At 34.8% G+C, this 72,089-nt stretch overlaps 2 protein-coding genes across 2 annotated transcripts; one reads left to right on the top strand and one right to left on the bottom strand.

The window, feature by feature from the left end:
- Positions 1–42,344: 42,344 nt before the first annotated feature.
- LOC125837842 (uncharacterized) lies at positions 42,345–48,403 on the top strand. Its single transcript, XM_049516912.1, has 4 exons — positions 42,345–42,709; positions 43,440–43,576; positions 46,085–46,189; positions 47,748–48,403. The coding sequence occupies exons 1-4, from the start codon at positions 42,638–42,640 to the stop codon at positions 48,169–48,171; spliced, it is 738 nt and encodes a 245-aa protein (XP_049372869.1). The 5' UTR covers positions 42,345–42,637; the 3' UTR covers positions 48,172–48,403.
- Positions 48,404–48,948: 545 nt separating this feature from the next.
- Positions 48,949–50,518, bottom strand: LOC125837841 (uncharacterized). The gene has a single exon (XM_049516911.1). It carries the CDS (start codon positions 50,228–50,230, stop codon positions 49,052–49,054), a length of 1,179 nt encoding a protein of 392 aa, XP_049372868.1. The 5' UTR covers positions 50,231–50,518; the 3' UTR covers positions 48,949–49,051.
- Between the last annotated feature and the right edge of the window lie 21,571 nt (positions 50,519–72,089).

Genomic DNA, 72,089 nt, shown 5'->3' with positions numbered 1-72,089 from the left:
AATTAAAAAGGTATTTATACACAAAAAAGAAGCCTAACTATGATATCTACGATTGAGGAAACAAAATAAAATCTCTATAATTCTAGAAATGAAATCAGAGAAGAATCTACCTAATTAGGATTAAAGACATGTTCATATAACCATTCATATCAAAATGAGATCAAAATCAAATTTGAACGGTAAGATTACATAACATGTTTATCTAAATCTAATCAAACAACATATGTAACCTATAAAGGAGAACTTGCTTGGTCTTCACATAGCGGAAGGGGAAGAGTAGGATGAACCACAATTGGACTTTATGGGCCAATGGTGAGCAATCCCTTATACCATAGCCTAAGCCCTAATTAATTGAGAAGGGAATAAAGTGTTAGATTGTTATATACTCTGTATTTTCTATATTTTTAATTACACACCATATGTGTGTTTATAAAGAAATTATTAGGGTTAAATAATTACTCTAATGGACCTTTAATAACTCCTTATGAGTGGGCCCAAATTTCCTACATTAAAGAAATCAAATTTATCAACAAAAACCAACCAGAATTTCAAAGCAGAATCATGCGCAAATCAAGCGCCAAAAAAAAGAAAAAAACTTCACATGAATCCAACAATTTATCAAACATTTGCCACAAACAAGTGATTTGGAACAATATATTCTGAGAACATACTCAACGTACAAGAGGTTGAATCTTGATCTTCTGTAACATCCCTACAATATATTTCATGTTTATCTTTCTTGCCGGAAATTCAACACAACAATCTAATACCACTTTCATGATTGATGAAATAACATCTAGCTCATTTTGTAAGTGATTATCCATTGGAGTTATCAAGTTGGAATTTACAACATCAATTACTGCCTCCAGGAGTGAAAAACTCACCTATTGGTAAGATCACCCTAAAACTGATTAGGCTTTCACCTAGTAAACGTTTCCAGCAACATAATCCCGTAACTATGGTTGTCACATTTTGCTGGCAATCAATTAATTGAAATACTTAACATAATTTCTTGGTGGAAAAGGAAAAGAAAAAAAATTCAGAAAAACTAAGAGACGTACCTGATGCAATATAGCCCAATGTTGCTAAGGTTGTAGTGTATAAATCACTCCTAATTTCACCGAACAATTTTGAAATAACAAAGTCTCTTAGGTGGGCCGCCATATCCTCATCTAAAAAGACATTACTAGGCTTTAGATCATAGTGAACCACAGGTACAGAGCAACCTTATTGGAGAGAATCCAATCCACATGTCACATCTATCATTATTCTTAGTCTCTGCATCATGTCTAGGAATCACTTGTGAAAATACAAACACTTCTCACGACTCACATTAAGCATATACTCGAGCACTAAAGGCTTAAAATTAAGGTTGGAACAACTGGTGATGAGTTTTACAAGATTCCTATGGAGAAGACCGAACATAACATCACATTCCGTATCAAAACTCTTGAATGCCACATTAACGCTTTAGCTGCAATGGAAGTCCCACTTTGAGAATTCCTTTTTAGATGGAGCCAAAACATCCAGAATCGACCAGAATACTCCCACTGAGAGAATCAATTTAGGGCATTTTAAAGTATGAAATACTTTTTGTTATTTGATAGACAATGAATCATCTTGTTGAGGGCCTCTTTTACCTCTTCTATACCATATCAATAAAAACACAAGGGTAATAGTAACAAATACAAGTGTGATTACCAACATAAAAAATAGAACTAACATTTTTTTCTATTTGATTTATGCTTTGACAATGTGGTGCATGGCAGGACACTAAGGGTGTATTAGTTTGTCACCCTCGAGCCTACACCCTGGAGGGACTGGCACTCGAGAACCATTGCTGGCCCCAAGTGAACCCTTGGCCTGACTTACTTACTCAGCGAAAGACTTTAAGCATGAAGAAAATGATTCATATGCTAATTAACTCAACTGTCTCAAACTGAACTCATAATGTTTTAAAAATAAACATTTAACTTAGCCAAAATGGCAACTCAAATCTAAACATAAGCCAATAACAAAATGATGACGAATGAACTAACTTCTGACTAATTATCTATTAAGCCTCTAAAATAACTGAGATGCATGTCGGGACAGGCCCACGACATCCTAATGAACTAAAATGATAAAGTAATGAAAAAGGGGAATTCTCCGGAAGCAAGGAGGCTCACCAACAACTCTGAAGCTCAAATGGATCAACGATGCGCTGGATACTGATCCTAGTTACCTGCGTCTGCATCATAAGACGATGCAAGCCAACTACCATCAGTACAATGAATGTACGAGTATGCGAGTTGGAATGCTAAACACAACTTAAGCTTGAAAAGAATCTGAAAGGAACTGAAGAACTTATCTAGCTCAACTCAACTCAACATAACTAAACTCATTTCAATATAAAGCCGTATAAAAATAAGTGCAATATAAAGAAAAACTGTTTAAAACATGATGTCAACTCTGTGTATGCAAAGATACATATAATTTTGAGATGTATGTAAAAATACAAATAAACTAATGTATATAAAAATACAAAATACTGTTGTGGGAATTTCTCTAACTGACAACCATCACTTAAGAGCTATAGTGATGATACATCACTTTACCTCACGCTGCCAAGGACCATCCTATACCTTGCCGGGGGTATAAGACCTAACTCACCAAGTGGATCCACTAGTCTATGCTAAAAACATTAAAAGATTCATCTAAAAAGTATAGCCCTTTTCTAACCATGATGGCTACATGGTTTATGGGGCTGTGGGTTCTCTGAACGCTCCCCCATATCGGTGCTCAATGCTACATCCAAAATATGATACTAGCTCTTTATGTTTAAAACATATTTCTTTCTGTGATTTGAGATAATTGCTCAAAAACTTAGCTCAAATTCCATCTTGAAAATCAAAGTTTCCCCTCTTGCTTAATTTTGAAAGCATTTACTCTTTTCTGAAAAGTAGCCCGAAGGCTCTTTGGAAATCGAGGTTTCCTTTCTTGTTTAAATGTGAAAACATTTTAAACTCTCTGAGAATACATAGTCCCCATAAATTTTTGAAGAAATGAACTTTAACTTTACTCTTTACTGAACTCAAAACTCAAGCCTTACAACAAAGGTAAAACATTTATAAAAGACTTTTGAAACTTTATGCACTTCTCTTGACTTGACTCTTAACTTCTCTAGACTTGACTAATTACTGATCTTGACTTGACTCTTAACTGATCTTGACTTGACTCTTAACTGATCTTGACTTGACTCTTAATTTGGTTTCAAAAATGACTTTTGAGGCAGAACAGTCCGTGACGGTTTCGCGATGCGAAACAAATTTTCCCAGTTCTAGGGACTAGCTCCGCGATGCGCCACTATTACCAGATTTCGTCCGATGAAATTTGTTCTTCGTTTTTCAGCTCTAAACCCTCTAAACTCCATAGGTTCTTTACCCAATACAGTTAGAGTCAATTATATATTCAAAGTACATCAGATTCTACTCGAAAACACGACTAAAAATGTGAATCAATCTCAAGAATCTGCAATCAACACAGCCCACAAGAATTCAAATGAAATTTATCAAGAACTCAAGGATTTACTTTCAAATCTAATAACTTCGTTAAAATTTAATCATGATTGGAGCGTGGGTGAACTAACCCAACACTATGTGATCTGACATACCTTGTAGGGATCACCCTCGACGAAATCCACAAGCTAAACTCGACGGTTTCCTTTCTCCTCTTCTTTCCTCTTCTCTAAAACCCTAAATCTTTTCCAAATGCATAAAACTGACCAATTTAAGTTTAGACCCTTAATTAATTCACTAAAATGAATGTAATTAATTGGATAAGGAAAAGACTGAAATACCCTTCAAAATGCGGATTGGACATTTCCATATCTGAACAACCTAACTTCCAATTGGCGTATCTCACTCATATGAACTCGGATTTGTGCAATCTTGGTGGCACTGGTAAGATCGTTCCAAGAGATTTTGAACCATGCCTAGAAGTATATTTAACTCATCCTGAGCTAGGAGTTATGTCCGTTTGAGGTTGAGCAAAAACTCACTATTTCCTAACTTAAGTAAATTTCTATATTTTCCTTATTTCAAAAATGACTATTTCCAGTTCTTAGCTTCTTCCTAGCTATTTCAAATTGCGAGATGTTACAATACCTCCCCCTTGGGAACATTCTTCCTCGAATGAGATTATTCTTAATAGGCTAAGGGTGTAACATGTAATATTCAGTTCAAACACCCACAAGCAAATGCAAAACAACATGCCAACTTGTAAATAAATACTAAGAAAGGATTAGTACCTTGATCTGGAATTTCTCTGGGTTCGAAGAGATGCAAATATCTCTTCTTCATACTATTCCACCAATAGACTTCTCTCAAGTCACGGTACATTTTGGTGGAGCCTGGATGAATAGAATATCTGAAGCTATGAGCTTCCTCCATGATCCTCTCTTGGGTTCCATCCACCATTGGTACACACAACCTACCTTGATGTCTCAACACACATTCCCCCCTTGTTCAAAAGCTAATACGTTTTGCTTCTGAACGTTTGCCTTCAATTCAAGCAAGATAGGGTCTTAGTCTTGCTCGCCTTTTACTTCTGACACTAATGATGACTCAACCCCATTCATCACCACTATTCCTCCCTATGTGGAATCCATTAATCGAACTCCTAATCGTGCAAGTCTATGCACATCTTTTTGCTAACCCTTCTTACCTTCTTCAAAATGGGCGGTACTACCCATAGATAACCTGCTCAAGGCATCATCAATAACATTAGCCTTACCTGGGTGATAAAGAATACTCATGTCATAATATTTGAGTAATTCTAACCACTTCCTTTGTTTGAGACTAAGCTCTTTCTGACAAAACAGATACTGAAGACTCTTGTGATCGGTGAACACATCCACATGAACATCATAAAGATAATGGCACCATATTTTCAAAGCAAATACTACAACAACCAACTCTAAGTCATGGGTTGGGTAATTCTTCTCATGAACTTCCAACTGTCTGGCGGCATAAGTTATAACCTTGCCATTCTGCATTATCACACAACATATACCAACTCTAGATGCATCACACTACACCATAAAACCTTGAGTACCCTCTGGTAAAGTTAACACTGGGGCAATAATTAACCTTTTTTTCAATTCCCAAAAGCTTTTCTCACAAGCTTCAGACCATTGTTCACTGTCTTCAGAGTTAACTTGGTCAAAGGAGATGAAATAGATAAAAATCCCTCGACAAACCTTCTATAATATTTAGCCAAACCCAAGAAACTCCTAATATTGGTTGGGGATGTAGGTCTACGCCAATTCTGCACTGCCTCAATCTTTTGAGTATCAACTTTAATTCCCTCTCCAAACACAATCTGGCCAAAGAATGCCACAGGCTTAAGCCAAAACTCACACTTAGAGAATTTGCCGTACCACTCTCTATCTTTCAAAGTCTGAAGAACTATTCTGAGATGACTAGCTTGATTTTCATTATTCCTTGAATAGATTAGTATGTCATTAATGAACACGATAACAAACATATCTAAATAAGGCTTAAAAACTCTATTCACAAGGTCCATGAACGCTGTAGGCGCATTGGTCAAACCAAAAGACATAACTAGGAAATCATAATGACCATAACGGGTCCTGAATGTTGTCTTGGGAATATCACACTCCCTTACTTTCAACTGATGGTAGCTAGATCTGAGGTATATCTTACTGAAACAAGTAGCACCTTGAAGCTGAAAGAAAATATCATCATTTTCTCAAAAGAGGATACTAATTCTTGATGGTAACCTTGTTCAACTGATGGTAATCTATACACATCCTAAGGTAACCATCCTTCTTTCTCACAATTAAGATCGGAGCACCCCAAGGTGAGTCACTTGGTCGAACAAAACCTTTCTCTAAAAGATCTTTCAACTACTCTTTAAGCTCTTTCAACTCTGCTGGTGCCATTCTATATGGTGGAATAGATATAGGACGAGTATCTGGAAGAACATCTATACCGAAGTTTATTTCTCTCTTAGAAGGGACTCCGGGTAGATCATCTGGAAAGACTTCTCGAAACTCTTTCACTACTAAAACTGATTGAATACGAGGTATCTCAACACTAGAGTCATTAACTTGGACTAAGTGATAGACACACCCCTTAGAAACTAACTTTCTCGCCTTAAGGTACGAAATGAAACGACCCTTAGGCACTGTTGAATTGTTCTTCAACTCTATAACTAGTTCACTGGAAACTGGAATTTGACTACTCGAGTTCTACGATCTATTAATGCATAATAGGCATGAAGGCAGTCCATACCTATAATGACATCAAACTCTACCATGTCCAACTCAACTAAATCAGCCTTGGTACTCTTGTGATTGATGAAAACAGAATAATCACAATAGACTCTCTTTGCTAGAATAGACTCATCAATAGGTGTAGAAACACTCAATGGTTCACTAAGTTGCTCAGGAATAACAACAAAATTCATAGCAACATAAGGAGTTACAAAAGATAAACTCGCCCCTGGGTCTAGCATATCATAAACAGTAAAGTCAAAGACTTGGATCATGCCAGTGACAACATCTGGCGAATCATCTTGCTTTTGGCGACTATTGATAGTATATAAGGAGTTTGTCTCCCCACCAGTAGCTGAAGTAGCTCCTCGAGATGCAACTCTGTCTGGTGGAGCAACTAAAGAAAGTTGGGCCCTATTTCCACTATTACCATTACCTTGCATGTTCTCAAGACAATCCCTCATAAAATAACCGTTCTGACCATACTTGAAACAACAAGTAAAGTCCTCACGACAAATGCCTGAGTGGTTTCTTCCACACTTAGCACATGCAGGAGGCTTACTACCCCTTTGTGCTATACTGCCTTGAGAATATGCATGTTTAGCTCTGAAACTCTGGGAATTCTAACTATTGTACTCACTTTTGTTCTTAGGAGCAAGTGCACTAGCAGATGATGGGGTAGGTCCTTTCTGTCTCTGTTGGAAGGAAGACCAGTTCACACTACTCTTTTGTTGCCTGAACTCGTTCCCTGATGTCTTAGCGCTCTTTTTCTTAAACTTTTCTCTATCCTTCAGCTTATCCTTCCTTGCTTGACTGACGAGACAACCCAACAACAAATAAACTAATCCTGCTCCTCATGTCATCAACCATGTCTGGGGCATAGTGGGAAAGTTGTGCGAACTTCAGACTGTACTCATGAACACTCATAGATTCCGGATTAAGGGTGAGAAACTCTTTTATCTTTGCCTCTCGCAACTCACGAGGAAAAAAATGTCCCATGAGAGCACTCTCAAACACAACCCAACTCATTACTGGCGCATCCTCAGCCCTATTCTTTTTCCATTGGTCGAACCAGACTCTAGCGACACCCTTCATTTGGTATGTAGCTAGTTCCACCCTCTCAACATCTACAACATGCATAATCTCAAAAAAATTTGAAGCTCTTCAACAAAGTTCTCTAGATCCTCTGTGACACTTGAACCTGTGAAGCTTGATGGGTTCATCCTTAAAAACTCACGGATCATTGAAGTATCAGCTACTTCCTATCGATTATCTCTCTGTCCATCTTGATGGGTCACAACTTGACTTAACATATGGATAGCTTCATAGAATTCAACATTGGTGACCTCTCCTTAGGGTTGCACTTCTGGTGCATTAGGTACTCCTTGTTCCTCGACATTTGTCCTAGCAGGACGATCTCGAACAGCTCTTCTTGGAGGCATGATTATCTAAAAATGCACGCAAGCACGAATTAGAGGGAAAATTTTTAGAGATCAAACTCTAACACATTAAATGAGTGTGAAAGAAGTGAGAATTTTCCTAAGTGTTGCAGCCTTCTAATTATAGATGTAGCGCGCTACACACTGATAACTTGGACTCTACAGACTCGGCTTCATTGACTCCCTAGGACTTTTGAACTATGTGGTCTGATACCAAGTTTGTCATGCCCCGAGCCTACACCCTGGGCGGGACTGGCACTAGAGAACCATTGCTGACCCCAAGCGAACCCTAGGCGCCTAGCTTACTTACTCAGCGGAATATTTTAAGCAATAAGAAAAGGATTCATATGCTAAATAACTTAACTGTGTCAAACTGAACTCATAATGTTTTAATAATAAACATTTAAATTAGCCAAAATGGCAACTCAAATCTGAACATAAGCCAATAACAAAATGATGAAGAATGAACTAACATCTAACTGACTATCTATGAATCCTCTAAATCAACTGAGATGGATGTCGGGACAGGCCCATGACATCCTAACGAACTAAAATGATAAAGTAATGAAAAAGGGGAATCCTCCAGAAGCAAGGAGGCTGACTAACAACTATGAAGCTCAACTAGATCAATGATGTGCTAGATGCTGATCCTGGTTACTTGCGTCTGGATCATAAGACGATGCAGGCCAACTAGCATTAGTACATTGAATGTACGAGTATGCATGTTGGAATGCTAAACACAACTTAAGCTTGAAAAGAATCTGAAAGGAATTGAAGAACTTATCTGGCTCAACTCAACATAACTGAACTCATTTCAATATAAAACAGTTTAAAAACAACTGCAATATAAAGAAAAACTGTTTAAAACATGATGTCAACTCTGTGTGTATGCAAAGATATAACTCTGAGATGTATGTAAAAATACAAATAAACTAATGTATATAAAAATAAAAAATACTGTTGTGAGTTTTTCTAACTGACAACCATCACTTAAGAGCTATAGTTATGATATAACACTTTACCTCACGCTGCCAAGGACCATCCTATACCTTGCCGGGGGTATAGGACCTAACTCACTAAGTGGATCCACTAGTTTATACTAAAAAGCATTAAATGATTCATCTAAAAAGTATCACCCTTTTCTACCCACGATGGCTACATGGTTTATGAGGCCGTGGGTTCTCTGAACGCTCCCCCATATCGGTGCTCAATGCTACATCCAAAATATGATACTAGCTCTTTATACTTAAAAAACATATTTATTTATGTGATTTGAGATAATTGCTCAAAAACTTAGCTCAAAGGCTATTTTGGAAATCAAAGTTTCCCCTCTTGCTTAATTTTGAAAGCATTTACTCTCTTCTGAAAACTAGCCCAAAGACTTTTTGGAAATTGAGGTTTCCTTTCTTGTTTATATGTGAAAACATTTTAAACTCTCTGAGAATACATAGTCCCCATAAACTTTTGAAGAAATGAACTTCAGCTTTACTCTATACTGAACTCAAAACTCAAGCCTTACAACAAAGTTAAAACATTTATAAAAGACTTTTGAAACTTTATGCACTTCTCTTGACTTGACTCTTAAATTCTCTAAACTTGACTATTTACTGATCTTGACATGACTCTTAACTGATCTTGACTTGACTCTTAACTGATCTTTGAATTGAATTATGGATTCAAGGATTGAGATTTGTGATAGGAAAGATCTCATAATGTTTAGGAATGATTTTAGATAGATAAACATGAGAAAATACTGAAAAATCAATATTTGAGGGGGGGTTCATGACGCGGAGGGGTATTTAATTTTTGGTTTCAAAAATGACTTTTGAGGCAGAACGATCCGTAACGGTTCCGCGATGCGAAATGAATTTTCCAAGTTCTGGGGACTAGCTCTGCGACGCGCCACCAATACTTGATTTCGTCTGACAAAATTTCTTCTTCGTTTTTCAGCTATAAACCCGCTAAACTCCATAGATTCTTTCCCCAAACAGTTAGAGTCGATTATATGTTCAAAGTACTTCAGATTCTACTCGAAAATACGACTATAAACGTGAATCAATCTCAAGAAACTCCAATCAACACAACCCACAAGAATTCAAATGAAATTTATCAAGAACTCAAGGATTTACTTTCAAATCTAATAACTTTACTGAAATTTAATCATGATTGGCGCGTGGGTGACCTAACCCAATGCTACGTTATCTCACATACCTTGTAGGGATCACCGTCGACGAAATCCACAAGCTAAACTCGACGAACTTGACGATTTCCTTGCTCCTTCTTCTCTTTTCTCTTCTTCTCTTTTCTCCTCTTCTTTAAAACCCTGAATATTTTCCAAACGCATTAATTAATTCACTAAAATGATTTTAATTAATTGGATAAGGAAATGACTGAAATACCCTTCAAAAATCCGGATTGGACATTTCCTTATTTGAACTGCCCAACTTTCAATGGTCGTATCTCACTCATACGAAGTTGGATTCGCGCAATCTTGGCGGCGCTGGAAAGATCGTTCCAAGAGATTTCCAACCATACCTTGAAGTACGCCTAACTCATCCTGAGCTAGGAGTTATGTGTTTTTAAAGGTGACCAAAAACTCACTATTTCCTAACTTATGTAAATTTCCAGATTTTCCTTCTTTCAACAATGACTATTTCCAGTTCTTAGATTCTTCCTCGCAATTTAAAATTGCGAGATGTTACAATTTGGTATGAAGGAAAATGTGGTCCAGAAAATATTTTCTAATTTTCTAATGTTTGGTTGACTTAAATGTTTTAGAAAATATTTTTCCTTAAAAAAGTAAGGAAAACACTTTACAAAATCATTGTGAACCTCACACCTCAACCTTCCACCCTAACTTAAGTCTCGGTATCAATTTGTGATACTAATCCTAGATATGACTCCTGATTCTTGGTTCAAAACCCAAATCTTAACCTCGATTCCAGACCAAATTATCGAGTTTCAAATTGAGCCAGGATTGGATTTCAAGTTAGGATTAAAGGTTGAATGTTGGGGTTGAGTCCCGAATCAGGTGTTGGGATGGGGTTTCGAGTCGGGTGTCAAACTTGGATTTTTGTATTAAGAGTACTGAAGGTCAGGTCTCATGTCAAGTGTCGAATTTATATCCCAAATTGATCGTCGGGGTCTGATGTTAGGATTAGATGTCAAAGTCTGACATGTTTCGAAATTTGGGTCCTAGGTCAAGTATTAAGGTCAGGTCCTAATTCAAAATTGAGCCTCTATTTTAGTTTTGGGTCGCATTTCTGGTGTCAGTGTCGATTGAGGTTTAAAAATTTGAAGTTGAGTGTCGATGTCGAGGTTGGATCAAGGTTTGATAGTTGGGTGTCAATGTTAGGTATCGAGTCACGTTAGGTTCGGGTCTCGGGTTGAGGTTGGGATCCTATCTCGGGCCGGGTCAGATTTGGGTCTCAAGTCAGGGTCAAAATCGGTTCTCAAGTGTCAGTGTGAAGGTCCCGGGTCGAGGTCGAGTCTCAAGGTCTGAGTGAGGGTCACGGGTTGGCTCGAAGTCTCGGGTCGAGGTCATGGTTAGGTCTTGGGTCATGGTCGGGGTGAGGTCTTGGGTCGGGGTCAAAATCAAGTCTTGGGTGTAAGTGTTGGTAATGAGGTCTTGGGTCGAGTCAGGTCTCAGATTTGGATAATATCTCAAGTGTTGGATCTCAGGTATTGGGGTCAGGGTCTCGATTCTTGAGTCTAGGTTGTGATCGAGTCTCAAATGTTGGGGTCTAGGTCAAAGTCTCGGATCGAGGCAAGGGTTAGGGTTTGGTCTCGGGTCGGGGTCTTAGGTCAAGATTACGGTTAAGTTTTTAATTTTAGAGTCGGGTTTGGGGTTATGGTCTCGGGGTAAGGTCAGGCTCAGGTTAGGTCTTGTAGCATGGTTGGGGTCAGAGACTGGTCTCGAGTAGTTTCGGGGTTGAATCTCAAGTCAAGATTGGGTTTCAGTCTTGGGTTAGGGTGGGGTCTCGAGCTGATTGTCAATGTTAAGTCTTAGGTTAGGTCTCGGGGTATAATACTGGTTTAAAAGTTGGATCCTGAATCATTTATTGGGGTAAAGAGTTAAGGACGAGTCGGGGTCATGTCCTGGGTCGAGGTTGGGTGAAGGGTTGGGTATTGGAGTGGGATTCGGGTCTCGCGTCTGGAGTGAAGGTGAGTGTCGGGGTCAAGTCTCGAGGTTGGATCATGTTCATAAGTTGGATCCTAAATCAGATGTAGGGATTGGGAGTTGGGGTCAAGATCGGGTCTCGAGTCAAGTATTACGGTTGGATTCTGATTCGTAGGTGGATCCTAAATTAGATGTTGGAATTGGGGTCGCGTCTCGGGATCATATTCCGATTCGTATCTCAAGATCATATTCCAATTAGGTTCGCGGGACGATAAAAAATGTTTTTCATTCATCAATCATACACTAGAGAATATTTTTCGGAAAATATTTTTCACGCATTAGCCAAACATAAGAAATAAGTTAGAAACCAACTTATTTTCCAAGAAAACATTTTCTAGGAAAACTTTTTCCTTCATACCAAACAAACCCTATATGTTGAAGAACCACAAATGCTTCATTGCCAATGAAAAACTGAGTCAAAAGGCTCTTGAAAGGACCCTACCCCCCAGGGTATTTCACCATACAATTTATTGATATAAACATTGACATACTTCAGGTTTTGAAGTTTCTCTGAAGACATAGGAATGGTTCCCGATATATTGTTATGAGAAAATTCTAGGAATTCCAACCTACCATGTTGCTCATTGTGTCACAACTTTTAAATTTCCAATTTCTGGAGGTAAAGAACCAACCATTTTGTTTAATGATAAGTCAAGAACCACTAAATCTTTAAGATTCCCTAAACTTATTGGTGTATTGGAACTCAATTTATTGGAACATGTATGTACGTCTCTAAGAGGAGTGACATTCCCTAAACAATTAGGGGGAGATCGTGAAAGTTGATTTTTTCCCAAGTAAACTTCACCCAAATGCTGCAATTTACAAATTGTAACTCCAAAAAATTCTGTAAGTTTGTTGTCACTCAAGTTGAAGCCCTGAAGGTTTCTCAAGTTCCCAATTGAGGTGGGAATCGATTTAACCAAGTGTTTTCCAGAAAGATCAAGGAATAATAATAGATATGGAGAAGTTTCCTATGGAGACATGAAACATATGATTTAGAGGGTTGAAATACATACAAAAAAATGTCAAATTTATGCATCTTGGTTAAGTTGTCAATCTCCTGTGGGTCATGGCAGGGATTCCTTGAGATTGTTCTCCTACAGTAGCAATTGTTGCAGGCTTGCAACGATGGGATATTGGATATGGAGATCGGGACAATGCCTATTATGAGTTTTCTCTCCACGCCTAATTTCACCAAATTAACAAGATATCTGAATTCTTGTGGAATTATCCCTACAGTTCATGTGCAATAAATTCTTTGTTGAAATAAGTATGTACAATACTACAAGCGTTCACAAGATGATGCAAGATTTATATATATATATATATATATATATATATATATATATATATATATATAACTCAATGCTAAGTAAAAATACTCTTTGGTTGAAATAAGTTCTCAAAAGGGCTTGTTTAAGAGGTAACTGATTTGTACTCAATATTTCTGCAATTTTTTTTTACCTTTCTAAAAATAGTACTCTCTTTTCAATGTAAAAATAATATATTTGGGAATCGTTAGTACCCTTCAACTTTTCTCAAAAAAGAAATTTGCACTTTTACTTGCTCTTGAACTATCTTTTAGCTTTTAAAAGTCCATGTATGGAAAAAATGCTTGACTCTCAATCAAAACTCAGTAATTAGGGTTCATGTGAGAATATAAAAATGAACAAAAACTCAAAGATCTCAATGCATAATAAAGTGTAACTCAAAATCAAGAATTTATAACTTAGAATCAATAACTTAACTCATATAGAGAATTTAGAACTCAAATTTCTTAACTCATATCAACAATTTAGAAACTAAGGACATAACAATGAATTAAACTTTTATTGACTGAATTGACATGTAGGAACAATACTTGGATAGCCTTACATACTTGGAGGAACAATGTTCTTGAAGAAGTTTGAAGAATAACTTGATGGGAAGCCTTGAAACCCTAACTTTTGTTTTCTTTGCGGTTTTCTTTGAGTTGAGGGAGTTGGGAGCCTAAAATAAATGAAAACTAAGTACTTGTGGAATATATTCTCCTAATTGAATTTAAAACGTCATGTCTTGGGCTTATGAAAGGTTAGAAAAGACAAAAAAACCACTTAAAAAGCTGTCGAAAACCTTCCACGGGGCCATCTACGATTCATGATTTGATATCGTGGAATTCGTATTGAAACTTTAAGGAACAAAAGTTCATTCTACAGGTCCAAACTACGGCCCATAGATGGGTTCGTAGGAATTGGACCCCAAAATTTGACTCTATAAAGTTTTCCATGAGTTGACAGTACGGGTTGTAGTGTTAGAGTGTTGTCCTGATTTTCTTACCATATTTGAGTTTTAATTTTACCTTGAAGGAAAATTAAAGTATTACCATAATTACTTTCACTTTTTCTAAAAGAAAAATATAATTCTCTCCCATATTTGGTTTATTCTTTCCTTAGAGGAAAAATTTGGAGATCTACAAATTGAAGATGTATATTCTTATAACATAAAATAATAGAATCCACAATGCAGTCATTTAGAGAGTTTTGTTTATGAGGAGATTTTCTCCTAAACATATTTATGTTTTTCAATATTAGTTTTATAATATGTAGGTCGATTGACCAAATTATAATAAAAATAATGTGTTTTTAGTATTCTTTTATTTGTCATCTAATTTTTCAGCATATAATTTGCAATTGTAAGCTTCCGTATGACGCCCTAATTACTTTCGAACCCAAAAAGTAATATCAGAGCACATGGTTCAATGATCTAATGGAACGAGGTCGAAGACAGGTTCAACGTGGTTTTAAATCAATTTGATGGTAATGAAGAATTTTGACCAACTACATGTGGAGAAGAGATTAAAATCATATTTTCAACATTCTTGTTGCTGTATTTTTGAAAATAAGAATAAAATATTTTAAAACCATTTTTAACTTATATATTTTAAACTTTATTTTTAACCATGGCAAAACAACAGTGATGGAGACTATGTGAAGAACAAAGATTATCACGCAGTTGAAGAAGTCGGATTAAGTTTTGTCAAGAAAATATAGAAAAAAGTAGAATTTTTTTTAGGGTTTTGCCTTGAATTTGTCACGACTCAGACCGTCTTGATTGGCACCCACACTAACTCTCCGGTGGGAGAACTACTACTACAACCCAAACCAAACATCTAAATAAAAAATAAGACATTTAAGTTACGGAAGAAAGTTAAATACTAAGGAAATAAATAGAGTTCCCATAAACTCTAACAAAAGTCTAACAATAATAAACTAACATTGCGGAAGTAATGCCTAGAACCTGAAAGTCGTTGTACCAAAACATGTAAAGTTCAACAAGTCTAAAAAAAAAGAGATGCAACCCCAATCTAATGAACTAACTAGAACATAGTCTTAGTCCGGAAATGGTGGACATAGACGAAAGAGAACCCATGGCAGCCCGGAAGAATTGGCTCACCCTTGAATTCGAACGATCACTGATCTCCTAAGCGAGGTCTGTCAGTAGCCGCTTGAAGATGCCCCGTACTCAACAAAAATAAGAGCAAATGCAGTATTAGTACACAACCGCAGTGTACTGATAGGATCACACGACTATCCCACTAAGTGCGGCATACAGCCATCACAACAATATAATCACATGCATATATCGAACATATACAATATTATCAACATTTACTAACAACGAACAACTTCACATTTCTCAAGATACACAATTATAACAAATCATTGGTCCTCTCATGGAACCCAAACTTAAACAGTTAGCATACCAGAACGTGGTACCCGATCCAATGATTATGCTAGAACGTGGAAACCGATCCCATAGTTATGTCGGAACGTGGCAATCGATCCAAGTTAGTTATGCCGGAACTTGGTAATCGATCCATTCAACACACCACAATCACAATCACACGTATATCCTCAAGATCATACAATTAAGTCATGAGTTCATGGTAACCATCATTCATCTATCTCATTTACAATAAGTGTGATCAATATTGCAACATTCATATACATACTTGTATCATAATGAAGCAAGAACAAACATACATCACACAATCATAGAATCACAACCATCACATACCTCGAAACAAGCTTGAAACCCTAAGAAACTTGATCCATTCCTTTCCGAATTCGTTTCGCTTGTTCTTGGTCTATAAACAATCAATATAATACGGGAATCAATAAACAATCACTAATTATCCGAATTACTAACAATTCTATGAACCCTAGATTAAACCTATGATCCCAATTATCCAAATTAGGGTTGTTTCCACCATAGAATCTATAATAAAATCCTCCCCCATCAATATTCACCCATTCTATTACGTTCTACGGATCCAAAAATGGATTTGGGGAGTGAAAAGCTTACCTTTAGCCTCAAGAATGGTGAAAAATGATTAGGAGTCACCCGGGGTTCGTTCCTTAGCTCTAAAAATTGAAAAGTGTCAAATAAGATCGTTTAAGGGTTTATTTAAGACTTTAAGTCACGTCGAACCCGCCACAGCGTCCCCGCCAGAGCGACACCAATCCCGTTAAAGCGGCTTGCACGGAACCAGTGAGCTATTTAAAGAATTCCATGACCCCAATTTCACAACACACCTCTAACCAACGACAATAAAAAAATACCCTTTAAGCTAAGATCGATTTCTAGAGTTCTACTCGCCCGAATTCAATTCCGTAAAGTCGTATGGGTTCTTTAACGAGTTATCTAACTACTCATGTAATCAAAATCATAAATAATTCACCCGATTGTTACCAGATTTCCCTTCACCTTAAAGACTCCAATTTCGTCCAAATTTGAACTAGGTTAGGAAAATCCAAATACTACGAAAAAATTTCCGGCCCTGAATTTTCCCCCGTTCGCTTTGCTTCAACAACGGGAACAGGTTGTTACAGAATTGCTTACCATATTTGAGTTTTAATTTTACCTTGAAGAAAAATTAAAACATTACCATAATTGCTTTTACTTTTTCTTAAAGGAAAATATAATTTTTTTCCATATTTGGTTTATTCTTTCCTTAGAGGAAAAGTTTGTTGAAGATTCATATTATCATAACAAAACAATAATAGAATCCACAATGTAGTCTTTTGGTGTGAGGGATAAAAATAAATAGTGATGGCATAAGAAAATAGTAATGGACTAAAACATTTGTATCTTGTTTGGTTGCCATGTTTTGGATAACTTATCCCACCATTTATATCATAGTGATGGGATAAGTTATCCCATATACATGGTGCCTGGTGGGATAAGTTATCTTAGGATAGCTAACCTCAGGATAACTAATCTTGGGAAAACTTGCTCCCAACCAAACGTGTTTGTCGGGAGATTTTCTCCTAAACATATCTATGTTTTCCAATATTAGTTTTATAATATATAGGTCGCTTGACCAAATTATATTTTTTGCCTAATTTATCAGTATATGATTTGCGATTGTAAGCTTCCGCATGACACCCTAATTACTTTCGAACCCAACACGTTGTTCAATCTACTACCCGTAAGAGGGATTCGTAGGTCACTGACTCAGAAAACTCTGTTGTGATAGTCTTTGGTAAAACAATCATAACTTTTTACTCAAAACTTGAAGTGAGACAAACTTGGTGGTGTTGGAAAGAAGACTCATAGACCTTTAATTTGAAGGTTCATGGGCCACCTAATTCATTATGTGCTGAGAGATATAATCATTTGAAGTTGATCTATGTATAATCTTATATCAAAACTTACTCGGTAAGGGAGCTTTCATCTCAATTTTGTGCTAGGGGATTCTTGTGACCTTAGTTCATATCCAGATCTATTCCCACACTAAATAATTGACCTTTAACACCTAAGAACAATTTAAGAATTACCCGATACAACCTTATACGCAAATGGAGAATGGTTTGGATCTTAACTTAGAAATTTTTTGGGTGTTACAATTGGTCCATCAAAATCATTGATAAAGACAATAGTTGAAGTTGTGAACAATTTGATAAACTTGAAGGCATATGACCATGAAGCTTGTTTCCTGATAGATAAAGCCCTTTGAGTATTGGGAGACCAGTGCATAAACCATTGAGAAGATTTCCTGATAACCTATTATTTGAAAATGTGATGACTTTGATTATAGAAATATTGAAAATTGTGAATGGTATAGAACCCGTAAGCTGATTATGTCCTATGGATAACCATTTCAGGTTGTGAAGATTGCCTATTTATTCCGGAATATTTCTTGAAGTAAATTGACATATATTTCTGAAGTCTCCAACCTTGAGGCATTCGAGAGTGACGGAGGAAGGGAACCAGTGAAACTGTTATTCATAATATTTAGAAATTGTATTTGGAATAAGAACCTAAACCAAGAAGGAACCTCCCCATGAATTTGTTGAAACTTTAAATTAAGAAACTTAAGACAATGCAATGATGCCATTTGTTGAGGCAAATTTCCTAAGAAATTGTTGCTTCCCAAGGCAAGAGAATGAAGAAATATGACGTTTCCAAAATCTTGTGGAATTCTGTCGGTAAGAGTCATATTGAAAAGATTCAAGGTGAGAACCAACAGTGACTCCAACCCAATGATAAACATAAGTAGCATGAGACCAACTTTCATGTAATTAGAAGTGAAAAGGGTCTGAAATGATTCGAAATTTCAAAGAGAGAAGAGCTAATTGATAAGTGGTGATGTTGGTGTGGGTCATGGCTGAACTAGCCATGACATAGTGAAGCAGCAAGATCACTATTAAGAAAAAATGTGAATGTTTTCTCCATAAGTGCAAAAATAGGCTTAAGTCATTTGCGGCCCCCTAAAGTTGTCCGCATAATTCACTTAGACACCTCAATTATGACTAGTACCTATTAGACACTCTAATATTAAGGAATATGTATTTATTGAATACAAAATGATAATAAAGCTTTTAAAATGTGGTGTGTGTACTTCATGCACATTGTCTTGAAAAAGTAACCAATAAGACTTCAACATGTGGCACATGGGCCCAATCTAATGAATTTTCATTTATTTTTAATTCCAACCTGTAATAATTCAAAAAATTGATTAATAGAAAGAAAGAAAAAAAGTTTCCTCCCCTACCCCCACAGGAACCCACCCACCTTTCTTCTTCTTCCCCTAACGTCGGCACCTCCTGCGGCAAACAACAACAAAAAAGAAAGAAAAAAGCAAATCTCTCCCCACCCATCTAATTATTTGCCCTTTCTTCTTCTTCTTCATCCGTTGTCATCCACTATTTTCTATTCCTCCGAAGAGATTGACTTTTGTTTTTCTTCTTATAATAAATTATGAGCTATGAAAATTAAGTCAAATGCAAATAATGAAATAAATTATGAAGCATGATAGATTAATGGAGTGATTACTCTGATTTTTGTGAAAAATAAGTTGACTTGATCAATTATTTTGAAATCGATGACGAAGAGAATTCGTGAGGATTCAAATGAATTATATCAAATTTTCTGATATTATTTTATAACTTTAATGGCTGGTGATGTTTGTTGATCGAAGTGACCGAAAATAGAGATGGACGGAAGTTGCCTTTATAACTCTGATGTCCGATTTTTTTTTCATTCTTGAAAATTCGATTAGCACTTAGAAAATTCAGTTTTTTTTTTTTTTATAAAAAGCAAAAAATAAAAATGAAGAACCAAAATAGAGTTTAAAATGATTAAAATGGGGAGAAGAAGAAGACAGCTGTTGGTATAGCCTACCGGGGTGGGGGTGGGGGTAGGTTTGTTTTCTTTTTGGATATTATAAGACATCATTTTGAATAAAAGTTTATTTTTAGTTATTTTAATTAATGCACCAAGTGTCCTAAGAAGGAAAAAAGGTACAAGTTTATTATTAATAAAAATAAATATAAAAAAGTTTGGGACCTGTTCACGCGCTTCAATACAATGAGATGCACTTATTTTGCCACATCAACATTTTGTGCTTAATAGACACATGTTTTGAATAATTTAGGTGTTCAATAGGTACAAACCATAGTTAAGATGTTTAAGTGAATTATGATGACAACTTTAGAGGGCTACAGATGACTTAAGCCGCAAAAATAAGTAGGAAAATGGTATGGCGAGTAACCTATGGTTTTGAGACTTTAAATAGTGATGATATCTCCTCTTTGATTTTTTTAAAATAATAAGGACATTTTAGGAAATTTTTTTCATTCAAATCTCTTTGTAAGGTTAAATTCATCTTGTCATATCAGTATTAATTAATCTAACTATATTGGAGCTCAAAAGAACAATGATTTAACTTTGTTAAAATGTTGGGCGACACATTTCAAATATTTATTTAACCTTTTAACAATTATTTATATAAAAAAATTGATTTTATTTTACTTGTTCAAAGAATTTTTATGATTTTTTAAATTAAAAGAATATTAGTTTTTATTGATTGTTATTGTTTTAGGGGAAAAAAAATAAAGTTATGTGGGTCCTAAAAACTTGATAAATTGAAAAGACAAAAAATCAACTAAGTCTTGCAAACGTAAATGTGGTGGCAACGTTACTCCTCTAATTAATCGATTCAAAAGTTGTTCAAAATTATATTTTAAGGATTCAAATAGACTTACTTTCATACATAAGTAACAATTTTGACTAAAAACTCCCCAAAATTATGTACACTGGCTATATCGAGATTTGTTACATGATTAGTAATATTAATTTAGTATGGTTTATAATTGATTCTAGATACTTATGAGTAAATATGATAGTGTGAAAAATATTTAACTTTTGATCAAGAATATGTAGTTAGCAATTATTCTATTTCTTGTTCAACATCTTAACCAATTTTTCTTGCACTCATAATTTAGCAACTCTTTTTGTTGCTCTCTCTTGATTACTCACTTATTGCTTGAGCACACGCTCGTTACTTGTTTTATATCTTCTTTCTTGCATAGACAACTCTTTACTTGAATACTTCACTTTTGTCTTGAGCACACACCCTTACTTGCTTTCTATCTTTCTTTCTTGCATAGTTACAACTCAAATATTGAACTGATGATGGAAGGATATAGAAGAGATATTTACTAATCTCTTTTAGAATATTGCTTCAACTACTTAACTCTAAAAACTATCCTTTTTAAAAATATTTCTAGAGGCATTACTTCATTTCTCATCAATTCTTGAATATTCAGCATTCTTCATTAAAGTGTGTTAAATATTAATTCTTAACATCCCCGAAATGAATAGTTATATTTCAACTACAGGAGCTGAAAAGTGGTTATTTATTGAATTTTAGCGAATGATTTTCCCTTCTTGTATACAGTTGCAAGCACTCATATGAAACTATTCTTTATTTTCTAGACATCACAAAGCAATTAGTAGATGATTTTGGGAGAATCTTTGAAATGAATGTGCAGGCATGATTTCACATTTATGTTCTTCAATTTTGAGTGTGTACAAATAGACACATCCTACGTCCAATGGTCTCCACCACGGACAAGTTTTAAACTAAACTGTGATGGCTCCGCAAAAGGAAAACCTGGAAAAGGGGGAACTGGGGGTGTCTTTAGGGATGAGAAGGGTAATTGGGTACTTGGATACATGGGTAACCTCCATATAACCAACAACATTAAGGCTGAACTTGTCGGGTTGTAAAAGGTGTGAATGGAAAATGAAGAGTTGTGACTTTTATGAAAAGTTGTGACTTTTCTGAAGAGTTGCGACTTTTATGAAAGGATATGATCTTTCCGAAAGATTGTGACTTTTCCAAAGGTTTGTGGCCTTTCCGGTAAGGCACAATAAGAACCTTTTCACACTACCCTTTGTTTTCTATAAATTGAGGGATTTCCTCTCATTTTAGTTGAACGATTTTTTCTAGACTTCTTCTACTACTACTACTAAATCTAGTATTCTAAGTGTACTTTACTTTCGTTGAGTGGTTTGCTGACACCGTGGTTTTAGGTACCGATACACAGGTGAATAAGATCGTTCTATCCTGGGAGGATATATTCCATTAACCTCGGGTATTTGAGGGAAATAATTTCCTTAAGGGGACACTGTGCATTCAGTGGGCTCAATTTTCTTTCTTTGAGAATAATATTTTTATATTGTTTCTAATTTGTTTCTGATTCTATTTTCTCTACTAGTTTTAATTTTTAAGTTTAAAAATACTCTTTAAACTTTGTTGTTTCTTACCAAGTTCTTCAAAGTTTTGTTCTAAGTATCTTAGGAATACAAGATGAACAACAATCTTAAGGAAATTATTATACTGTTGGTATTTCTTGTATTTTACTGATTGAGAGAAACATATCATGGAAGTAGAAGATTAATGCATTACTTCTCCAGAATTCGGTGTTTTGTTTAGTAAGGTCGAAGTGAGAATGTACTAGAAGAATTGGTGGTATTTCGGTTAAAGATTACACCATGTAGCCTTCTTATTATTTATCTCAGGAGGAAAATAGTTTCTAAAAGTTAACAATTTTGATATTTATCATGTATGTCTTTGGAAAAAGATCTGCAAACCATATGATTTTTGAATGAATTTTCCTTGGCAAAAAGTGTTGCCTTTAAAATTCTTTAGTTTGCAGAATGAGAGATGCACATTTTTATTTGATAAAATAGTATGTCAAAATGTTATAGTTGGAAGGCTATTTGAAATGAAAAGCATATCTATGTGATAATCTAAGAATATGTTTAATTCTGTTTGGAGACTAAAAAAAAAAAACTTTTGTAGTTTTGTACTCCATGTGAAATTTGATAGTGTCTGATTTTTGTAGACTAAAAACTTTTGTAGTTTTCTACTCTGGATAAATTAGACTATGCTATTGGTTTTGAAAAATATGAAAACTTCAGATAATAAGTCAATGTTGTACTTTTGGCTTTCTATAAACTTCATTGTTATATAGAAACAAATTGTACAAATTTTTTTTTGTCTTATTGTTAGTATTCTAAATACTAAGTGGTATGTCTATTTGTGATAGAGGAAAAATACCAGTGACTTAGAGTTTGTGATTTTGTGCCTTTATGAAATGAACTTTGACATTGTGTAAAGATTGTCAAAGAGAATTGAAGCACTATAATTCTTTTGTAGAATAATATTTTCAAAAGAGGTTTCATGTTGCCAATGACACTTTGATGGCATGAGAAAAAAATATGTGAAAAAACTATTTTCAAATACTTGAAAAATATTTTTGAGATCATATTTAAAATGTGGGGGGTTCTATGCTTATGACAAAGATAAAATTAGACTTAATGTCTAATATAAATTTGGAGCAGAAGATATGAAATTCGCTGATACTTTTGTATTATGTTAGACCCATAAAATTCTTAGAGAATATTTGATATTGTGGTATATGGTATGACTAGTATGAAACTACCAAATTATATGTATACTTGTTCAAAATGATTGAGTTCTTTTATGAAAAAGTGTCACTTAAAATGTTGTGACTTTTCATGAAAAGATATGTCTATTAAATATAACTATTTGTATAGACATGAATATTGGTGAATAGTCATTTTTCATGTTTTGTAAAAGAAGCATTTTGACTATATTGCCTTTATTGGACCTGATGAAACTTTGTTCATGGGTAGTTCTATAACAATCAAATTGAAAGTTATGAAAAGGTCCTTCCGAAAAGGACATTTGACAAGGTGATGACTCTAAACAATGTTTGTAACACACAAAATTGAAAGAAGTAGGAACAAAATATTTGTGAGAAAAAGCTACCTCGCAGAGAGCTTTTCAAACTCTATTTTTATTTGTTCTTACTTGCTTGAGTCAAACTATTTGTAACATGGACACTTGAAACATGTCAATTACAAAATCTTTCAAGGAAAACTGATCAACTTAGAAGTATTGTCTAACTTTGAGTGCAATAAATAAAAATATCAAGTTTGTGTTGAATCTAAGTATGCTAAGCATTCTTATAAATCTGATGAAAGGAATTCTAATTCCTTAGAGTTGATTCACACTGACATTTTTTTGTATAAAGTCAACACCATCTCATGGTGGAAAAAGTATCTCATAACTTTTATTGACAATTGCATTTGATACTGTTATGTCTATTTGCTGAATGGTAAGGATGAAGTAATAGAAACGTCTAGGCAATATAAAATTGAAGTTGAAATCGGTTGGAAAAAAGATAAGAAGTGATAGGGATGGAGAATATAAATCTCCTTTTGCAGAAATATGTTTGGAAAGTGGATTTATCCATGAAACTACTACACTATTCACCTCAATCTAATGTAATTGCAGAATGAAAAAAAAAACGAACTTTGAAGGAAATGATGACTACATTACTTATAAGTTCAGGTTTACCACAAAACTTGTGTAGAGAAGTTATCCTTACAGTAAAGGGGAACAACAAAAAGTTTTGTCTTTTCAGAAAGAAAGCAATAATTTTTTTTTTGTTCAGGACATAATATATTCCATATGAGAAATGGAAAGGAAGAAAATCCAACTTGAAATATTTCAAAATGTGGGGGTGTCTAGCCAAAGTCCAAGTTCTTATTTCTAAAAGGATTAAAATAGGATATAAGACTGTGCACTATAAAATTAGACTTGAGTAGTCTAGTGAAGGGTTTAAAAGACCTTGGAAAGAACAAAAGGAGAATATACTTAATAAAGAGATTCAGAGGCGTAGTAAATGTCAATGGATATCTACTTCCTTCGAAACTGAGTTTGTAACATTTCCTATGTCTTCTGTGGACTCGTCCTTTTGAAAAGATGGTGTCAATAGTGATATTGGTTCAATCTTAAGCAATCCTATTGGAAGTTGGTTGATCTTACTCCGGAAATAAACCTTTGGGCAAAGTGAATCTTTAGAAGGAAAATGAAAGTCGATGGAACTGTTGACAAATATAAAACAAGACTTTTTGTCTAAGGCTTTAGACAAAAAACAAGGTCTTGATCTTGTCGACACATACTCGTCAGTAACTAGAATTACATTCATTTGGATGTTAATATTATTAGTTGCGGTATATGACCTCCAAATTCATCAAATGAATGTGAAAACAACTTTCTTAATGGAGAATTGGAGGAAGAAATTTACATGGAAGAAGCTGAGGGTTTTGTGGTTCCTGGTAAAGAAAAGAAAGTGTGTGAACTTGTTAAGTCACTTTATGGACTAAAACAAGCACCAAAACAATGACATTAGAAATTTGACCAAACCATGTTGGCAAATCGATTTAAGAACGATGGAAATGATAAATGTATTTACATTAAAATCACAAGGTCATTGTTTGTTTGTATATTGATGACATGTTAATAATCAATAGAGACACTAATGACATAATTGTTGCTAAATGTACGCTAAAAAGCATGTTTGATATGAAAGATCTTGGAGTTGCTGATGCGATCTTCGGTATAAGAATCCTTAGAATTCCATAATGTTAAGCATTGTCACGGTCTCATTGCATTGAAAAGATACTTGACTTGTTCATATATTTGAATTTCAATATTGTCAAGACTCCAATAAGTGTTAGCTTTGCATTTCAAAAGAATGAAGGCGAAAGTGACTCACAATTGGATTATGCTAGAGTATTGGGAAGTATGATGTATTCACGAAGTGTACGCGATCAGATATAGCATGTGCTATTAATAAAATGAGTCGGTTCATGAGTGATCCCAATCGAATTCATTAGATGACAATGAAAAGAGTTTTGGGGTATTTAAAACATACTCAAAACTATATCTTGCATTATAACAAATATCCAGCAGTATTGAAAGGATATAGTGATGCAAATTGGATCACTGGGATCAAATGAAGTAAAATCCATGAGTGGATATGTATTTACTCTTGGTAGAGGAGTAGTCTCTTGGAAATCTTCCAAAAAGACATGTATCGCTAGCTCTACAATGATCTCTGAGTTAAGTGCTCTAGATAAGGCCGGTGAATAAGTTGAAAGACTCCGGAATTTCTTGATAGATATTCTTTTTTTTGTTGCCTAAACCATTGGCATCAGTATGCATACACTTTGATAGTCAAGATACAATAGGTAGGGCGTGGAGCATGATGTATAACGGAAAGTCGTCATATAATACATAGACATAATATCGTTAGAAAACTACTCTCTAGTGAAATTATAACAATTGACTATGTAAAGTCAAAGGATAATGTGTCGGATCCACTTACAAAAAGGCCAAACTAGAGAGAAAGTTGAAAGATATTCATCTAAGGGAATGGGTTTACGGCTTAGGACAAGTCATCATAGCAGTAACTCTATCTAGCAGACTGGACATCCCAAGAGCTAGATTCAAAGAGAAAAACAAAATTGTGATTGACGGTTCGACATTGTCAATCAACTCAATCCATTCTCATGATGAAGACAATGTTCAGGAACGAGATTAAAACATTAAGGCTTGTTAATGGTTAATAAAGCTTAAAGTTTTTAATGATTTTCTAAGTTTGGCAGATTTAATCTAATAGTGTATCAACGAGATGACATGGTTAGAAATCACATATGTGAGTGTGAAGTGTAAGTCGCTTCAAAGAGAAATTTTTGTCAAAAGTCTATTCTCTATACACTCATGAAACCAGGAGGTGTTCATGGCTAAAACGAACACAACCGTAAGAACCATAAACGGTAAAGGGTTAATTCTGTGACATATGGTTGTCTAGGTATACACCAAAGCTCGACGGTTCAAAGATATCGCATCTACCGATTGACCGAGTATATCCGACATATGTTCACTACGAAAAGTCCAAGGGGAAACCTACTTATCCAAATTTAAGTAATTCTTGCTTGTAAATACACTTGTCCGTTTCTTTGTCTTGGAGTCATTCCCCATTCATGCAGGGGATTGTTGGGTTTTAAAATGTGTGAATGGAAAATGAAGAGTTGCGACTTTTATGAAGAGTTGCGACTTTTATGAAAAGTTATGACTTTTATAAAAAGTTGTGACTTTTATGAAAGATTGTGACCTTTCTGAAAGATTGTGACTTTTTCTATAAATTGAGGGATTTCCTCTCATTTTAGTTGAACTATTTTTTCTAGACTTCTTCTACTACTACTACTAAATCTAGTATTCTAAGTGTACTTTATTGCCGTTGAGTGGTTCGCTGACACCATGGTTTTAGGTACCGATACACCGGTGAGTAAGATTGTTCTATCCTGGAAGGATATATTCCATTAACCTCGGGTACTTGAGGGGAATAAGTTCCTTAAGGAGACACTGTGCATTCAGTGGGCTCGATTTCCTTTCTTTGAGAAAAATATTTTTATATTGTTTCTAATTTGTTTCTGATTCTATTTTCTCTACTAGTTTTAATTTTCTAGATGGAAAATAGTCTTTAAACTTGGATATTTTCACCATTATTTTCCTTGGGAGGTCTACCATTATTTTTCTTGAATTTTTTCTTCTTAGGCTTCAAAGAAGTATTTTTGTGAGTTCAGGAGTAGCATTATTTGAAGTGATTAAATTTACCTTCGTTGTGATGTTGTTCTCTTCTGTTTGTAAAAGTGCATCTTGGCCCCTTGCCTCTTCTTCCATGTGGATTTTCATTATCAAGGTTTCAAGAGATGTTTCCTTTTGTTTGTGGCACATAGTTTTTTGAAATTCCTTCCAAGAAGGTGAGAGTTTATCTACTATGCCATAAACAATAAGGTTATCTCCAATTTTTACCTCCTCGGACCTTAGCTCTCCAACAATCATTATAAAGTCTTGAGCTTGGTCTACCACTGATTTGTTGTCCACCATTTGGAAACAAAAAAATCTACTAGCCGCATATTTTTTCGCTCCAGCCTCTTCGGTATCATACTTACTCTGCAACGCTTTCCAAATTTTCTTTGCACTAGAGTAAGTTCTATCATAATAATCATAAAAATTATCAGATAGACAATTAAGAATATAATACCGACACTTATAGGAATCGCCATCGTACTTTTCCACTTTCTCTAGATGAGAGATAGTTTCATCATCATTCATAGAGGTGATGTCTATTTTATTAGGATTCTTCTCAGTTAACACATAAGAAACATTGAGAAGACTCAAGTAGAAAAGTATTTTACCCTTCCATCTCTTAAAATGATTACCATTGAACCGAAATGGCTTGTTAAGGTCTCCCATCTTGACATCCGTGGTTTTTTTCAATTGTAGCCATTATGAATCTCCTTAAAATTGTTAGTGAAAAACTTACAAGATAAGAAAAAATACAAGATTACAATTGAAATAAAACGAAGAAACAGAAATCTCTTCAGGCTGAGGTGCGGATATCTCGCTCTCTTTAAGGAGATTCAAGCCCACTGCAACAAATGTTTTCACCGGTCCAGCAGTAGTCCTCTTGACTTGTCCCCTTCAGGATACAACAGCCTTCACAAAGTATAACTCAACAACTCTGGATAAGAGTTGAGTCCAAAGCTTCACAAAAAAGAACACCTCCCTTTAACCTAATAAGAACTCTCTTTTTGACAAACTTTTTCCTCTCTATCTTTTTCTTATGTATAGTATATCATAAACCAAATGAAGACCACCACTATTTATACTAGAAGAAGTCTTCTTAGCAATGAATAGGAAGATAATGGGGTATTAAATAGTGAAGATAATGGCCTTAGTTTCATCAATAACATTCATGTTAGAGCCAAAGATCAATAAATCATCAACATATAGGCAAATAATCACATGTGAATTATTCCAAGACTTATGATATATGCACTTATCACACTCATTTGTTTTAAAACCATTTTCAATCATGCAGGAATCAATTTTTTCAAGACATTGCTTAGGTGCCTGTTTCAAGCCATATAGAGATTTAGTAAGTTTACATACTTTGCTTTCTTGGCCTGCTTCAACAAAAGACTCGGGTTGATCCATATAAATTTCCTCATTTAGGTCTCCATTTGAAAAAGCAGTTTTTATATCCATTTGATGAATTTGCAAATCAAAAATTGCAGCCATAGCAATTAGAAGTCTTATGGATGTAATTCTTGTTACCAGTGAAAAAGTATAAAAAAATTATAGGCCTTCGAGTTGTTTAAAACTTTTTGCAACTAGTCTAGCTTTTTATTTATCAATAGAACCATCCGGTTTCAACTTTTTTCTTAAGACCCATTTGCAACCAATTGTTTTACAACCCGGTGGTAAATTAACTAGTTTCCAAGTTTTATTAGAAATTAGTGATTCCATTTCATCATTTACAACATCTTTCCAAAGAATAGAATCATGTGAAGATAATGTTTATTTCAAAGTAAGAGGGTCATCTTCAACATTAAACACATAAAAATCAGGACCAAAATCTTTTTCTACTCTAGCTCTTTTACTTCTTCTTAACTCAAAATCATCAACTTCTTTATTTTTCAAAGTAGAAGTAGAAGAACTAGGTAGTGACAAAATATTTTGTTCAATCCTTTGACCCCCACTATTTTTAGAATCAAAAGGAAATTTATTCTCATGAAAAATAGCATCACCCGATTCTATCACAATATTATCTTCAAGATAAAAATATCTATAGGCTGTACTATTTGAAGCATAACCAAGAAAAGCACAAGTAGTAACTTTCTTACCCAACTTTGTAATCTTGAGATCCATTAGCCTCACAAAGGCTAGACAACCCCAAACTCTTAGATATCCCAAACTTGGCTTGTAACCTTTCCACAATTCAAAAGGTGTCAATTTAGACTTTTTATGAGGCACACGATTCAACACATAACAAGCAGTTAAAATAGCTTCACCCCAAAAATTTAAAGGTGCATGTGACTCAATAAGCATGACATTAGTCAATTCAACCAAAGTTCTATTTTTTCTTTCCGCTACTCCATTAGATGAAGGAGAGTAAGGAGGAGTAGTTTCATGAATTATTCCCAATGATTTAACAAAAGAATTAAACTCATTTGACTCATATTCACGGCCACTATCACTTCTAATTCTTTTTATTTTTCTTTCAAACTGATTTTCAACCTTATGGAGATAAGTTTTGAAATTTTCAAAAGCATCACTTTTATTTTTCATCAAGTAAACATATGTAAACTTAGAAAAATCATCAATGAAAGTGATAAAATATCTATTACCTTCACGAGTTAAAATTCCACCAAGTTCACAAATATCAGTATGAACTAATTCTAACAAATCAATTTTTCTTTCAACTTGAAAATGAGGCCTTTTAGTGATCTTGGCTTTACTACAAGTCTCACACTTTTCAAAATTCTTTTTTTATCATTGGAATTAATCCTAAACTACTCATGATTCCAACATAACGATCATTAATATGACACAAACGAGCATGCCAAAAATTGGTAGAAGAAAGCATGTAAACAGAAGTAGAAGTTTTATTCATTTCAACATTCAGTTTGAACATCCCATCACATGCATATCCCTTTCCCACAAAAAATACCCTTCTTCACTATTACATATTGATTAGACTCAATAATCTGTTTAAAGCCTGCTTTATTAAGAAGAAAACTAGACATCAAATTTTTCCTCATAGAAGGAGTATAAAGTACATCTTTCAAAGTTAATACCCTTCCAAAAGTAAAACACAATTCGACATCTCCCGTTCCAAACACTTGAGTTGTGTGAGAATCACCAAGCATGATGGTTTTGGGCTCCTCAAAATGAGTATATTTTTTAAACCAGTCTTTGTCATAACAGACATGCCGATTTGCACCAGAATCAACCCACCATCCATCAACATTCTCAACCATGTTTATGTCGGTAACCACCGCCACAAAAGGTTCTTCGGTAACATTTGTCTGAGGGTTAGGACCACATTTCCGGAATCTGCAAAATCGAGCAATATGCCCACTCTTGCCACAAACAAAGCATGGTCCCTTGTCTTGAACTTGTTGATTTTGTGCTTGGATATTTTCACCATTATTTTTCTTGATTTTTTTCTTCTTAGGCTTCAAAGAAGTATTTTTATGAGTTTCAGGAGTAGCATTATTTGAAGTAATTAAATTTACCTTCGTTGTGATGTTGTTCTCTTCTGTTTGTAAAAGTGCATCTTTGCCCCTTGCCTCTTCTTCCATGCGGATTTTCATTATCAAGGTTTCAAGAGAGGTTTCCTTTTGTTTGTGGCGCATAGTTTTTTGAAATTCCTTCCAAGAAGGTGGAAGTTTATCTACTATGCCACAAACAATAAGGGTATCTCCAATTTTTACCACCTCGGACCTTAGCTCTCCAACAATCATTATAAAGTCTTGAGCTTGGTCTACCACTGATTTGTTGTCCACTGATTTGTTGTCCACCATTTGGAAACGAAAAAATCTACTAGCCGCATATTTTTTCGCTCCAGCCTCTTCGGTATCATACTTACTCTACAACACTTTCCAAATTTTCTTTGCACTAGAGTAAGTTCTATCATAATAATCATAAAAATTATCAGATAGACAATTAAGAATATAATACCGACACTTATAGGAATCGCCATCGTACTTTTCCACTTTCTCTAGATGAGAGATAGTTTCACCATCATTCATAGAAGTGATGTCTATTTTATTAGGATTCTTCTCAGTTAACACATAAGAAACATTGAGAAGACTCAAGTAGAAAAGTACTTTACCCTTCCATCTCTTAAAATGATTACCATTGAACCGAAATGGCTTGTTAAGGTCTCCAATCTTGACATCCGCGGTTTTTTTCAATTGTAGCCATTATGAATCTCCTTAAAATTGTTAGTGAAAAACTTACAAGATAAGAAAAAATACAAGATTACAATTGAAATAAAACGAAGAAACAGAAATCTCTTCAGGCTGAGGCGCGGATATCTCGCTCTTTAAGGAGATTCAAGCCCAATGCAACAAATGTTTTCACCGGTCCAGCAGTAGTCCTCTTGACTTGTCCCCTCCAGGATACAACAACCTTCACCAAAGTATAACTCAACAACTCTGGACAAGAGTTGAGTCCAAAACTCCACAAAAAAGAACACCTCCCTTCAACTAATAAGAACTCTCTTTTTGACAAACTTTTTCCTCTCTATATTTTTCTTATGTATAGTATATCACAAACCAAATGAAGACCACCACTATTTCTACTAGAAGAAGTCGTCTTAGCAATGAATAAGAAGATAATGGGGTAGTAAATAGTGAAGATAATGGCCTTAGGAGTTACATAGGTTACAAGATAGGTTACAAGGTATAATGAAGAATAACTAGTGAAATAATGTATGAAAAGTTACAAAAGTTTTAATGGACAATGAAACTTTTCTTGGCTTAATGTTCAAAAACCATTCGTTAGTTTGTTGACAAGCTGCAACAGTAACAAATATTGTAACTCCAAAATGGAGTACCAAACGGCAGTACCAATGACTATGTGGCAATACATTCTTAAAATATCAAAATGCCACACTAACATATAATGTTTCTTTTGTTAACCAAAAAAAAAAAAACTAATTAAATCGCAACAAAAAAAAAGGTTAAATTCACAATAGCACATGTATTAATCCAATATTTGAATCATTACAAAATCATGAAGCATTTCAAAGCATTAGTTTATTTGCACTGCTTTGCAAAAAAAGGTAAATAATCACATATTCCATTGCTTGAGCAATTTTTTTTATTTTTTTTTGAGATCTCGAGAGTGGGAAGAAATAAATGACCTTCAAGAATTTATGAAAAGAATAAATAACCTTCAAGAATTTAACGGAAAACAATAAATAAATCCATCTTACCTATATATATATGTCACCATTTTAGATTTCAAGACCCCTAAGAAATTATGTAAGTTTACCATTGTACCCTTATTTAGTATTCTCTTGAAGTCAAGTTTTCAATAAATGAACATAAATTAATTTATTTTGATTAATTAAATTGATCAATGAATATGAATTAATAATTTAATTTTTCTATATTGGTCAAATTCATACTTTCAAGGCTAATAACTCTGAAAGGAAGAACAGGAAGAATATTGTCATTTATGCATTGATTTATTGAAATGATAAGGATCATCTATTTTTAATAAGGACGACATATAAATAGAAAATAATATGTATTAGGGTAATGATTTACTACAAGGAATGTGAAATTTTTGTGTAATAATAATAATAATAATAAAAAAGGCCATTTAAGTTTGGGTGGGCTGATTAAGACAAAATCTGTATTAAGACAAAATCTGTCACTTGGACTTCATTGAAAAAGGTTATTTGGTTGCTATGTGAACTTGAGTGCTACATCTATTGTATGAGTCTTTATTAAGGGGAAACTACCTTATTAAATATACATTCATACCATATATATTATTTTTATTTATACTTTCAAATAATTATATATTTTATCACTAATTAAGTTGTCTGTCATATACATTAAAATTGGGAGAGAGACGAATGAGAAAGCAATGTATACATGTGTATCTAGTATGATTCACATGTTTCTGAGATACTACATACATTGGACTTAGGAGAGTGGAGAGCGAGATGAGAGGGAGGCGAGCGAGATTTGTTATGTATCCCAGATACATGTAAATCCTCTTGAATATAATGTACCTAGAGTAAATTACATCTAATTTTTGCCCCATGAATCCTGAGGTACATGTATCTAGATGCATCAAAATCTAGTATAATTTATAATATTGCAAACTAGAATGTATCTAAGCAATTAGGTCCTAAACTAATAAAATTTTTGTAAGTTTCCCATGAAAAAATTAGGCTTAAGTCATCTGCGGCCCCTTAAAGTTGTCCGCATATTTCACTTAAACACCTCAACTAGAGGTTGTTCCTATTGAATACTTCTATTGTTCAAAACATGTACCTATTAAATACTTTTTGATGACATGTCATTATAAGTGTAATACAATTGTAAGTACACGTGTGAAGCCAAAAAATTTTTTTACTGACCAATAGAAAATGGACATATCAACATAAGAAAATTCATAATCTGAACATAATTTTTTTTTTTAAAAAAAAAAAAACCTATTGTCTTCTCCAACACATCTTCCCCAATTGAAATTCTCAATTCAAAATTACTTGAACCTCATCAGCCAAATTCCTTTGCTACCATCCCTCCACACGCCCCTTTTCCATATAATCCTTCATTCATTCTTTCTTTCTAGCATCATTCCACTATCATCAATATCATCATCGTTGTTCACTTCATCGGAAAAACATCAATGAAATAAATAACCAGTAAAAACACAAAAAGATCAAAAGAGTTTACTGTTAAAGATTTTCATTTGAGTTGTGAAGAGAATTTCATCAAAAATAAAATCAAATTGAGTAACAATTCCGACTAAACTCCATTTTTTTCGACAAAACTAATACGAATCTGAAGTTGTTTTCTTATATAATTAAGAATGGAAAGGAAAAAAGGTGGAATAAGGATGGTTATCGGAGCGTACACAATTTTAGTTGTCGATCGTTGTGCGTGTGTTCAAGCAAAAAAAAATAGGGAAGGACGGAAGTGGGAGGTGGGTGGGTTGTTCTGGCAATGAAGAAAAAAGAGGAAGAAAGGTTTTTTTTTTGGCTGAAAACATACTTTTTATTTTATTTTAATTTCTAATTTATTTTTAAATTGTTATTATGGGACAATGCCACATGTCTTTTTTTTTATTAGTTACAATGTCACGTCAGCCGCAAGTGTATAACACGCCATTTCTATCTTTAGTTGATTGTTAAAAAATGTTCAATAGGTATTTTTTTTTTTTACTAAAAAAAGTGTTCAATTGGAACAAGCCTAAGATAAGGTGTTCAAGTAAAATATGCAGACAACTTTAAGGGGCCACAGATGACTTAAGCTTGTCACACCCCTTTTTCGCGCGCACGGACGACGGAAGGGTTTTTCCAATTAAAAGTGACGTTATTGATTTAGGGATTATTTTTATTTTTTCAGAGTTGCCACTTGAAATTGAGTTATGGTGTTCCAAGTCACCTTTTTGAATCCCTAATCAATAGGAAATGACTCTTTAATTTTGGTCTGCGAACAAGAAATTCAGGTAAGGAATTCTGTTGACCGAGGGGAGGGTATTAGGCATCCCTCGAGTCCCGTGGTTCTAGCACGGTCGCTTTTATTGACTTATACTTATCTTGATATATTTTTGGATAATTTGTATAGGCTATGATTTGCTCGCATTTTTTATTTGTTAAATTTTTATTTGGTGTGAACCTAGATGCGTAACCGCATTCTTGGTCTTGACATTTAGAGACATAACTGTCTTCTTTCTATCACACCTAATAATCTATTTTTTCAATAAGTCTCTACTTTAGATTAATAAAATTTAATTATATTATTGGACAAGGTGCATCACTGCATCCTTGATCATTATTTTTTATGTCTCAAAAAAGATGTGCAACCGCATTCTTAATCGAAACAAATAATTTTAACGTACCTAAAAGTTTGTCTATTGTTAAAAGAAAATACTTAGTCTTATTTTTGTGAATTCTAGACAACTAATCTTTTATTTTATTATTATATTAATTGATGATATTTTTAATTAAATAGTTCTCATGACAAAGAATTCAACTAATCTGAAATAGAGTAAATTCCAGTTTAACAACATAACATATTTGTGTGTTTATTGGGTAATGACCCATTTATTATAGGTAAATTAAATAGACAATTGATATAAACATTAAGGTATGACAATACTATAAAAAATGATAGCTTAGGCACGATAAAATTAAACAACAACAATTCTTGCATAATGATAGGATTTTATTCATCTTTAGGTATTTGCACTAGGAAATAACATAAATATAACTCAAGATGTCAATATTCATTTCAATCAAATTATGATTGTGACAAAATATAATAATTACATCAAATTTCATGAATAAATTAAAGATTTAAGGCAAAGTTATACCTCAAATGAATAAAATAAGTACCGCAAAACTATAATCGAAGCTCGATGAAAACACCCCCAAATGTTTGTTTGTGTGGATGTATATTGTTTTTTCTTTTCTTTGGTTGCTGATGGTTGTGTATTTGGAGTATGTGATTGTATGTTGTGGATTTTTTTTCCAGAATGTTGTGCGTGTGTGTTGCTTTTTTCTGATTTTTTCTCCTCTGTACGTTTTGTGTATCTTGTTCTTGGGTCTGTGTGTAGGTATCTATGTCGCGTTGATGTTTGTCTGTAGTGTCTGTAGTTGTAGGTGCAGATTAGGGGGAATTGGGATGAAATGGGGTCGTGGGGTAGTGTAGAGAGGTGTGGGATATGGAGGAGTGGAGAGCGGAAGAGAGGTTTAAGGGGTGGGATATGGGTAGTTTAGGTTATTTTTTATTTTATTTTATAAATTAAATATATATAAAATTCAAATTAATTATTTTGAACTAAAAAGTTAAATAACCAATTTGAAAGAGATAATACTAGTTTATTTATTAATCTAAATTAAAAGAACACATAATTTTTTGTAAATTTTCATTTCTTTTTAAACCACTCGAAAAATACAATTTTATCTAAAATCGCGATTCTATTTTTGTTGTTTTCAAATCTTTTAAAATAAAGTTAGTAAAATAAGGTAAAAGTCAAAATATTTAATTTATATTTTTGTAAAATATTTAAGCTCTAAAAAGGGTGTAACACTTAAGTTCGGTCAAAAATTACGTGTCTACGGTACTGAAAAACTATGTAATTAGACATACATTCATACCATTTATATTATCCTATATATAATTCCATTATTTAAGAATTTTGTAGTATATTTGAAGTGAAAGATATTGAGTTACACCACTCCCTCAAAAATAGTCTAAAATAGAGCAATGTGTATAATTTATCCCTCCCCCCCCCCCCCAATTCATATGTCTTCAATCCTAATCAACATACACACTCTCTTCAATCTCCCTATTCTTTCTCTTCCTTCTCCCACACACAGAGTCTTCTTTACTAAATCATCAAAAAAATAAAAAATAAAAGATAATAAACAATGGAGTAATACAATCTCATTGTTGAGGTTAGTAACTGATTCGATCATTATTTAAGTCATATCGATCTACGTTAGTAAGATTTAAAGCCCGTTTGGATTGGCTTAAAAGTCGGTCAAACCTACTTTTAAGTCAGTTTTTGACTTTTGGAAGTGTTTGACAAATATAAAAAATAACTTAAAATAAGTTACGAAGTGGTTGACAAGGTAAAAAATGACTTACAATAAGTCAACAATGACTTAAAATAAGTCAGAAACCAAAAGTAGGTCTTCCCCTACTTTTTATTTTTTTGACTTAAAAATCATTTCAGTTTGACTTTTTATTTTTGACTTAAAACTATTTTTTTTAAGCAAATCCAAACGGGCTCTTAATATCGATCTACTTCCTTTCAACACTAGCCAAAACTATTCCAAAAGGATGAAACCTTTGTAGATCCCAATATCATTAGAGACAATTTAGAAGATGCATTTTGAGTATTAGATGAATTAAATGTGATTGTGAAAATTCTTTATACGCATCTGAAATTAATGTTATATGTATCTTTCAGTGTTAAAGATTTTGTGTATGATATAATGACATGTATTTGATTATGTTATTTCTCATTTGTTACATCTAATTTTGTTTGATAAAATATCTATTATCAGATACATGTATATCTAATAAGTAGCTATGTTAATTAAGTCTTGTATCTAGTTTTGTTTGATAGAAGATATACTATCAGATATATATGTATCCAATAAGTAGTAATGTTAATTAAGATCTAAGTTGTATCCCTCAAGTGATGGGGTTTCTAATTCTTAATATGCCATTAAATTTGAGATACATGATTCTTAATAATATAGTGATATTCGCCATTGTTGAAACCATAAAACCTCGAAATTATTGGAGAAGAATTTCAAAAGAAGTGTAAAGTTTGTTGATTCTCTAAAAACAATTGGAAGGATTTCAAATGTTTTAAAAAAAATTTAAAAGAGCAGTAATACCGCGAGATACTCCAAAATTGTTACACATGTAATTTCCTTTTTAAATTTTGTCTTTCAGTTCCATTCTTTATTTAAATACACTTAGTTATATAAATTTGGCCAACATGTATTTGAGATACATGTATCTGACGCACCAGATAAATGTATTCGAAGTACGAGCTAGGATAGTATTTGTAATATCCCAAACTCATGAGAAAAAAGGTAATTAACTACTAAATTAGTGAAATTTATGTTATTTATCCTTTATTAATTCATTGGTTATTAGCAGAAAGAAACAAAAATGAGAAAAACGTCGGAAAAAAAAGAAGAGAAAAAGGATAAATAAAAATGTTGGACATAGAAAGGTGTCACATCACTTTATCTATATTTAATTTTATATTATACAAGAAATTGGTTAATTAATGAGACTTGATAATTAAATGCGTCATGCAAGCGTATAATTGAACTTTCGTGAAATATAATTTCTAATTGTTAATTATAAAAAAAAAAACTTTTAATCATTTCTGAAAATGTATATATGGATGTAAATTTCTTATTCGATATACTTTCAAATTGACCAAATATTGTTGTAAGCTTTTAATTTCAATTTAATTACTTCTCCACCAAAAAGATTTCGTCATGACCTTTATATGATTGTTTTTCAATCCTGTGTTAAAACTTATCTTTATGCATAACAATAAATGATCTATTATAAGTTAAATACTATTTTAACATGATTATCTTATGAAAAAAGTGTTATAAAATTTGAATTTCTTATGAAAGACATTACAAGGGTAGGTACATAAATTAATTTCTTTCTCTTCACCCACTTTTACATTACTACGGCTTTACTGATAACCAAATGAACATATGAGATTTGTCCATGTTATCAATTTGACATAATAATATGCCAAACATAATTTAGAAAAAAGTCTAGCATGTTATGAATAATAATAAAAAAGTCTACCTTAATCAAGAGGTTTCGGATCCGAGTCCCTTTGGGTACGGAATCGTCTTTATTAGGACGTTTTACCCTTCAAAGTATAACTTTTCGGCGTGAATCTAAATTTAGTCGGGATTTGATACCGGTTACCAGGTGGAAAACCAATAATAAAATAAAAAAATATAGCATGTTAGTCTCTCCATATTCATACTACTATTCACTATTATGTTCCACCTACTCTATTATCTCAATTCTTTATGCTATGTTTCACACTTCCTCCATAATCTTCTCCCTTTATGTCATGTTTATGACATTCTCTTTATCTAGCTCTATTGAATCCTATAAAGAGGATGATAAGTCATATTTGTAAATACACTTGAAATAGAATAGGAAGAAAGAAGAGAGTTTGCTCTTGTTCTCTGTATAATTTGTCTTATTTTTTGTTTCCTATTATTACTTTTAGTATAATTTTATAATACGTTATCAGCACAAACCTCATAAATTAATAAAGATATCAACGACACAAATTGCTGAATGATTAGTCTACATCAAGCAAAGGGGGACAATTAGTAGTAGTGTTCCTCATGGAGGTAATATATGTGTAACTTTTAGAGTAATTTTAATTTCAAATTACCTACATAAGAAAATGAAGATCTGATTTACTCCCTTGATTCTTGAAAGGAAATATGCCCTAATATTAGTCTACTACAATTCAAATGTGATTTATAAATTTGTGTCATTACCGTGACCTTCCACATTAATTTGAGCCCTTGAGATTGAAGCAGACTCCACTAAGGCATTACAATTGCTTCATTATGCACTTCCACCTTATGAATTTATTATTCTTGTATGCAGGTCACTGTTAAAGAGGTTGCAGAATCCTGGTCCGACTAGGGGCGTCAAAAATGAGTCCAACTATAGGTAACCAGTCAAACCCGCTCATAATTTTAAGGGTTGAGCTCAAGATAATTTGAATTGAGTTCAATCTCAACCCATTCTAAGAGAATCATCAATTAAGCCCAATTTAATCTTCAATTTCAACCCGTTTTGAGACACTTTATTTCATTGATGTAATATATGATACTATATTGAAGGCATGAATTACTATCTATTTTATATCTTTTAGAATTTATCTATCCAATTGTAACTTCTTTTTTAAAATTTTCTTGAGTTGAAATTCAAATTGTGGTTATAAAACTTATATAACAATATATTAAAATTATTGAGATTAAGCGGGTAAAATTGGGTGGGTCAAGATCCAACCCGCTTTTAAGCCCATTTGAGTCCAAAGTAAACTTGGGCGGGTCAGAACTCAACCTAATTTCTATTTCAACCCATTTTAATATCTCCGATTTCAATCTAACCCGCCCATTTGACACCTCTAGATCTGACCTCACTTCAGGCAGGGTAACTACGTAGCAGATGTACTATCTAAGGAAGGATCCATGCTAACAACCTATGACAAAGGCTATCATTTTGCAATCTCCACCGAAATATATCAAAGATCTGCTTGCTAAAGACAAGAATTGAGCTATCTCTACTAGACTAATTAGGCCATCTATATGTAATAAGTTAGCCCATTTTGATAACCTTGTTGTAATTACTAGCCCATCTAGGGAGTTTGCTCTAGCTAACTCTTTTGTAATTCCTTAGCATATAAATAAAATATTATCCTTGTAACCAATATAATTGAGTAACATATTTATATAGTCTTGGGGGTGAGTCTCATTGCGCTTTGGCATATTATGTCATTGAATAAGGGTAAGATAGTGAATTCAAGTTTCATCGCACCAAGAGGATAACACACCAAGTTAAAATTTTGGTGCATCATGGTGATACAATATTTAGTTCGATTCCTATCATATTATGGCCTAAAATGCTTTAATAATGATAAGACATTGGATTCAAGTCATAATGCACTATATTGATGATATGATGATGACTAAGGCACAAGATTTGTCTAATGTAAAACCTCGCAACTCTACAAATATACAAATATGGGCATGATGATGAAAATTACATGCAAAAGTAATTTAGAAGTTTACTAAAATAAATGTAACACCTCACAACTCTACTTTTAAAAATTTGAATCCTTCGTCGTAAGTATATGAGCTTGAATAGAGCGATGTCCTATTTGGTCATGTTTTTAAAGGTCCTTTACCAAATGTATCAAGGGTCTCGAAAGTGATCTAGGGTCATAAGAGATCTCAAACACCAAGCCAAATTCAAAGCCTTTCTATCGCCTAATTTCTTGCATGAGTTCATATAAAGGTGAACTTCAAACGATCACATCTCTCACTATATAAAGTGTTAGTGGCCCGTGACCTAATAAATTGAAATCTATGAGTCTTCTTTCCAACTCCACAAATTTTGCATCAATGGGAGTTTGGAGTAAAAAGTTATGATCATTTTAATGAAAAATGTGTGGGTTGAGAAATTCAGTGAGGACACCTGCCCAATTGGCGACTCACCGAATTACCCCACCAAAATGTCTTGAAAATCTAGTCTATGGATATTTTGGCGATCTAAAGCCCAATTTGGTGACTCGTTGAACATTTCGGCGAGGGTACCTCCAGATCGCCGATTTGGCTGACGAGATTCATTAACGGTTGTTTTCTTACGTTTTCATAAGGGTATTCTTGACCTTTTATCCTCAATTAACTTTCTTAAGTCTATATCATAGCATAATAACTTCCCCATTCATGACCAACCCTTAGACAAATCAAATTCACACATTCTAAGTTCTCTCAAAGAAAAAACTAAGGTTCATCAGCTTCAAGCCTCCGTTCAAGGTTTCAAGTCAATCCCATCTTCTCAGGTATGTAAGCCTATTCTTAGTGATTGACTAAGTTCGTCCTCACGTCCTGCATCTAAATTCAGGCAGTAAAAGTTCAGTCAAAGGGTTCTATCCTCAATTTCGTAGAATTTTTTTATATGAGTTATGTTCTTGTTCCGAATTCTCAATTCTTATTTACGAGATTGCAATATTTTACGCATTGACATTTTTGGGTTGCTGTTCATGCTTGTAATTCTACATAAATTCTATTTATTGAGCTTTGCTAAAAGTCTTTGGAACTAGTATTTTTCTTACATTGATTTTGAAAATTAGAGTGAGTCAAGAGAAAGTTTAAAGCACTATTTTGAGAAGAGTCTAAGGCAACTTAAATGATCCAAAAGTTACCAAACTATTAATAAAGGACAAATATTATCAATGTGACAATTTTTTTGCAAATAAAAGAGAGAGTATTACATACACCATTAAGATGTGTTTCTCAAATTAATAAAAAAAAATTAATTTTTCATTTATTGTTCGATATCCACATTGAAGTCCAACTAAATTCAAATTCGCGCTAGAAAGTTTCACATGGGATAAGGAGTGCTCCCTAACAAAGATATTAAATCAAAATTACCAAACTATTAATAAAGGACAAATGTTATAAAGTTTGCATACTTGAAAGACACCTTTCACCCTTTTCCATTCATAATATCATCTATTAATAAATATAGGGAAAAAAGACAAATATACCCCAAAACTATCGTAAATGGTATGCAGATACCCTACGTCATACTTTTGGGATATTGGTGTCCCTGCCGTCTAAAAACTAGAGCATATATACCCTTCACTCTAAAGGAAGACTAAATAGGGACACATGACACAATCTTATCCGTCAATAAATGTCGGATCGGTGGATAAGATTATGACTGTATGTCCGTTAGTATAAAGGGTATATATGCTCTAGTTTTTGGACGGCAGGGACACTAATGTCTCAAAAGTATGACGGATGATATTTGCATACTATTTACGATTAGTTAAGGGTATATTTGTCAAATTCCCATAAATATAAATTGTAATCCCCAATTTTTGGTGTTGGGTGAGTTGGTTGGTTATGGTGAGTTACGTGGGACATCCTATATAATAGTTCTTGTATGTGATCCGCCTTGGCTTCGTCCCCTCTTCGAAGCTCCCTTTCCTTTTGGAATCAAGAATAATCCTAGGGAATCAATCTCCCTTCGTCTTCTCTCTCATAGTTTTCTGTAATTTTATCCCTTTCCACACATATATACTGAAATCTAGTCGGTAGAGTATATAATTATCTCTCCGTTTCTCTATTTTTTACCATTTTCTTGACCCCTTTTCAACCCTAACTTCACCATATGGCTACAGTTGTCGAGTTTGAATCTCCACAACTCGTCAACGACATTCAAGATCTATTCATTGAACCCCAGGTAAAACGGGTTTTTTCTTCTTTTATTAGTTATTTGTGGTTCAAGATCCAATTTTTTCTTGAAATAGTTATGTGGGTTTTGAGGATTGTGAAGTAATAGCTGGCCTCATTGTGTATTCTAGAAGAGGGTTTGTGTTTAGGGGCTATTTTAGTTTATTAATATCTGTAATTGCTATAGTGTTTTTACTCTGATCCAAGATTCATTTTCCCCTTGAAATGATTATGGAAGTTTTGATCTGTTATTGTTTGTATTATTGTGGATAAGGGTCTTTTCATCTGTTATTGTAGTGTTAGATTATTGGAAGTTTAGTTGTTTATCTGAATTGAAATTTGTGTGATGATGAGTGTTGGAATGAAATGGATATAGAGGATGCGACTGTGAAAAAGAAAAAACGATATCCTGGATTAGTTTGGTATTGACATGTAGTTGAGTGAAGATTTGTGTGATGGGGGAGGTTTTTGGTGACAATTGATGCTTGTTGTTATTTGTACATGTTCACAAGTTTTGATTGAAATACAAACTAGTTACCGTAAAGTAGACGTTTCTATGGATAAACTTTGCTAATAGACTTTCTATATGTGCATGCTTATCTAACTTTATCTTTTATTTTGTGAAGTTACAATAGCTTGGAATTTGTTATTTCTATATTTTTCCTGCATGGATGGCGTTTAGTCGAGATATTGGGATTGAGTATGTTGGATATGTTGATTGATATGGGTTTTCATTTCAGAACAAAATGAAGAGCACAACTGAGGAAACATCCCGAGTTGGGTGCGAGAATAACCATCATGGGATTTGTGCTGTTTGTTTGAATAAGATAGTGCTTCAAGAAACTGCCCTTGTAAAAGGTTGCGAGCATGCCTACTGGTTTGTCTAAAGAACGATTCTCTTTTGTCTATTTACTGCGATTTTATCAGCACAGACTTGATTCGTTTCTGTTCAGTTTCCTGTTTTAGATGACCTTATCTCTTTCAATTTGGTTTTGTACCTAAATATCCAATAAGATGATGTTGTAACTATTTTTGTCACAATGATCATCATATGGTAGTAAATGGAGTTTAATGAAATAGTGCTGGAGAATTCACATATGTTTGCATATTTAAGCAACTATTTTTAATTGAGAGATCGTGAAAGAGGAGGAGAAGGGCGATAGAGAAGATTTATAGACTCTACAGGTGAGAGAAAAAAGCCCGTGACCTGAACCAAGTGAAGTCCATCAAAAACAAGGAAGGAAGGAAAAGTATTGCTGGAAGAGGCACACATTAGACAAAGATGTCAAACATACTTTCATGAACTCTTGTATGAAGATAGGGACAAGAATATTGTACTGGGTGATTTTGAGAACTTTGAGAGTCGTCCTAATTTTGGGTACCGTAGATGCATAAAGTTTGAGGAGGTTATTTGTAAGATGAGAAGGTAGAGAGCCATCGGGCCAAGCAAGATCTCAGTGGAATTTTGGAAGAGTGCAAGCAAGACTGGTAGTAATTGGCTAATTGGGTTGTTTAATTACATTTTTAGGATGACAAAAATGCTCAAGGAATGGATGTAGAGTACAATATTTTCGGTTTACAAAAATAAGATTGATATCCAAAATTGCAACAACTATAAGGGTATCAAGTTGTTGAGTCACAATATGAAAGTTTGGGAGATGATGGTGGAGACGAGGGTGAAGAGGTGGTGTGTCTATTATCGAGAACCAATTCAATTTCATGGCGTGATGATCAACTATATAAGCCATTCATCTCATAAGGAGATTGGTGAAGTAGTACACGGTGAGGAAGAGAGACTTTACATTTGGTGTTCATTGATCTAGAAAAACCATACGACAGTCCCTAGATGGTTTTTTGAGGATGTTTGAAGGTTAGAGGTGTACCCATAACATACGTTAAGGCGACAAAGGATATCTACGATGGAGCCAAGAACTAGGTAACCACAGTAGGGGGAGACTCGGAACACTTCTCATATGTGATGGGGTCGCACCAAGGATAAAAAAATTATCCCATTTTTATTTTACCTTAGTGATGGATAAATTGATGTGACATATCTAAGGGGAGGTGTTATGGTGTACCTATAACATACATTAAGGCGACAAAGGATATGTACGATGGAGCCAAGACCTGGGAAACCACAGAGGGGGAGACTCGAAACACTTCTCATATGTGATGGGGTCGCACCAAGGATAAAAATAATTATCCCATTTTTATTTTACCTTAGTGATAGATGAATTGATGCGACATATCTGAGGGTAGGTGTTATGGCGTATGTTATTTGTAGATGACATAATATTGATTGACGAGACACACGATGGATTTAACGATAGGCTAGAGTTTTTGAGACAGACCTTGATGTCTAGGTTGAGGTTGAGCTAGACTAAGACAGAGTGACGTGACCCAAGAGGCCAAGACGTATATGTGGAAGTGAAGATCGATACATAAGTCATCTCCATGAAAGGAAGTTTCAAGTATCTTGAGTCAATAATCTAGTGAAATAGGGAGATTGATGATGACGTTATACATCGTATTGGAGCAGGGTGAACGAAATGGAGGCTCACATCCGGTGTCGTGTGATAAGAACATGTCACCTAGACTTAAAGGTAAGTTTAGTGGTCTTTGTGGTGGACAAGATTGAGATGGTTCGGGTATGTGAAGAGGAGATGCTCAAATGCCCTAGTGAGGAGGTGTGAGAGGTTGACCATGGTGTGTTTGAGAAAGGTAGAAGTAGAGGTAGGCCAAAGAATTACTGAGGATGTGATTAGACATAAGTTCATAACATGACATACCTGCAGCTAACTGATGATACATGACTCTAGATAGGAGGATATGGAGGTCGATAATTATGATAGAAGGGGTTAGTAGGTAGTCAAGCGTTGTCAAGTTTTCCTTATCAGTATTTTTTATTATTATTACTCTTGTGGTATCTTATTCTTCGATTTTTATCACATGTTCTCTTTTCTTTGATTATTGTACTATTTGTTATTGCTATAGTTCTTTTTTCCATTATTTTCATCATGACTTCTTCACTAATGTATTCCTTTTTCATACTTGTTTTAAAATGTTTTACTTGAGCCGAGGGTCTATCAGAACAACTTCTCTACCTTCACGGTAGGGGTAAGGTCTGCATACACACCACCTTCCCCAAACCCCACTTGTGGGATTACCTTGGGTACATTATTGTTGTTGTTATGACTGTCATACTTCATTTATGTTCATTTTTACTGGACTTTATTACTATGAAACCGTCTTTTCACAGGTGTACTGATTTTCTAAGTTTGAAAGTTTGCATTCTGCAGAACTTTCAAGGGTGTATTTATCTTCTTTCTTTGTAGTTACAGAAAATGCTGTTATGATAATATTATTCTCCTTGCTTTGTGTGCAGTGTGACTTGTATCCTTCGCTGGGCTACCTATAAAGAGGAACCAACATGTCCTCAGTGTAAGCATCCATTTGAGTTTCTCTACATCCATCGCTCACTTGATGGAAGGTAACTGATTTGTTTTGAGTAAACTTTCCTTTATTTAAAATATTTGTGAAATATCTTGATGCTAATGAACTTGGTCAGTCTGTTATCTGATTAACACTGTTATATTTTAATGGTGAATGATATTATGAAACCATGAGCACAATGGTGGAACGATGTGTTCATTGATGAGATTGAGACTAGCAGAACGTTTTTTTAGTAAGTTTGTGACTTGCTACGATTTTCTTAAATTTGATGTCTATTTGGATGGTTTCTATGTTTTTCAAGCTTGCAGGTTAGTTCCGTGTCATTGTCTTATTTGTTGGACTAACATATTGATATCAAGTTCTCCAATTATGTTTTGTACCGGGCAGTTACCTTGGTAACTTCACCTTTAATTTTTAAATAATTTTCTGTTGTGTCTGTGCCTCGATTATTCATTGGGGGCCTGCTATCTCCAACTAGACACTAGATAAATCTGTGCATCAAGGTTTAGGTAGATGAGAAGAATTCATATAGCTTAGTATCTTTGGTGGTCGAACCTTGGTTCTGAACGTGTCACTCCAACCCTTCTACGACTAGGCCAGCTCCTTGGGGAGAAGCTAGACCTTTAAAATTGTGTGGTATATGAGTTGCCTTATGCCCTTATCTTTGTTTTGGTTGTTGGGTGTTGATGCAACCTCCAGAGGCAAGGACTAAGGAGGGAGATGTGAAGACTTGTGAAGCATAGCAAGAGTTTAATGTAGAGAGGTTTAGATAACTACTTGCTTTCATTATTCATTGAAAGCCTCTAAACTATATGATTCATAACAACCAGTGAATCTATCCTCGTTTTCTTTCGACTTGTCCCTGCAGGTTACAGATATGATCAACACCACATACATTCTATTCTCTGATCTTAAAGTTGATACTTTCTTCTGGATTCCCTTCTCCAGTGGCCTCTTTAATACAAAGTTTGCTTATCAGTTATTCCATATTATTCAAACTCCCAATTTTTACCAGGACCCACCTCCCCATAGATGAATCTGGAAGGCAAATTGCCTGAACAAACATAGATTCATGGAAAGTTCCCATTATATGGTAGAGCACGTTGATTCTGAAGTATCTTCCTGTCATTCGCTTACCAAGCTGAAGAGGTGTACATCCAGTAATTATCAGATGTCTATCCTCTTGTAGTGTCTCATGAATCTCCACTGTTTCAGAATGGTACTTAAAATAATCTCGTCTTCCTTGCAAATATACCTATAAACATTGGGATCTAAATGTGAAGCAACTATAGTAATTTCGAATCCTCCTACTTAAGAAGAACACTGTGTTGTTGTCATGATATTATCGACTTTATGATTTGCAGTTTGCTATTCAAAGTATGAATGCTGTGTTAGGTTGTATTGAGGACGAAAAGCTTTTGTAGGCCTCTTTTTTTCCTTTCACATATTGACATAACTAATGCATTCTTGGTTCCATTTTTTATAAGGGCATTGTTTTCATGTTTGCCATCTATGCTTCGTTTTTGGATTTTGAATTCTATTTGTAGCTGGAACTTCTATTCTCTTGAATAATAATTATTTGTCCATTTTAACAGCCTTCAGGACTACATGTTTGAGGAGAGTGTTTGCCTTCTCCTCAGGGCATCATGGTTTAAACCTTTGATTGTGGAGGAAAAGACGGAGATTGATGATGACATGGATGACTTGTACATGTATGATGATGCAGATGATGATTTTACAGAAGATTATTTCATTAGCAGTTCTTCAAGACTCCGTATAGGCAATAGACGATGGGGAGACAATGGATATGTCAGTGCAGGAAGGCAAGAAGCGAGGCCTGTTTTTCGACCAAACCCTCAGGAATCGGGTGCTGGTTCTTCCCGCGAGCCCAATAAGGAGACTGCTGGTTCTAAAGAACTTGTTGGGCGGCGTGCCAAGAGGGCACTGAAGCGTGAAGCTGCTGATAAGGCGGCCGCTGAGAAGCACCAGCAGCGTTTGGTGAGGATGGGTCGAAAGTGAGTTCTGCTCCTGAACGACGACCCTAAAGATCATGACTTCAGGAATCGTGCCGCCCTGTACATATTTCACTTCTTTTATTTGTAAAATAATTGACACAGTAAAGATGCTGGATTTACTGGTAAATGGTATGGACCATGTTCATACCCTGTTGTCAATTCCAGATACATATAATCATTGACAAATGGAAAAGGAAGCTCCTTGTTTCCCCAATAAATGTACATTGTTAGGTGAACTTCATATTTATCTTTTAGATCCTTAAGATTTAGTCTATTCCAACTCCCATCTTTGCTTCATATGTTAAGCTAGCTATGGATGGGGGATTTAAGAAGACCTGTAAATTTGTTTAGTTGAATAATACAATAATGGTAGTAGTCTTAACTTGCATATGACTTTTTATCCTACATTTACCAGTTTTATGCAGATTCTTATTGTAAATTTTTCTTATATTTTTGTCTGTGTTGGTCTCTACAAAAATAATGATTCTTCTATAGCATTTTAAACTTCATATGTGGTAGGCATGCCAATTGTCAATGCAGCCTTACCTCAAAAGTGGATGCCAAAAGTCTGTTGGCCTTAGCACCTTTAGTTGATCAATCAATAGTCTATTGAATTGAAAATGAACAAATGTCCCTCTAAGTTCCTTCAACAATTTTCAATGGTGATATCATCTTCATGAATAATTCACTTTTACATACATAACTCAGTCGCAAGAAAAACTTTAATCAAAATCACATATGGAATTGTGGCTAATGAGAGCAATTCTCTTGTGGGAATAACTACTATAAAGTTACTTTTGTTATGTCATTCTAAGCAGAACAGGAGAAGATGATGACCAAAACAGTGCTAAAACCAGATATTGAATACCATGATGAGACATAGTTCAAAAGAAGGCTCTGCTACCATAAAATACTCTTGAATTTTCTTTCCTGTTGTTGTTCATATCTGATGATGAGCTTCCATGATCTTTCTGATCAGCTTTATCCAAGTCCAGTGGTAGCTTCATCTTTGCTAATGACTCGGTAAACTGCTGCATACTTCTCATGTACATATCCACTATCTGCTGTTGCATACCTGATTGTTCTGCATCAATCTTGATTATATTCCCTAATGGAGCTGTAAAAACCACATGGGGTTCTTTCAATTCTTCATCTTCTTTCTTAATTGAGTCCTTTTTGTTATCATTGATCTGTTTATCTGGTGAAGAATCTGCTGAGTTCCTGTCATCACTTAGAGAACTCGTCATTGAGGAGCTAAGGAACCAAGAATTTTGTTTGGGAGAAATATTTGAGTCATCATCTACCGATGGATTAATTGCAGCCATTTCATAGTCATCTTGTGGCTGTTGTTGATCATCATGATGATGACTGTGGAATGCAGCAAGTTGGAGAAATGAACCTCCTAAGTCAAAATATTGAGACACCATTTCTTGATTCTCTTGAACTAAACTGATCTCAGGGAACTCAATTCTTGAATACTCAACTGGATCAAGAATAACTTGAGATGTATTTCTGTCTAGTAACACAACTTCTGAACTTATAGAAGAAGAAGATGACGGTGAACACGAAGGATTGTTCGGTACTGAAATGAGGTTGTTGGTATTCAAGAAAAGGGACAATTTAACTATACCAGCAGGGGAATGAAACAAATCAGTTGAAGAAAGGCTAAAATCTTGAGTGATTTTTCCTTTGCCAACAACTGAAGAAATAGGAACTAAAGCAAATCCCAAGAGTTGATCTTCCATCAAGGCTTTGGCTCTACTGAGCATCCAAATTTCACATTTGAGGATGGAATCAACTTGAGAAACTTTCATTACTAAATCTTCATTGAAATCTGGATTCTTGCCACCACCATTTATGATCCTTGTTGATATAGCTTCATCAGGATTGTACGTAAGCGAAAATTTGGCATATACATCTTGATTGTTATAGATGCAGATATTGTGAATGTTCCTAGCATGGTGGACATGAATATCAAGAACTCCTGAGGGGTCAGATTCTGAATCTGTACTTAAATTAGGGTTGTATAGAAAACCTGTTGATGTTTGCTTGAACGAGTCCATCGAAGGAAAAAAATCAAGATTCTAGTTCTTTAAATCAAGAAAGAATAGGTTGTTAGGTTGCTATAAGAATACACATTTCATGTTGCTTTATCTGGTTCTTTGGGAGGCAAGAATAAGCTAAGAAAATATGGTGTGTTAGTACATATAACACATTACTTAGAGTGCAAACATGGCATTGGAGGTTTGGAACTTATCTTTGTTCTAGGACAAGGCTAAGAGTGACTTAGAGTTGAACTATAAAAGTTTATAAACAAATTGAGGATGGGGAATGAAGTAAGAAGTAGGTAAATATAGCATGGGAAGGGCTGATAAAGTAAGAGTTTAATTTTGTACATTGACAGCAAAATTAATTTTATACTATCAGGTCACTCAAAAAATAACTACAAGTAAAAAAAAGTAGTATTAGAGACCTAGAAAAAGTTAACCATCTATGAAGCGTAGGATTATTAACCTGGAAAAAATGGCAAATTACTTGCTACGACATATTGAAATGCATTAATAGTGTATTTTTTTAATTTCCATTATCAATGCGTCAAGACCTTTGTGGCCTAGCCCTTTTACAAACTCTGCACATAGTGAGAACTTTGTGCATCAGACTGTCCTTTGTTTTTTTAAAATCAATGTGAGTATGATGAGAGGAAGGTTTTGTTTTCAATTAAACAACTAAAACACAAGATTTTCATTTTTTTTTCCTTTTCACAAAACTTCTTGTTGGTTTGATTGATTAACAACATTCTAGAGTGAAGATTTTTTTTCAAATATATTTAGGAAATTTTGCACTTAAAAAATGGAAAGACTTTTGCTAAATGGAGCATGATGATAATGATGATGAAGTGAGAAAAGAGAGTGACATTTTTCTTCCTCCACTTTTAATGTTTTCTCTAGCTTTTAAAGAGTGGGTGAGAGATATTTAGTTGAGAGTGGGGTTTTGTTTTGCTTGGCATTGCAACTTCCTCAATTTGCTATCACCACCTATTGAAAAATGGAGGTCCCTACCATCTCCATTTCATCATTCATGGCTCTTATTCAAAGATTCCATTCAAAGTCTCAATAGATTTTGTCATGTGTTAAAATTACTTTACCTACTCTTATTTTAACTAGGAGACTTGAGTTAATTTAGTAAATTAAGTTTTAGATTGGATTTAAATATTTTTCCTAATAAAATTGCCATCATCAAGCTAGAGCCATGATGTTAAGGTCTGGCATAATGTCAGAGTTAGAAATTTCATGAAGAGTGTTTAGTATAGGTAAAGTAACCTTTTCAAAAAAAATAAATTTGGTGCATCAAAAAATTTTAAAATCAAATTATACAATATAAGTAATTGTCATTCTTTTTTTTTATTTTTTTATTTTTAAAATAACCCCTAATATACGAATTTGTGAATGTTGTTCTTGGGTTTGACATCCCACGAGCTCTTGAGAATTCTTTTAAATGACTATTGTTTGTGAGTGACGCCTAGATAATTAAATGGCTTTTTCAAACATATTAACTGTGTTCAAGGGCAGCTCAATCACATTAGTGGTCTAAAGTCAAAATCAAACTAAGGCTTTGAACTTTTAAAAAATGTTAATATTTTTTATATAATTGATTTCTTCTAATATCCTTTTTCAATTGATAATATAATAAATCTATATTATCTTTCATGAGTCATTGTACACTAAAGTCTCATTTGTTTGTATTTAATGGAGGTCTGAATTTGAATGGTTTAGACATTAGACCATCAAGTGTATCTGCTTTTTTAGTAAATGATCTCTTAATGAGTCTGAAAACATCTGATTCGATCAAATCTATGAGAGTCTTATTTCTATTCAGACTCCTTTTCAAACACTTATTTATTTCCCCATAAAGCTCAAACATAGCTTTCTCTCTATACATATATGGCCCCTCTCTCGCCCCAAGTATCAACACCTGGGTAAAAAAAATATTCCTCTTGAATGGGTAAGATTTCAAAACATTTTATAAGTAGACATAATACATAAATGTGCCCTTTAATTTAGCTTTATTTTACATTTATGTCCTCCAACATTGTGCACAAGTAGACATTTAAACATGTATAAAGTTGAATGAGTAGACACATGAATCCTACATGCCATAATACACCTAGGGCACCACGTAGGATGCAAATTGTCATATAGGATGCCAGGTAGGATGTGGGTGTCTATTTGTTCAACTTTATGCAAGTTTAAGTGTCTAGTTGTGCATACCCAAAGTTGGAGGACATAAATGTGAGCTGAAGTCAAGTTAAAGAACACATATCTATGTATTAAACTTATCTACTTATAAAATGCTTTGAAATCTTATACCCTTTATCCATATCGATGGCTATCAAGATAATTTATGATGACATAGGACATACAAAAGGTATAAGTACTCCAAAGTGGGTGACAACAAAAGTACAAATAAGTAATTAAGTATTTAATGAACTCTTTGAAAAGATAAAATTTTAGGAACTTTAATTTTGTTTAAGCTTCAAGAGAAATTATGGGAACATTAAACATGATGATGATATTACTTATACGGATAAAATGGAAATTTTAAATTAATTTTATCTTGATTTAGTAATTTGGGACAAGTATTTTTAGAAATATGATCAGTTAATATGGGACAGGAGGAGTAAAGATTAACGAATTGATAAAGGATATATAAGTCAAAACTACACTCTTAATTTATTTTTTCTTAAGAATTGCGTAAAATCTTATCATGACGACTAAAAAAATGAAAAAATATTTGACATAATTATGTATTGCTGATAACAACAACACTAAGTCACTAATCAAGTTATCATTCAAACCACACAATTTTACCAAATTGAATTGAAGCATGAGATATTAAGAAGAAAAATTCTAAGAGATATTAATTAATTAGCTACAACCTAATAGACTTTATGATCTTCAACTGCATGGTGCAAATTAAGCTCATATTTAGATTTATTGACATGTACCCATAAAAATGATGAAATAAAAAGTGTTCATGAACTGGATCTTCAAAATATTCATATAATAATTATTACCCTATTAAGGAAAACAGTCAAACAAACAAAATTAAAAAATCAGAGTTTTAACTGGAAAAACACACAATACTACTTAATAATTATTAGAGTGGAGGCGTTACATAAAAATAGTGGAAATACTAAAAGAAGAACACAAACCTATAATCCTCCCTACCTCACATAATTTTTTTTAAAAAATGGTATTTCAATTTGTGGGTCGAATATCTGATATTAGTGTTTTAACATCCTTTGGTAGTCATGCTTCCTCGACTTTTAATTGAAATTTCATTTTAACTTGTGGGTCGAATATTTGATACTAGTGTTTTAATATGGTATAAGTTAGTGTGGCGTGCATGTTTAAATGGAATAAAAATTAGTTCATTTTTTGAAGTTGGATTATTTGTTTTTTGGATAAATTGAATAAAAAGATGTTATAAAATCAATTAAATTAAATAATATATGATAAAGGGCAACTTAGTCAAATCATAAATTTTTATGTTAATAATAATTATGTTAAGAAAATAATTATTAAGAAAAATAATAAGAGAGGTAAGCATAACATTATAAACTACTATGGAAGTAAGTATTACAAAACTAAACTTGAAGGGTAGTTTGTGCAATTATCCCTTTTATCTTTTGGTTATAATGATTTTCTAGAAAAATAGTTTAACTTTAGTGATTTCATAAAAGAAAATTCATAAGTTGAGTGAGTTTGCTAATACAAAACTAAGTTGAGTGACTTTCTCAAATAATTTCACATACTTGAGTAACCTTTTGATGTCTTTAGCACGTATTGATTTTGCACGACAGTACGTGATCTATGTTCGCCTCATACATCGGAAATGAAACTCTTGTTGTTCTTAAGGCCGGAAAGACTTAATGTCGGTTTCGTCCTTTAGTTTCTAACCTAGGCTTAAATATGAAAAATTAAACAAGCTACTCACCAAGATTTTGAACTATGGCGATGTCTTTTATTATAGCAACAAACAATAAACGTAATTTTATTATAACACATCTTATTTAGTACATCGAATACCGATCAAGTAAAACCAATCAACATGACTGGATAATCTTGATAGACAAACACATCTCCAGGAGGTAGAATCTTGATAAAGAGCTTATTCTTCATATTTGGACCCGAATTTGAAAGGACAAAACAAACATAGAGCGTGCCATCAAGGACCACAAGAACCTCGGTTCCTCTAGGGTGTGTGTGGTGGATTGAGACCATATGGTGCATAGTTAATACGAGCTAACGAAATGCCCAAAGTATTCAACCCAGGTAAATTGAAGACGTTCACAACAGTTACTGCAAATCCAACATTATTTGAAGTATTTCTAGCTACGTTTAAGCCTGATTTGAAGAAGTCATCATCATTGACAACTTTTGGATCTTTGCATACCTTTCCATTCACAAAAACTGCATAATAAGAAATTAGAATTAGAATATAACACAACTAACTAGGATCAGAAGCATGGCTTATTGAAGTCACCACAGCCAATATGGCAATATTAATACAAAGGACTTAAGAGCCATAGCAAATTAGAAACTCTAAAACAATCTAATTTACTATTGTTCTCTTTGTTTATGTGATTAATATGATAAGAGATGTATATATGCCTATTTATAGATAAAAGATTGTTTGAATTAGTCTTAAAAGGTAGTAAAAAATTTAACAATTGAGTTGTGATATGTACAAGGACTAATTAATCTAGTGATTTTATGAGAAGATAGATACAGTTTATAACAACTACATATAATTATTTAAGACTAAATCATATTTGTGAAGGACTTATTATTATAAATGGTCATGATAATATTGGATGCGGAAGAAAGAAGAAGTTGAGTATGATACATAAATAAGCTATTTAACTTGGTTTCAACTGATATTTATGCCTTTCAACTTTGAGTGTGCACAAATAGGCATTTAAACTTGTATAAAACTGAATAAATAGACACATTCATCCTACGTGACGTCCTGACAATTTTTTTGTCCTATCTGGTGTCTTACGTGTACGTAACGTCCTACATGACAGTTTTATGTCTTATGTGGTGTCCTATGTGTATTATGTCACGTAGGGTCGACGTGTGTGTCTATTTGTTCAATTTTATACAAATTTAAGTACATAAATGTGTATATCCAAAGTTAGAGGGCATAGATGTCAGCGAAAGCCAAGTTAAATAGCTACCATTCTCGTGCAAATACATTAAGATTAATTACTTTTCAAAGTGCTTGTTTTCTTTTTCATTTTTGCTTTCTAATGTATTTGTTTCCATACAGTTTTCGTGAATGGAAAAGTTTGTAAAACTTGTCACTACTGATGATTTCATCAGATCATGCCTAAACAACCCTGGAAATACGTCAAATCAACTTGGATCAATTATTACCGCTATCAATATCAACAATTTATCCAGCTTAACACTTTAGGCTTTTCTTTAGATCATATTGATTTTGTGCGACATGGCCTCTTATATTTATTTATTCAATGAATTTTACATATGTAGTGATTTAATTTGTGAAATGGTACTTAAATTTATTTTTGCTTGGTATTTATAATTATATAATCATCATGTTAATGTTTTATCAATATTTAATTTATTTTTTATTCATTTATATATAATATTGATTGAAAATTTGAATATGTATATTTTAATTTAATAAATTAAAATTTTAATTGTAAATTTTATAATAGTAATTTTAAAATAATATTTAATATTAGAAGTGCATTGATACTTGTCCTTTTCATAATTTGACTCTCAAAAGTTTTTTAAAAAAAAATAGTCAAACACAATCCGTTTATCAAAAACACTTTTCAAATAAATAAGCCAAACACAAATTATTATTAATTTCAAAAGCACTTTTCTTAAAAACTATTTTTAAAAAGTGCTTTTGAAAATAAATAGTTTTAAGCAGCAATGTCAAACAAACTCTTAGTCTAAATACAATGTTTGTTTTGATTGTTACTTAAATTCTATTGTATCGTATCGTTTAAATTCATCGTTAGGTAACGACGAAATGACCCATTTTGTGTAACGACCGATTTGGTGCGACCACGTCGTTACCTTAATATTTTCTTCTCATTTTATCTTTACTTATTATTTAATAATTCTATTTTTCATTTACCCCACTTTTTTCATTGTAGTTCTACCTTGTATCCTACAATATGTTGTAGGTTTATCATTCAAATTATGAATATGTGACATTAACCAACGTTGTATTATTAAATAATATAATATGATACAATACAACACAATACAATACATTACGATACATTATGAGACAATACATAACAATCATCCAAATATTAAAAAAATTATGTATTTATTGTTACTATTAATTAAAATTTTCTTAATAATGTGTTGTTAATCTCTTACTAATTATTATGTACATATTTTTAGAATTTTATTATTGATGTAATTATAATTAAAATGTAGACAATTAAATTTATTGTTATTTTTATTTCTTAACTTGTCTAATTCACTTCAATTTGAATCAACCATGTTTTAATATTGGATTTGTAAGATCGTCTTCAATTCTTTGAGATGTTTTATTAAACATTTCAAGCTCAAACTAATTAGATTATCAAATAATTAAAATTTAAAAATGTTGCTTAACTTTGAATGTCTTCAAAAGGTAACAATCACTAATATTTTTTTATAAAAATTAAAAGTATTACGAAATATTATATAAGTTAAAGAAAAATGACACTCTAATTGGCATATCCAATGGAGTGGAGTCTTAATTTTATTTTTAAATACTTTTAGAATAACTTTGATAGTTTATGTAACAATTGATTCCATTGAAAACTATTGAAATTGTTTTCAAAACTATAATCAATAAGAGAGATTTAAGTATTTGTGTTGTTATGTAATGTACAATAATTTATATATGTGTATTCATGTCTTACAAAATATTGCAAGAAATGTTATATTGTCAATTGAAAAAGAAAAATTAATTATTAAATTATAATCAATTATAATATTTTTAAAGAATTTATGAGAGTAAATATATATAAAAAATTTAAAAAAATGTAACACTTCGAAATGTGGGAAAGGTAAGGAGGTTAAAGGGCATGTCCACAAACCTAAAATGGACCATGAACCCTCCACCTGAAGCCTAAACGGCTCGTGAAATGGGTCCACCGCCCATTTAGGGAAATGGGTTGGTCGTTTAAGGCAACCCTAAAGTTGCCCTCACCCTTCACAACCCCCTTCATGGACCGTGAAGGGCTCCCATATAAGGCCTCGGTTAGCTTCTTAAGTTAAGACTATTTTAATCTTTCCCTATGTGTTCAATACCTAAGTTTTCTCGTTTTAACCCCTATTCTAAGCCCTATATAAGCAATTTAAGTCCTACAATTATCCATTCTAAATCATTCACCTAAATCCTAAATTTCCCTACAAGTTCATCCCAAAATCCTCCATAAAGCCTCTCTAAAGCTAAGGAATAGAAGCTAGGGTTTCACTTTAAAATCTTCAATTCACCATAAATATTGGACCTTGATTAATAAGTTATCTTAGTATTCAGCTAAGAAAGAGAAATTAGGGTTTCACGTCAAAATCTTCAATTCACCATATATATTGGGCCTTAATTACTAAGTTATGTTAGTATTTACTTATGGAGTCCTTTCCTTCCATAGGGTTCCCAAGATCTTCCAATTCTACAAGTTAGATTCTCAATTCAAAGTTAGGGTTTTATTCTATATTCATGGATTCTTTATCAATTATGATTCAATTACTTCTTTTCTATCTTTTAATGCATGAAATGAAAGCATTTACATTATTTCGAGTTGAATTCATATGAACTCATGCATGATCCATGATATTTGACTATGAACACATGATAAAGCTTATGAACTATGATTTATAGAAATTATGCATGTTTTATGAAAGCAATGTTTATGACTCAAGTAAACTTATAGATGAAGGTATATATATGTTTTATAAAGCTTGGCCACATGACATGAATGACATCTAAATTTGCCATCAATTCTTTTGATTATTTTTCTATATCAGGTCTTGATTAGTATGGTATCCGGATATGTCCTCAATGATCATGGATCAATTTTTCTAAAACTAATATCATTAGTAGTATGGTACTTTTATTATGAAGTTAATGACTATGGGCCTTATAAATCTATTATGAAAAGATCACGAATGGTGAAAGGTTTTCTCAGACATGTTTAATGAGCTACTCTATGATGTTTCTAGCTTGGATTAGTAACTTAATTGTATTTTTTCATGGATGATAATATGAATATTATTAATGACTATTCCGTGAAATTTTACTTAGAACCGAGTGGGCTTTTGGGATGAAGGTTTCCATTTAGCGTCCATGAACCTTTAGTAGGAATCCCTAAGTCACATGACTATGTGTCACCATACAATTTTGTCTCAGATAGACATTAGCTAGTGGATCCCCTTTAGCTCAGACTCATGGTCCTTACCTTGGCAGGTAGGACACTCTCTTTTCCGTGTGGAAGAAGTACACTAGATTCCATGTTATAGATCACATGATCTATGTCAATTAATAGTAAACATCTCACAATAATGAACTAAGTTTACTTTCAAAGTATCTCACAAGTGTTTTAAAGATGTTAAGTTTGCATTGACCATGATTATGACTTATGTTTTCTAACATTTTATCTTATGATTTAGCTTGGTCATTGCATGTCATGTAAAGTCCTTTTAACATGATTTCATAATGCTTATGCATTGCTATCATACTTAGTTCATGTACTAATGCATGTTTGTGCCTACATTATCTCATTAATGTAGGATCTGACACTCCTACATCTCATACTCGTGGCTAGTTGATCTCTTTGGCACTTGAAGATTGGTGAGTCCTCATGATCCGAGGGCCGAGACACTTTTATAGCTTTCTTTCATTTCAGTTTTCAGACTTTGTATATGGTGTATGAGTTACGTCCCAACCTCTTCCTTTTGATGTAATAGATGGCTTGATGAAACTATGATTAGATTTCTGCTTTGTCAAAATCTTTATGATATAAGATTGTTTTTCTGAAATATTTATTTCTATTATCGTGTATGATGTATGCTAAGTGGATTGTGTAGGACCTTTCAGGGTTCTATATGACATGTTACGCCTAGGATATACTTTGGATCGTGACATAAATGTAACTCTCTTTTCTAAATTTTGGCTTTCGATCATCCAATATTCTATGAGCCGCCCTTGCACATCCTAGAGGAGCTAAGGTTTTTGTTGTTGTTATCTATGTCACGCCCCGAGCTACCCCCGAGACGCGGACACGGGACCTAGGACCACAAGTGATCCCAAGCTAACCCTGCTGGCATGATCATGATCATGATCATACTAAAGTTAATAAACTGATGCGGAAGCTAAATCATAAATAAATCTGAAGAGATTGGGAATACCCATATACTATAACTGAATATATCAAATCTGAGAGTTTAATACAAAAGAAATATCAAACTCAAAATACTAAGCTGAATCTAACTATGTCTGAAATAAGCCTCTAAATTGACTAGAAATGTTAGGACATGCCCCAACTAGGTCTAGCAAAACTGAAACTAAAGACTAAAAGCGATAAAGATAAACATGTCACTAGTCCTCGAAGAATGAGGACTCACCACTGATGCCGTTGAACTGGAGATCGGGAACCGATCTAAGCGTGATCTGGATGCTGAAAACCTCAACCTACATCACGAGAAGATGTAGCGCACGTATGCGTCAGTACTTGAAAGGTACTGAGCATGCAGGATAGAGTAAAGCTGAAGTAACATATAACTGAACAAAGCAATAAAGCAATGAAATAATCTGGACATGATATAGATATTGAATGCTGAGCTAACTAAATGCAATGACCAATTTATAACATGCTGAGACTGAATACTGAATATACTGATAAATGGTCAATGCAATAGAATTTGACTGAACTGTGGGAGCTACTAATAACCGACATAAAACCACATGAGCTAAATGTGGAGTTCGATGTATACGCCCCATCGAGAGGACCTAATATACCCTGCCAGAGGTATAAAGGCATGCTGGCGTGATCACTAAACTGATATTGCCCACAGATGGGACTTACACCTACGTGGCTCGTAGTTCTGGGACTATATGGGTACGCTGAACCCTAGTCCAACTCGGTATTATGCTACTCCTAATGAATTAAGTGGTTAACTGGTTATGACTGAATTTCTGTAAATACTAGATAGGTCAAAACTGAACATGCAAACTGAGAATGCAACAATTAATCTGATAACGATGCATTCATAAACTGAGGCATGTAAAACTGAATACTGAAATATCTGACCTAGCATGTGTAATTCAAGAACTTAAGAAATACATAGCTAGGGTTCTGAAATTCATGCGATAAACTGAGCAATAACATGATAATCTAATTTGGAACATTTAAATAACTAATTCATGATGATCTGTTGTAATTCTAGAAACCCTAGGTCTGTTCATAATCATGGAATCAAGAATCTGACTGAATTCTTGGGACCTAATGGGCGAAAGGAACCCACTAGTGAAATCCCACATATCTGGTGATGAATTCCACGGAGAAATCTTTCTATTTCAGGGCTGGAACTGATGGAACCTTGCTGCGTTCTTGAACTAGGGTTCTTGACCTTTTTCTCCTTTCTTGCTTCTAATTTTCTAAGTTTTGATTAATGATTTTGACTAAGGTAAGTTCTAGTTATGTTTCTAGGCTTAAACTGACTAAAACTTCATGATTTAGGGTCTAAACGACGTATCTTAGGGGTTAAACGAAATAGGAAAAGACCAAAAGACCCCTGACTTAACTGTTGTCGGAGTGACCGATGGATTGGACTGACGGGCCGTCACTCAATCTACGGTCCGTCGATTGGGTCTGTAGGTCGAGTCTGCCCGACAGGGCTTCACTAAAACGAGCATAACTTTTTACTCGGAGGTCAGAATTTAGCAAACTCTGTGGCGTTGAAAAGATAATTCAATTTCTATCATATCATAGGTCATGGGACACCTAATTCATTTTGTACTAAAAGATATGACCATCTGAAGTTGATCCATCAACAATTTTCAGCTAACTGGCTGCTGATCCTCATCTACGGTCAGAGCTACGGACCGTGGATCGATTGACGGTCCATGCTGGTCAACCGCCAATCGGGACTGAAGCTGGGCCTTTGGGGCATCGATCCACGGACACGAACTACAGTCCATGACCTGACCTACGGACCGTAAACCGGCCGTGGGTCAACACTTAGCCAAATTTTCTGACTGAGTTCTGGGGAAGTTTTCTGTCACGAACCACGGACCTGCAGGACGGACCGTGAGTCCATCTACGGTCTATGGATGGTGTCCGTGAGTGCCACCTGTAACACCAGAAATCTGAAATCTCTATTTACGGATACGGGGTGTTACATTATCTCCCCCTTAGGACCATTCGTCCTCGAATGAGGACTAATCTAGCTGAAATAGAGGGAGAGGGCTGCAATCCCTACCACTAAATACTGAGAACTGAATTTCTAACTGAATTGAGTTTCAAGAACATGCAAATACGCTGAAAATGCAAGTACAAACTGAAGGAACATGATTCTAAGATTGAATTTACGCATGAATGACTAAAAAACTGAAGAGGAACTATTACCTCAAGCTGGAATGGAATCGGAAGGAAAGAGGTGAGGATACTTGGACTTCATGGCTGCTTCTGCTTCCCAAGTAGCTCCCTCTACTGACTGACTCCTCCACAAAGCCTTAACTGAAACGACTTCTTTATTTCTCAACCTTCTAACCTGACGATCGAGAATCTCAACTGGTACATCCTCATAAGAAAGACTATCTTTCACAGCCACACTCTCTAATGGCACTATGGATGCTGGATCACCCTCACACTTCTTCAAAAGAGAAATGTGAAAGACTGGATGCACTGCTGCTAAGTCTGCTGGCAACTCTAACTCATAAGCCATTTTACCAATCCTTTTCAAGATTCGGTAAGGGCCTACATATCTGGGACTGAGCTTCCCTTTCTTGCCAAATCTCATCACCCCCTTCAGGTGACACTTTTAGGAAAACCCAATCATCAACTTGGAACTCTAGTTCCCTTCTTCTCACATCTGCATAAGATTTTTGGCGACTCTGGGCAGTCTTAAGTCTATCTCTAATGAGTTGCACTTTCTCCATAGCATCAAGGACTGAATCTGGTCCTATCAAGGCTACTTCACCTACTTCAAACCAACCAACTGGAGATCTACATCTACGCCCATACAAAGCCTCATAAGGGGCCATCTGAATGCTGGAATGATAACTATTGTTGTAGGCGAACTCAATAAGAGGCAGGTGATCATCCCAACTACCCTTGAAGTCGATCACACAAGCTCTTAACATGTCTTCTAAGGTCTGAATGGTACGCTCTGCCTGACCATCCGTCTGTGGATGAAATGATGTGCTAAGGTTAACCTGAGTACCAAGACCTTTCTGAAATGACTTCTAGAAATGAGAGGTAAACTGAGGACCTCTATCTGAGATGATAGACAAAGGAACCCCATGCAACCTCACAATCTCATTAATGTAAAGCTTAGCGTAATCCTCCGCCGAATCTGTAGTCTTGACCGCCAAAAAGCGAGAAGACTTAGTAACCCAATCAACAATCACCCAAATTGAGTCATGTTGTCTGCGAGTACAAGGTAAACCTGTGATGAAGTCTATGCTGATCACTTCCCACTTCCAATTAGGAATGTCAATCTCTTGAGTCATACCTCCTGGTTTCTAATGTTCTACCTTGACTTGCTGGCAATTGGGGCACTTAGCCACAAAATCTGCTATATCTCTTTTCATACCATTCCACCAATAGACTTCCCGCAGATCGCGGTACATCTTAGTGGCGCCTGGATGAATACAATATCTGGAATTATGGGCCTCTGCAAGAATATGGTGTCTCAACTCGCCCACATTAGGAACACATAATTGCCCCTGGTAGCGAAGCACATCATCTCCCTCTTCGGAGAAAACCTCCACTCTCTGATTGTGGACTGCACCCTTAAGCTCAAGCAAGATTGGATCACTGTCTTGCTTTTCCTTAACCTCAACTACCAAAGAAGATTCTTCCCCATTCTGAACCGTTACACCACCATCTGATATGCTCATAAGACAAACTCCTAGGCGAGCAAGTCTGTGAACATCCTTTGCTAGCTCTTTTCTTTCTTCCTCAACATGTGCTACACTACCCATAGATAGTCTGCTAAGGGCATCTGCTACTACATTCGCCTTACCCGGATGGTAATGCACGCTCATATTATAATCTTTGAGGAACTCAAGCCACCTTCTCTGGCGAAGATTCAACTCTTTCTGGGTGAACACATACTGAAGGCTCTTATGGTCTGTGAACACATCTACGTGAACACCATACAAGTAATGTCTCCAAATCTTAAGTGCAAACACCACTGCTGCTAGCTCGAGGTCATGAGTTGGGTAGTTCTTCTCATGCACCTTAAGTTGTCTAGAGGCATAAGCTATAACCTTACCTCGCTGCATCAACACATAACCTAGGCCGACTCTGGATGCATCACAATAGATCACATAACTATTTGAACTCTCTGGTAGAGTCAAGACAAGAGTTGTAGTCAACCTAGTTTTCAATTCTGCGAAGCTTTTCTCACAATCATCTTACCACTAGAACTTAACCTTTTACTGAGTCAACTTAGTCAATGGTGAGGCTATGGATGAAAATCCTTCCACAAACCTTCTGTAATAACCTGCTAGACCCAAGAAACTTCTGATATCTGTAGCAGAGGTAGGTCTGGGCCATTGTTTCACTGCTTCTATCTTCTGGGAATATACTCGAATTCCTTCACTAGACACAATATGCCCAAGGAAGGCAACATATTGTAACCAAAACTCGCACTTGTTAAATTTTGCAAATAACTGGCGATCTTTGAGAGTTTGCAAAACAACTCTCAAATGACTAGCATGTTCTTTCTCATTCCTAGAGTAAATGAGGATATCATCAATAAAGACGATAATGAACAAGTCTAAGTGCTGCTTGAACACTCTGTTCATCAAATCCGTGAAAGCTGCAGGAGCATTGGTTAGTCCAAATGACATGACTACAAATTCATAATGACCATACCAAGTTCTGAAGGCTATCTTCGGAATGTCACTATCTCTGACTCTAAGCTGATGATAACCTGATCTGAGGTCTATTTTTGAGAAATGACTAACACCTTGAAGTTGGTCAAACAAGTCATCAATTCTTGGGATGGGATACTTATTCTTGATTGTGACCTTGTTCAACTGCCTATAGTCAATGCACATTCTGAGAGAACCATCTTTCTTCTTTACGAACAATACTGGTGCACCCCATGGCGAAATACTAGGTCTGATGAAGCCTTTATATAGAAGGTCTTTCAACTGTCCTTTCAATTCCTTAAGCTCAACTGGAGCCATTCTGTTAGGAGGAATAGAAATAGGTTGGGTATCTGGAAGGAGATCAATTCCAAAGTCGATTTCCCTTTCGGGAGGAACTCCGGGAAGATCTTCTGGAAACACTTCTGGAAACTCATTAACCACTAGAACTGACTCAAGAGTTGCGGTTTCAAAACTAAAATCCTTAACCTGAACTAGATGATAGAGATAACCCTTAGAGATCATCTTTCAGGCCTTAAGGTAAGAAATGAATCGACCTATAGGCTCTAAGCTACTACCTTTCCATTCTAAGATTGGTTTGTCTGGAAACTGAAAACAAACAATCCTAGTTCTACAATCGACTGGGGCATAACAGGAATGTAACCAATCTATGCCTAGAATGACATCGAAGTCTACCATTTCTAACTTTCCAAGTTCTGCTGAGGTGACTTTCTGAGAGACTATGACAGGGCAATTTCTGTATACCCGTCTAGCTATAACTGGGTCACCGACTGGAGTAGAGATTGAGAAAGGTTCTGAAAGAGTTTCTGGACTAACACTGAATTGGACTGCTATATAAGGAGTTACAAAAGAAAGAGTAGCCCCTGGATCTAATAAAGCATAAACATCAAGATCAAAGACTCGTAATGTACCAGTGACTACATCAGGAGAATCTTCTTAATCTTGACGAGCTTGAAGAGCATAGATCTTGTTTTGGCACTGTCCGCCACTTGTACTAGATGAGTTACCATGCTGAGTCGGGCGACCTGCCGGTGCTGCTGAAGTTGTAGACTGAGCTCTACTATTATTTCCTCCTTGACCATGTCTAGAAGGACAATCCTTCAATCTATGACCAGACTGATCACACCCAAAACATCCTTCCTTACCTGCAAGGCACTCGCCCAGATGGTTCTTACTACATTTCGGGCAAGTTGGGTAAGTTTTGGTGCCTGAAACACTACCTTGAGACTTAGAGCCTGACGCTCTACCTTTCTGATCATTACGGAACCTGGGGGATGGAACACTAGCTGATGAAGGTGTTGGAGTCGAAGACTTCTGCTGAAACTGCGAGCGATTTCCATCACCCAATTTCTGTTGGGAATACTCGTAGTTACATGTTCTTGCTTTCTTAGTCTCTTTAGCATGTTCCCTAAGCTTATCACCCTCAACCTGTTGAGCATGAGTCATGAGCCTAGAGATGTTCATGTCTCCCAACAACATAGCATTCTTACACTCTGTTTTCACTAAGTCTAACACTCCATACAGAAACTTATTCATCTATGCCCTGGAATCAGCAACCATGTGAGAAGCATACCTGGAGAGTTGGTTAAACTTGAGCCCATACTCTTGGACAGTCATGTTACCCTGCCTTAAGTTCATAAATTACTGGGCCCTTGCTTCTCTCAACTCTATGGGGAAAAACCTATCCAGAAAGGTTTCGCTGAAACAATCCCACGTAATAAGAGTTGCATTTGTACCCCTGTTCTCCTTCCACTGAGTATGCCATATATGAGCCACATCTTTCAGTTGGTAAGATGCTAACTCAACCCGATCATTCCCAGTGACCTGCATCACCTCAAAGATCTTCTTGATCTCATCCAAGAAATTCTGGGGATCTTCTCCAACTTGTGATCCTAAGAACTCTGGCGGATTCATCCTAGCAAAGTCTCGCACCCTAGATGTAGCTGACCCAACATTGGCATTTACCGGAACTAGAGCCCGCTGATTGTTCTGGTTGGCCACACTCTAAGCCAACATCTGAATGGCATTCCTGAATTCAGCCTTCAACACTTCTTGATTAGGGACTGGAGGAGCCGCGTTTGCGTTCCTGGCATTCGCATTCCTGGCGTTAGCTCTACGAGGAGGCATGATCTGAAACGTAGAACGTTGAGTTAGAAAGGAATTAGATCATATCTTACGCACGATAAGAGTAAAAAGAAAAATGAAGATTTTTCCTAAAGACACTTTGTAGCCTCCCTCACATTAGATGTGGTGTGCACTACACACCCATGAAAAGGACTCTACCTAGTGCGGCTTTTCAGACATCATAGGACACTTAAACCTAAGGATCTGATACCAAGTTTGTCACACCCTGAGCTACCCCTGAGACGCGGACACGGGACCTAGGACCACAAGTGATCCCAAGCTAACCCTGCTGGCATGATCATGAGCATACTAAAGATAATAAACTGATTCGGAAGCTAAATAATAAATAAATCTGAAGAGATGGGGAATACCCATATGCTATAACTGAATATATCAAATCTGAGAGTTTAATACAAAAGAAATATCAAATTCAAAATACTAAGCTGAATCTAACTATGTCTGAAATAAGCCTCTAAATTGACTAGAAATGTTGGGACATGCCCCAACTAGGTCTAGCAAAACTGAAACTAAAGACTAAAAGCGATAAAGATAAACATGTCATTAGTCCTCGAAGAATGAGGACTCACCATTGATGTTATTGAACTGGAGATCAGGAACCGATCTAAGCATGATTCGGATGCTGAGAACCTCAACCTACATTACGAGAAGATGTAGCACACGTATGCGTTAGTACTTGAAAGGTACTGAGCATGCAGGATAGAGTAAAGCCGAAGTAACATATAACTGAACAAAGCAATAAAGCAATGAAATAATCTAGACATGATATATATACTGAATGCTGACCTAACTGAATGTAATGACCAATTTATAACATGCTGAGACTGAATACTGAATATACTGATAAATGGTTAATGCAATAGAATTTGACTGAACTGTGGGAGCTACTAATAACCGACATAAAACCACATAAGCTAAATGTGGAGTCCGATGTATACGCCCCATCGAGAGGACCCAATATACCCTGCCAGAGGTATAGAGACATGCTGAAGTGATCACTAAACTGATATTGCCCACATAGGGGACTTACACCTACGTGGCTCGTAGTTCTGGGACTATATAGGTATGCTGAACCCTAGTCCAACTCGGTATTAAGCTACTCCCAATGAATTAAGTGGTTAACTGGTAATGATTGAATTTTTGTAAATACTGGATAGCTCGAAACTGAACATGCAAACTGAGAATGTAACAATTAATCTGATAATGATGCATTCATAAACTGAAGCATGTAAAACTGAATACTGAAATATCTGACCTAGCATGTGTAATTCAAGAACTGAAGAAATACATAGCTAGGGTTCTGAAATTCATGTGATAACTGAGCAATAACATGATAATCTAATTTGGAACATTTAAATAACTAATTCATGATGATCTAACGTAATTCTAAAAACCCTAGGTCTATTCATAATCCTGGAATCAAGAATCTGACTGAATTCTTGGGACCTAATGGGCGAAAGGAACCCACTAGTGAAATCCCACATACCTGGTGATGAATTCCACAGAGAAATCTTTCTATTTCAGGGCTGGAACTGATGGAACCTTGCTGCGTTCTTGAACTAGGGTTCTTGACCTTTTTCTCCTTTCTTGCTTCTAATTTTCTAAGTTTTGATTAATGATTTTGACTAAGGTAAGTTCTAGTTATGTTTCTAGGCTTAAACTGACTAAAACTTCATGATTTAGGGTCTAAACGACGTATCTTAGGGGTTAAACGAAATAGAAAAAGACCAAAAGACCCCTGACTTAACTGTTGTCGGAGGGACCGACGGATTTGACTGACGGGCCATCACTCAAGCTACGGTCCATCGATTGGGTCTGTAGGTTGAGTCTGCCCGACAGGGCTTCACTAAAATGAGCATAACGTTTTACTCGGAGGTTAGAATTTAGAAAACTCTGTGGCGTTGGAAAGATAATTCAATTTCTATCATATCATAGGTCATGGGACACCTAATTCATTTTGTACTAAAAGATATGACCATCTGAAGTTGATCCATCAACAATTTTCAGCTAACTGGCTGTTGATCCTCATCTACGGTCAGACCTACGGACCATGGATCGATTGACGGTACGTGCTGGTCAACCGTCAATCAGGATTGAAGCTGAGCTTTTGGGGCATCAATCCACGAACACGAACTACGGTCCGTGACCTGACCTACGGATCGTAAGTCCGGCCGTGGGTCAACACTTAGCCAAATTTTCTGACTGAGTTTTGGGGAGGTTTTCTGTCACGAACCTCGAACCTGCAGGACGGACCGTGAGTCCATCTACGGTCCGTAGATGTTGTCTGTGAGTGCCACCTGTAACACCAGAAATCGGAAATCTCTATTTTCGAATACTGGGTGTTACAATCTATATTGGTTTCTTGACCCAAATTTGAAGAATAAGTTATTCGCCAAGATTTTGAACCCTTGTGGTCTTTGTTTTTCCTAAGGAACTAATTCATTTTCAACTTAACTTGTGAAAGACTAATGCCATTGCATTTGTTGGTCTGAGCAGCCAAAATCTAGGAGTTATCACTATTGCAAATGCAGTATTTGGCTCTGATCCACCAATTAATGACGACGTCCTTGCTAAAGCATTCCAAGTTGACAAGAAAGTGATTGATCATCTTCAAGAATAGCTTTGTGGGATAATAACTAAAAGTATAAACCAATTAATACACATGCTTATTTCTTGACACATTCTATTAATTAAATTGATGATGTTCTTAACTAGATGTTATGAAGATATAATATTAATTTATGAGAATAAGATTGGATATCTGGTCTTTTGACTCATTTTCGTTCATGTATTAGGGTTGATCTATGTACTGAATAAATACTGGTTAATGGAATTAAATATAGTATGCTTTAATTTTTGAAGGATACATGATGTTTCTCTTCTTCTTCTTTTTTTTGGCAAGAAAGGATAAATTATTCTATTAATTAAGTAGTAGTAGTAGTAGTAGTACAAGGGAGAGGATCATAGGTCATGCACATAGGTTTTGAGGGCCTTCAAACCAAAAAGGGGAGTGAGGGCTATACAAAAAGTACCTATTATAACTAGCAGTAGAAGTCGATAGTGTAGAAGACAATATTAGTCTCCAGTGGTAGAATTCTAGTTGATCAGCTTCCATAACAGTCACTGCAAACAATGGTACTGTATAAAAAATTATGACTTCTTCAAAAGGGATTGATTTTCTACCTTTCTTGGCCGAAGAATCCGCCACTCCCTTTGTCTCCATGTAGGCAGCCTCCCCTTGCGAACTATCCAGTTGGCGGAGGAACCACCTACAATCATTCAAAATATTAGCAAAGGATATGAATTCCATTGGAACCAGAAATAATATGTATGTTAGGAGATTGTAGAAGGTTAAGTATCTCATGTGCATCAGTTTCAACTAGTAGTGTAAATTATATAATATAATGCTCTTATTGAATTCCTTGTAATAGAGCAAAAAGTTCAACATATATACATGAAGTTATGCAAGTATAAACTTCATAAATCCAAGACACCAATTACCATTACTATGACATATCACTCCTCCAATGTACTATTATGTGGATTCGAAGCCGCATCTATATTTATCTTAAAAGTGTTAGATCGAGGTGGTTGCCAACGTAACCATATTGGAGTCCGATTATGCTTTAAAGGCGGTGGATGTCCTAAGGAGTTGTATCCCTTTTAAGTAAATGGAGGTTTTGTCTTCTTTTTTTTTTTGGTCAGAAAATGGATTATATTATATTAGCATCATAAAGAAACCACATAAATGGCTGCACTGTTGCTAGCATCTGCTTGCCCTACATACTGGGTAGTAGACATAGTAGATATTATATTACAATTAGAGAGTCTTTGCCTATTAAGAGGAGAGAACTTCATCAGCCGGAGCAGTTCCCTGCATTCAATAAGAAGATTGGATTCAGTCTCATTTTTTTCCTCGAGCATTTTTATTACCTCTGTGGAGTCCATAGCTATAATGATTTCCAGGATGCCTTGGTTCTGAGCAAGTTGTAGCCCCTAGAATGAGGCTAAAAGTTCAGTATTTAGCACTTAATTCGTGGATATCCTCGAGCTCTTACCTACTATCCAATTGCCATTGAAGTCACGAATTACACTGCATGCTCCTCCCTTACTCGTAGTATGTTCAAATGAGCTATCCACATTTAGTTTAAAGCCATAAGGAGGGGGGAGCCATTTATAAGGGACATCAACATTCCTTTTCATAGTTTTGTTGTTGTTGTAGGGACCAAGAAAGAAATATTCACTAGTTTTGATCATCATAAGGGAGACATTTAGATCTTCCTTAGATTTTCTGTGGAAATTATTATTACGATTTAGCCAAATGTGCCACATAGCAAAAGGAAAAACATGTTTCCAGTTAAAGGACTTAATCTTGAAATTTAGATCATTCAGGCTACTTAACCAGTTCGGGTTATTGTTGGTTGTGATTCTTTTGAAGATGTCTATTAGGCCAAGAGTTGTCCAGATTGTTTTTGCAACAGGACAATCCAAGAGGATGTGGGTAATTGTCTCGGTGCTTTTGCATATTATGCACAATGGATCAACATCAATGCCAATGTTGTGGAGGTAGCTAGCCGTTTTAAGTCTACCATGATTGCTTAACCAGAGAAGTACTTGATTTTATTAGGGCATTGGAGCTTCCAGATCCACCCAAAGTTGATGGTAGGGGTATTATGAGCATTATAAACAGAGGAGTTTTTGTTCTTGAGGAAATTATACGCATATTTCGTAGTGAAAATCCCGTTATTTGTTAGGCCCCAGGTGATTTTATCAGAGATGTGTTATGCCTTTTAGGAATGGAGGTAGTTGTTATTTCGAGCATGATATCATGGGGAAGATGAAAGGAAAGTAGATGTAGTGCCCAAGAGTCGTCTTGAATCACGTCACTCACTTTTAGACTTAGATCTTTTTCACAAAGAGGGCCAGACTCTGTGCCTTTAGGGTAGGGGGTGATGTAACCATTTGTCCTCCCAGAAGCTAATCAGGTTACCTTTTCCTAAGTCCCATCTACTGCATAGTGAACAATTTTCCCACGCTAGAGTAATATTTTCCATGTGCTACTGCCTGCTTTTAGGTGGCGATCATTAGAGAGTAAGTTAGTACCCCTAGTATACTTTTTAACGAGTGTCGAAGAGAGTTGGGATTTCTGGAAAGACGCCACGCTAGCTTGGTTAGTAGAGCCTCATTCCTATTCCAGCTAAGGAGAACACCCAGGCCCCTGAATCCCTATCCTTTGTAACTACATCTCATTTGACCAAATGCATCTTTTTCCTAGTATCAGTGGTCCCCCAGATGAAATTTCGTTGGACTTTATCTATGCACTTAATGACATTCATGGGGAACTTAACAAATTGCATGATATGAGTAGCCATATGACTTAAAGAGGATTTAACCAGAGTCATTGTACCAGCCATGTTAAGGAAATTTGTTTTCCATCCACTAAGCTTTGATTGGAGGTTTTCAGTAATAAATTGGAAGTCTTTCTTTTGAGGCTTACCTCCAAAGATCGGGAATCCTAGATATTTTCCAAAAGAACTACTAGGCTTGATTTTAAATATCGCAGAAGTATCCCCTACGACTTTCTCAGAGCAGTTTTTGGAGAAAAGTAACTTAGAT

Source organism: Solanum verrucosum, unplaced genomic scaffold (genome assembly GCF_900185275.1).
Source record: "Solanum verrucosum unplaced genomic scaffold, falcon-dt-bn FXZP01000262.1, whole genome shotgun sequence".
In the NCBI taxonomy this organism is placed as follows: Eukaryota; Viridiplantae; Streptophyta; class Magnoliopsida; order Solanales; family Solanaceae; genus Solanum; species Solanum verrucosum.
This window is presented reverse-complemented; position numbering and strand designations above follow the sequence as displayed.

Bases quoted from the DNA above. Each gene is read 5' to 3' on its own strand.
- LOC125837841 (XM_049516911.1), bottom strand. From the start codon at position 50,230: ATGGACTCGTTCAAGCAAACATCAACAGGTTTTCTATACAACCCTAAT.
- LOC125837842 (XM_049516912.1), top strand. From the start codon at position 42,638: ATGGCTACAGTTGTCGAGTTTGAATCTCCACAACTCGTCAACGACATT. The intron at 42,710-43,439 runs GTAAAACGGGTT...TTTTCATTTCAG, and splicing joins ATCTATTCATTGAACCCCAG to AACAAAATGAAGAGCACAAC. The intron at 43,577-46,084 runs GTTTGTCTAAAG...CTTTGTGTGCAG, and splicing joins GGTTGCGAGCATGCCTACTG to TGTGACTTGTATCCTTCGCT.